Genomic DNA, 72,089 nt, shown 5'->3' with positions numbered 1-72,089 from the left:
CAGAGGCGGGAGAGTGTATCACTTCTGCCTTGTAAAATGAAATTAGTAACAAGATTTAAGGCTTCATGTCTAAGGAGAACATTGTTAGAAAATACTCTTTGAAGTTTCCATTGGATTTTGTTTTCGACATTTTAATATGAAGCTCTTTCTTGTGTATTGAACCAACTTGTCAAGTTTGTACTTTGCAAGCCCTTATTGATGCAATGTTCCCTTGTCTCTGAGGGAAGGTACTAAGTGCATACTGTTTACTCAAAAGAGGTACCTGAGAAGCTGGGACAGAAATCCATTGCCACGTTTCACAATTAACTGAAATTATGTCTCTTCACAGATTTATTTTTGTTCATGGAAACAGTGTGAACAAAGCTAACACTTCAAAATCAGATCTCAACAAACTTTCAAGCCTGTATTTCTAATCTTCTGGCGACAGAAGTACTGATGGAATTTCAGTCATTTGGAGTCAAAAACTGTCGAAGAACTGGAAAGGAAATTTTCATTCTTACAAATCTAAAGATGAGCTCCTACCTTTCTGTAAAATGTCCACTTGAACAGTATGCATAGTCTCTCCTTGGCAAGAATCCAAATCTCAGCTTTTTGCTTTCTTTCTCTAATGTACCTTCGACTGTATTTAAGATGTCAGGCTGCTTCTTACAGTGAAAGATTAAACTTATACTAAAGACCAACAACAGCCCAGGAAAGTTGAGATGAAGAAAAAAAGCATATAATTATGTTCCTGCAGCGGCATATGATAAAAAAGTGCAGTAAACCAACAGTACTGTCATTGCCTAACATTTACCTCATTGTCATAATTTATGTTATTTTCCTGTTCCTAGAATTTTATACTGAGCTAAGACCAACTGTGGCCAAATATTTTTTAAAGAAAAACAACAAAACCAAACCCACAAACCACTAAACAGGACAAATGTTTAGTCCAGTAATGTTGATTTAGCTCCCTTCTCAATAAAAGGGGTTCTTTTTATCTTAAGTATTAATAAAAGTTGAACAGGAACCAAAAATATTTTATTCCTTCATTTTTTAATCTTTTATCTCTTAGGGTACACATTTCATCCTACAATGGCATACAGCTATGCCTTATTGAGACCAGTGAAATGAAAGATAAATAGTTCCAAATTCAGTATTTCATCTCCAGTGACCATGAGATGATTTAAAATTGAATCAGTTGAGAGAAATACTGTATTCTTTCCATTAACACTGCACTTCCTCAAACTGAGAAGCCCCAGCCCTGCTCCATTTTCGTACTCAGCTACGTATTGCTTTCCTCTTTGGCTGTATGTGGTCCCAGCAAGCCCTTTCACTTTAATCTGGGTGTTTCAGAATCAGAATCTATGTTTTATTGTGTCTGTCAAAACTACTTTACTGTTTGTCATTCAGTGCATGCACAAAAACTTTCTCTAACAAAGGTGTCTCCAGTTCACAAAATTCGAGTAGACTGGCTGAATAACATGAGAAGAAAGGAAAAATCTAGAGATCTGAGTCTGAAATTGAGCACAAAGAAAGATAAACAATTTGAGCTCCAAAAAGGCTGAAAGCAACTACAAAAGCAATAGAAATTATGGAAGATGTTGGACTCATACATGCATTACAACAGCAATGATGATAAAAAGGTATTATGCCAGAGCACATTGAAATGCATGACACATTGGTTCACTAGACCTGCCACAGACCTTCTGGATGGAAACAGCACTGGTGTTTCCAGCTTCCTATCAACATACCTGGCTAAGATCAAAGAAAAAACTCCTAGGATAACTTCCTGACTTCCAAATAGAAAAAATTTCCTCTGTTCTGACTGTCTTATTCCTCAAAGAATGTTTTGATTTTGTACTTTGTAGTAAAATTTCAGATTAACAGTGACTAAGTAAAGTGTAAAAGACAGAACTGAAACAACTGGGCCCTCCTGATGGCTCCATTACACATCTCCCATCTAAACTCTGTTTCTCAAGTCTCCATCTATAAAAAGGGTGATGCTTCCCTGCTTGCATGGAGTGATGGTTTTCAAGAATGATGTTGTATAAAAAATAGTTTGAGACCTTCTAGGTAAAGACATGAAAGCACAATGTACTTTTTGTTCCTAAACAAAGTGACTTTAGTAGGTGCTTTGTTCCCTTCAGTGCATCTCTCTGTTCTACATGCTGTCTTCTCATTTTATTCTCATAGCAAAGCAAACTGGCACCTTTTGTGTCCTCCCAGCACAGCTTCAGATTGGACTGGGAACTGAAGGCATTTTGAGAAATAACTTTTATTTTTCTTTCTGGGTCAATAGATTAGAGTTCTTTTGCATTTAACATGTATTATTGCTTCAGAATCCCCCTTATCAGACACATCATCTGCCACTGCCTGATTGATTGACATTTCCTATCAATTTCCAGGTCAGATACTCATGTGATGCAAATCTTTTTGCAGCAGACTAAACAATATTACGGGTTTTTTTTAAAGGTACACTTACCAACAGTTCTATTTGTCCACTTGAATAATGTGTGCAACATGGAAAAAGAGACATATATTGAAATTAAATGACACAGTTCATAGAATGAATGACCCATTAGGTTAGTTAGATGCAGTGATTTTCAGTGCCAGGCATTAATAATCACCTTTGTTGTACATCAGCCTGTGACAGCTGCAACTGAAGGTTTAAAGCCTCAGAGCTTTCTCACAGAGATTGTGCCCTAAGCAGGGCCGAGCTGTCGGGCTGACAGACAGGAATTGTATTTTTTTCAGGGGAAAAAATAAATAAAATTGCAAGCCCCTCTACTGAGTCTCTTGTTCTCTTTATCTAGTCTTCCCTTCTGCTTTTCTGAAGCTCTGTAGCTAGCAGAATAGTTTGTAGAAATGGAAGGACATCAGGGTCAGAGGGGCCCAAAAACTGACACCAAGGAAAACTACCTTGTAATTCACAAAAACTTGGATGAGATCAGTGACTCATTGCCACTGAAGAGACATAAAAGTTGCAAGGAGTATAATTTATGTATATACGCAGATAAAATACACATTGCAGAGATTCTAGTATTGCCCTTAAAGTATTTGCATAGTTTGATGTGATCAACCAGTTTTTACTATAGAACTACCATATAGTAAAATAATGCATGTTATTCTCATATGATATAGGTTTTCTTTCTCTCATTTCATTTATTGTACTTATTACAAAAATAAAAGAAAAGAGAGTTGGTGTTCAGCTCTGTTTTCATAAGATCGATAAAATTCAGATAACACTACTACCGTGACTGGCAGTGTGTGGACTGTGTTCCATCAGTTCTCACTCACACTTACTGGCTTTTCTAATGGTACAAGCTTTTCACTGTGTGTTAACTACATAGGACACAATTTCTGAATTGATTCCCATATTGACTTTTTAACAAATTCAGATTCTCAAAACTGAGAGAAATCTTTCATTCTTCCCAGTTTCACTTGAAAGCTTTGAGTAGGTGTTATTTCTGTGCAAACACTGTACATATGTAGTATTTATCTATTAACATGCATAGAGTCTAAATCCATTACATTCACCTTTTTCTTGACAAAAAAATTACAATATAATATATTTTAATTCAAGCTAGATGGGAATAATATTTTATAAAATAACTGGATTTGATTGCTGTTGTTTAATGTCAGAAATATAAAAGTTTGTTAAGAAAAGATTAAGTCTGGGATTTCTCCTTCAATAATGACTGTATTTCTAGTAAAAATTTGTAACTATGCGGTAAACTGGGGGTCTACTTCATCACTTTATTCACAGGAAGTTCCTGTTCTAGCTTCACATAAAGTCAGAGCATAAGTATTGCAGGAGAACATCATGTCAGCTCAGTCTTCTTAAGTGGTGGAGTTCTATGTAAAAATAAACAAGCAATATTTATCAAGTCCAACACAGAGAGAAGGGTATTAGTGGAGGATCCATTTCATGTATCTTCTTCTAACAGGAAAGCAGACTATTGAAGCTACATTTTCTACAGTTCATATGAATGCACCAGTCCCTGCCTGTCTTTTATTCTTTGTTTTGATCTTTTCCATCTTTATTTTTTTGTATTTTGCAGATAAAGTATTATTTGCAACCTCTATTTTCTCTGAAACAGGCAACTTGTTCACCAGACACCTAAGCTTATCTTCACTTTAATGACCAATAAAGCAGTAAAACCCCCTCAATTTTGTAAAGATAGCAGAAAATAACCAATGAAGAAGACATGTCCTATTCAGTAACCTTGATATGCAAGTTAGGAGTAAAATGCATAGAAGGCTTCAGAAAACATATCAGGATGGTGTTGGAGCTAAATAATTTCAACGTGACTACAGGGAAAATAATATTTCTTTCAAATGGGCTCAGCAGAAAGAATGAAGGAAAACATTCAGGGGAAGTTCAATTATTTGAATTGTTGATAACTGCAAAGTTTCCATGCTGCCCTTTCCAAGGGAAATGATCTTTACCTCCATTTCTCAAGTTGCCAGCCTCTTCTAATTTCCTTTCTCTGTCCTTCCATAAAAAATGAGCTGTTCAACTGAAAAAAGAAGGAATGCTTATATGTTCATGAAGTGCATCCAAACATGCATGTGTGAATACGTAACCAGTGCAGTTTTCCTTTCAGAATGGCCCTTTGTTCCCTTTCTCATTCATCTTACAGGCTTTGTTTGAAAATGTAGATAAGTAAACCGAATGCCCAGTGTAACCTTCAAAAGCAGCAATTAAACATACTGTAAAATAGATGTTCTGAATTTGATTTGCTGGCCTGAGAACAAAAGTAGTAAATATCTTAGCAGACGTCACACTTTGTTCTTCTATGACTGCATTAAAGTCAGCCCTTCAGACAAAATAAACATGGTAGCCCTAGTGAGGTTGATGGATTTACAGCCATTAAGGAGATAGTTCATTATATTAAGCTAACAGACATTTTTGACAAGAAAAATTATTTAACTTTTTCACATATAGCCGTCCAATTAGCTTCAGTCTGAGACATAGCAGACCCCTCTCTGTTTTCCCTTGTCCAAAGAGCTATGTGACCAAGCATGAACAGTAATGGTCTACAAACCAAATTTGAGAGCAATTAAGAAACAGAATACCACTTCGTGTGCAATCAGAATGTATTTTTGTCTTCAGAGTTTGCATTACCACAGCTTTGTAGGACATCACTGTGCAAGAGATGTTTCTCTTTTTTGTTATTCTGTAAGACTTTAAATGGCAGTCTTTTTGCTTGTTAGATACTTTCTTCTGAAGCCAGTCCATCTTTGCAACACGTGTGTGATTCAAATTACAACACAAGGGCATGCACACTTCAGCTAGTAGACACGTCTTCAGACAAGACTTGTGTCAGTAGAATCATAGAATCGTAGAATATCTCAAGTTGGAAGGGACCCAACACGACTATCGAGTTCAGCTCTCTGCTCCTCACAGGACTACCTAAAACTAGACCATATGACTAAGAGTGACATCCAGATGCTCCTTGAACTCTGACAGGCTTGGTGCTGTGACCACTTCCCTGGGGAGCCTGTTCCAGTGACCGGTCACCCTCTCAGTGAAGAACCTTTTCCTAATGTCCAATCTCAACTTCCCCTGACGCAGCTTCACTCCATTTCCTTGTGTCCTATCGCTGGTCACCAGAGAGAGGAGATCAGCACCTTCCCCTCCACTGCCCCCCTTGAGGAAGTGGTAGACTGCGATGAGGTCATCCCTCAGCCTTCTTTTCTCCAAGCTGAACAAACCAAGTGACCTCAGCTGCTCCTCATAAGTCTTGCCCTTGAGAACTTTCACCATCTTGGTTGCCCTCCTCTGGACACACTCTAATAGTTTGATGTCCTTCTTATACTGAGGTGCCCAAAACTGCACACAGTACTCCAGTGCAGTGTAGTGTAGAGTGGGATAATCTCACTAAAGGTCTATTTCCTCCCTTACTAGTGAAAAGTCATGAAAGTCGAATGAAACCACTAGAGAAGCAGAGTAGGGATGGCAGTAGGCGGCAATTAGCTGTCCTCTTCCCTCCAAGAGCAGTGACGGTGGTACCATTTACCCTCCTCTGTGTTCCTGTTCAGAGTCAAACAGGCTCTAAGAACAGATCAGATTTTCCTGGAGGAAAACTGAAAGGCACATGAGGAAAGCTGGGACAGAGGTGAAACAAGGAGGGCAAGCATCACCTCCCGTGAGCTGCCTGCAGAGCCAGGCTGCTCAGCCTTCCCGCTCTCCAGTAAGTCAGTGTCTGCATGGCAGAGCAGGGTGCCCTGGCCGGTACATACTCTACCACTTCTCAGCTACCCACTAGACAAAGTCTTTGGACCTGTTATCCTTTTCTTTACCTCAGTTTGGGGTTTTTTTTAAAGAAATGGGCATGCAGGGACTGCATGTAATTACCCTGGTCTGAGGAAGAGGATCTGAGTCCAAGCGGGAGGCACAAGATCTTGGAGGCTTAGGACCTTTGTGGAAATGGATGGTAGACTATAACACATACCTAAGTTCAGATCTGGTCTAAGTATGCTGGTTTTATACTCACGGTTATGGTTCAATTAATTATCCTAATTATTATGCCCAATTCATATGCCCACTAACTGAAACTTCATTATAATGTAATATTTGGGAATCTTGATGAAGAAGATGAGAGCCAGGGATGCATAGGGCTACCAGTGTCATGTGTTACAGTTTTATTTTTCATCACAAATGTGTCCAGTACCTAAAAATAACAAATGAAAAGTTATTTTCTTATCTCAACATGTTAGTATAATTTATGTGAACAGCATATATTAATTAGCAGGAAGATTTTCCATCTTCATTCGAAAGGGATTAAAAATATTTATTTGAGCTGCACTGTACCGGCTCTGCTGTGAACAGCTGACTGTCATAGATTAGATTATCATAGATATTGCACTGTATTTTATTCTTTATAGTTACTCTGCTAGTCATTACTTACTCCATTTATAATGGGACAAATTATGATCAACTCTAAATTCCCAAAATTCTTCATTGAAATACATATTTTGGACTCAAGCCATTCTGTGCACATAGAGTCATAGGCACAATTTTTGGGGGAAAAGTTAGTATTTTCCAAAAAGCAGTCCTGAACTCCTGAATATAGCCTGCTCTTTGTACTAAAGAAATGTTATACTTACTGCAATGTGAGCATAGTAAAAAGTGAACACTGCTGCCATTGTCTTTACACATTTGCTCCATATGTTATTTTTCTTCTTAGCATTCTCTGAAAAGCACTTTGTATCCTGATTAATAATAAACTGTAGCAAGTTAGAGAGAATATATGTTTTTTGACTGTAATGTATTTCTTGGAAATTTTAGAATGTTTCTTTTTGGTTTAGGTGAGGCAGGAATCTCACTGCATCTTTTCATTTATGAACCAGGCTGTGATTTATGTCCCTAACCAGGAAAGCGTTTAAGCCTGTGTGCAACTTTAAGCACATGTATAGAACACACTAAGTTACTGTTTTCCAATTCACATTCACTTAAAATGAGCTTGCTCGTATGCCTTAAGGCATGTCTTCCTTTGCCAGAGTCTGCACTCACACAAATTGGGACCTGACCCCTTTCTTCCTTACTGGTGGAGTCCCATCCACATAGTAGATACTGTGTTCCTCAGATTTTTCTCTAAAGCTCCGTGTTATGTGCCAAGGCCCTACATAATGCATGGGAAAAGTTAGGAGCTTCAGAGATACCAGAGAAAATCTCTACAGAGCAAGCAGGGAAACAGCATAGGGAGAGGTCAGCAACAGAAAATGCAGGAGATGCAATCCAATGCTCACCATGCCTAGCAGATTTCCTGCCCAGCACGCTGCTCTCCTGCATTTCTTCCACCCAGCGGGCAAGGACTTTGGCTACCCCATGCACAAGGCCCAGGTTCATGGTGCAGCTCAGGTCTCAGCCAGCTGACTGGTGTGGGATGCTGAGTCTGAACCTTCTTAAGGTGAGGAGAAGATGTAACAGCCTCTCCACTTTTGAGATATACTGTCCTACCACTTATCTACAACACTTCCAGAACACACAGCCCCACTGTGCCAAGTCATATTTTCTTTAAAAATCAACATTCTCCTCTGCAAGAGGAGAATTAGACTGGCTTCTTGGTTTATCATTTTTGCACTTGTCCACATCTGTGCACTAGATAAATCTGTTGTATACGAGTACCTAGCCTTCTCGTTAGTGGGCTCAGGCAAGACTAGGTGTTTAATTGTTAAGGCCAGGGAAAAGGTAGGATGGCAAGATGTGAAACTATTAATGCCTAAGGAAGTTTAATTTTCAATGAGCAAGTATTTTCAGGATAACCTAGGCAACTCTGGGGATGCAGGTCTCCCTGAAGAGTTTTTTGATACTGATTTTGAGCACATATGCTTAAAATTAGCTTCAACATTTTATAAAATAAAGACAGATAACAGACTAAGATTGGAGCAAGACAATTATATGGTTATTAATTTTTTTAGGAGTCCCTTCACACATACATCTAGCCCATCAATCTATGGAGACAGCAAGCTATCTGAAGCCTCTGAAAGATTCTCCATGCAGGAGAAGAGGTTGGCAAGAAGTAGAGCAATACACTGGTTACAGGTAAGTGCTGGTAAAGTGATTTCACAACATTTGCAGCAATCATGCAAAAGGAGGGTTAAGATAAGGCTAAAGAGTGTCCTGAAATTCTTTTTTTCTTCCTTAACCAGTCAACAGGTCCTTTATTGTATGTTAATCTTTCTGTCTTACAGTCTGTTATCATAATCAACAAACCAAAGTGTAAAGATATGTTCGTGATTCTCACAGAAAGGTGTCACTATCCTATTCCAAAATGTTATTTATAGTATAAACTTTTCTTTTACTATATCTAGAGGCTAACTATACTGGTATTTCACAACAAGAACATGTCAAAATTGGGAAACTCTCAACTGAGAGGTGAGCTTTGTAGCATATATTAATGCATCTCGCTGTAAAGAATCGTTCAGTTTTTACTGTGCCAGCCAGCAGAAACTCAGTAATCCTGTCATGGCAATTTTCAGCTATTCGTCAATGAGGTAATGGACACCCACACTTGGCATGGAAAATGCGGTGTGAAACAACAGTAGATGATGGATTATGATGATGGTAAATAACAATGATAATGGCTATTGATTTTTTTTGGACAGATTCTTCACTGTATATTGTATGTTTAAGCAGTGACACAAACAGGTGGAGTTACTAGATATGGTGAATTCACATAAGGAAACTGGATACTTGCAAATCTTTCCATTCATGGAGGTCAGAAAAGTCAACTGTGTTTCTCATAAGAATAGAGATTAATATATCCCGTATTGCTTTTCTTTGCTCTTTTTTTTTTTTTTTGGTTGGAAACCGTAATAGTGCTGTGAAATAATATTTAGTAAGAAACTGGCAGATGTGATAATTTCAGTCATCAGAATATTGTAACCATGATTTAGATATTAAACAGTGTGAGGCTAGGTGAGTTTGTACCTATTTCCTAGTGGTGAAAGGGGAAGAAAGTTCCTCTTAGATTATGGGAAGGCAGATATTTGGTAAGAAATAACTGACCTTTCTAGCCAGTTCAGATTCCTTTTTTTTTTTCAAAAATTTGCATGCAGCATGTATCTAATGTGCCCCAAATGTGCAGCCAATAACATATATTATCTGACAAGTAGTAATAGTACCTAAAGCAGCATTCAAAGCCAACATGTGCTTGGCTAACATGTGCTCCAGATGAGATAAAAATTGACTGCAGTTAAATGTGAGAAATTAAAATGAACTCCAGTTTTCTTGGTTAGCTCCCAGACTTTCCAATCTGTAACTTTAATCATCCATCCTATCTGACTTCAGAGGGATTGCTTAAAATGAAGGACGTGAGTAAAAGTTTAGAATATTGGAGCTTCAATAATAATGTAGTATATGGAACGTATCTTTTATCACTTCACATTCACTCTGCCTGTTAATTCATTTGCATTAGGTTTACTGATACTGCTTCATATCCTGAGCAACAGTAGTCATTTCCATCCCACCTGTAAATTATAGGTCTAGGTTTTCCCCTAGACTGCTAGTGTGTAGTCTCTTTTTCAATGCACTGAGGTTTAATGCTGAGTTGGGGCAATATGCTTTCTCCCTTGCTTGCACTTGCACAGGACCTGAAGAGAGGTAGGAAGGGGTTTTTGGCTCTGGAAAGCCTGGAGTCTCATTAGGTGATCAAAGGGAGTTTTCACCATTAATGTGCCACACTGAAAATGTGCTCACCACAGAGGGGCAAAAAATCCAATCCACCCCGGCAACCAAAGGCAAAAGATGGATAGCCACCCAAAGTGCTAACGTCAGCCTCTGAACCTTTGAAAATGTTGGCCTCTGTGGAGTACAGCCAGATTTCCCATGTTAAATGGCAAGCAAATACGTTGAAACAAATGCAGCGTTTCCCCACCTCCATGGGAGAGCAAAGATATTTGACTACAGCTCTGCTGGTGGCTAATTCCTCATATATTTTTATGGATCTTTCAAAGTGGCTAGAATCTTTGATGTATGATCATTTCCTTTGAACTCTAGGAAAACTGCAAGCTTGTTTGTATCGCTGATTTCCATCTACTACTTCTGTTGCATTTCCTTACTCTGTACACGGGGGAGGGGAGACCTTTCTTTATATGACAGAAACTCCCATTCTTTGAAAAAGGGTACAGACTTTTGTTTAAATTATTTCTTTATGTTGGCTATAATAACAAGACTATTTTCTTTTACTGAACTACCACTTTATGTTTTCTGATATGAGGAAAGAATGGCTTGCTAAAAGGTAACTGTGACTGTGTATGTTCCTGAGGCCTAGCTGAAATCTTGACAAATTTTTCTATGTATCTTAGAAGATAAAAACAACTCAGAAAGGAGAAAGCAGAGGCTAAGCACTGCCTTGTTTCAGACTGGCTTTTAGCTGTCAGCTGGGAGGACAAACACAATGGGAAAGAGGAGTGAGAGAGAAAGAGAAGTAAAGAAATAAAAAATCAAAGAGCCAATAATCATCCAGCTTCCTGTCAAAGCCCACAGACTTGCAATCTGGGAAATAAGTAGGACTATGAAACTGAGATTACTCCCTCCCGTTGAATTAGTTTGTCATATCACAAGATACGAAGCAGCTGTTTAGTAAGAAAGTGATCTTTTACTGTAACCCGAACAAAGCAGAAAGTGTGCATAAGAAGGCACACATCAGGGTTTGATGTGGATGGATCAAGTTGTTGAATAAATGGTCTCTAGACCTGATACAGGACTTCACACACTATTCTGTGTGTAGTCTCATTAAACCAAAAGGGTCCTATCTGAGTTAAACGTAGGTTTAATGATTTGAGGGTGGTGATCATATTTTCAAAAGCATAAAGTATTTTGAAATGCCTCACTAAGCCAGTGGGAACTAATGAAGCTTTTTGGATTTTGAAAGCCAGCTGTTCACTAAGTAGTCACACTTCGATTCCCAATTTTAAAAATTACCTTTCTGGCACATTCCATTTAGCATGTGTAGTGAGATTGTCTATATGCCGTGTAACACCATAGTTTTACTAAACATGGACTCAGGTATTCCATAATGAATATGTCCCTTTTCTGAAAGCTTTCACCATCAACAAGAGAATCTGAGATCAGATGAGAGAGATAAAAAGCTATTTTGCCTATGGACCTTAATTACTATATTGCTTTCATGAAAAATCTGTAGTGTTCCCATGTTTTCAAGCAAAGACTGACATTTTGTAGCAGGTTTTCTCTGGGGAAAAAAAAAAGCAAGCTAAATGTCAGCTGAGTTGCAAGGCTTTGCAAGTAACAAACCTCAAATTGCAAGTGCTCAGCAGAGGTTTGTTAGATGTTTGCAGCTAAATTTGCCAGAGATTCCTGCTGCAGCAAAGCTGTGCCAGAGTAGGGCACTGGGGGCTTAGCAAGACAACCTTGCAATTCTTCCAACTACCAGCCAGGACAGATTAATTGTCAGCAGGAAAAAAAAATCTTCACAGTCCTCCTTCCTAATGAGTGGGAGAGTGAAGTGGGAAACCACAAATCAGAGCATAGAAAGAAAGCAAGCCCAACAAATGGGAACAACATGAAAGCAGACTGAGGAAGAAACAGGAGAAGTGGGAAGAGATGTTGCAGGGAGGCAAGGGTAGGACAAGTGTAGCAAGCCGTGAGGAGCCAGGGCAGAATCTGTTCTATGACAAAAGGTTTCTTTCTACCCTCAAAGCTTTGGGTAATGTCCCAAAATCCAGATATTTCTTTAATTCTGTACTGCTCTCAAGTAGGTATGGAAAGTGTCTATCAGTCCTCCTGGGATCTAGATTGCACTTGCTGCCAGTACTGGTGCTAGTACATACAGGAGAGGGTTGTGATTTGCATCTGATCTAAAGGATTTCAGCCTGCTGACATAGGAGTCAAAATTATTCTTCATGGTAGAATTCTGGTTGGTTTTTTTCTAATTTGTATTTCTTTCTAATCTAAGGCTGCCTTCAGAAACACAAAACAGGCATATGATTGTGCAATTAAAGGTTATACCAGCGGGTGCATACAAAAATGGGAAATGAAGATTGCATGTGAATAATCTTAATGGTGAGAGTCTTTAACTTTTAATGTCTTTACTTTGCAGCTTTAATATTTTTAGCGCTATTTTTGTGTGCCCTGGCATATGTGTATTTGTAATCAGAAAAATTTATAGAACTGCTTAGTAACTGCTACACAAACACTTTCCTTTTCCCATCTCTACCCACAGATCAGGTGACTGGGAATGTCTACTTTTCTGAATGTGCGCTGGGGAAATACACACGATGAATGAACAGATTTTGTTTTCTCAGTTAAATCATTCATAAAATTAAAACCAGAGTACTGCATTTTGCTTTGATGTGTTTCAGTTGTTTCACATGGTTTTAAGTTTGAACACTTCTTTTTTTTTTTTCTTTTCTTTTTTGTTATTTTTACCAATCTGCCTGCTGCTAATTCTCAGCTTGTGGCAGAGGAACTGAGACATGAACATATGCTCTGAAAGAAAGGCTCTTTCACGTTTGGATTTCAGAGAGTTTTGTTGCTCCTTGAGCCCAATAACCTCACAAATTAATTCCTTTTGCTTGCAGTGACATCTGTTGGTGAGGGCAGAGCCGATTAACTGCGGGGCTGGCTTCATTGATGGCATAGCCCACAAGCTGTTTTTAAATGCAGCAGCTGTTTCTTCTCTCTTCCCACCGTCTCATTTCCAAGAAAGTGGAAATGTTTTTGGAGAATCGATATAAACCTTGTTCACGCAGATAAATTAAATCCCTAAATCTGGATATATACCATTGCTGCTAACTAAGGTGCCTAAATGACCACGGGGCCAGGGTTATCAATCACTAAGAAGTTCATAAACACAAGAACAATTCCTTTCTGCATAACCCAAAAAAGAAAAAAATAGATTGGTATAATGAAAAGGTATTTCTGGCAAGAAAATATTATTCCTCAGTTAGTATGTGTGCACACCATAATTGTCCCCTACATTCTTGTAGATCTCTGCACTGAGACAAAGGAAAAGAATGAGAAGAGCTGCTTCTTCAAAAATTGAACTGTAAGCTTTATTAAGCCAAAGAAAACGGTAGCATTCTTAAGATTCTCAACATTTTTACTTTATTGTTTTCTTCCATAACTTTTTGTCATCTGATCTTTTGTTACTGCACTAAAAAAAAGTATATCTTGGCTCCTAGTTATTTTTATATTTATTATCCACAGCTGATTTTAACATTAAAAAAATCACCACTCTACAAACAACTATGCACAAAGTTTTAGATAGGAAATTTCAGTTTAAAAAACTCAGGTAACATTGGTTTTGTGTATGTAATTAACAATGTGACAGAAAAAAAACGGTCTTTACTTTTAAGTCAAAACTGAAACATAAACTTCTGTTACTCTTGGACCACATCGACATCATCTTTTTCCATTTCTGGAAAGAAGTATTTGTTCCTTTTTGTGTACTTCTTTTCACAGTTTCTATTATGGAAATATTTTGGCAAGAAATATATGACTATCTTTTCAAGGAACAAGTTCGGGGTACCTTTTGAAAGGAAAATTATATCTAGGACAGTTCCTTAGTTTCACTTGCCTACAGTAAGAAGAATGCCACAGCTCAGGTAAACTGGGAAGCCTGTCAACTCACCTACTTTCTTTTTTGCAGGGGAGAAGTTCATGTTTTATTCTTAATTTTTTTTCAGAAGAAACATGTAGGGTATAATGGGATTTGAGAAAACACTCTGGAAAAGTGCCACATTGTTGGACAGTTACAGATTGGCAACACTGTTTTCATAAACTTCAAAACAGGTAAAAGCAGATTGATAAATGCATTACAAGTCTATTTTAACTTAGTACACCATGTGAAACAGACTATATCTTAAGGATAAAGAAAGAGTTGACTTCTATGTTGTGTTATTCAACTCCAGCAGTGAGATTTCATTATATATGTGGGTTTTTTCTTTATGTGATTTTATTGTTTCCCTTAAAATTTTAATGAGAAGCAATTTCTTGTTTCTGTGATTACAAATTAAGTGGGACAAGATGTACAGCTATGGCAGTCTCATGTAGAGTAGTGTTCTGCAGCAGAATGAGCTCACTGAGGCTGTGTTTAATAGTCCCTGTCTGTTACTAGCTTTCAGCTCACATGGTAAAGGTGCAGCTTCTAAACACTAGCCAAGTATCTCTGATGGCCCACAGCATACAACATTAAAAAAAAGGCAGGTGGCAGGTGGAGTTGGGAGGGTAAGTAGTCAACATCAGCTTAAAAATTCCCACGGTCTCAGGCCCATGACAATGAGCATGGTACATTCGTTGCGTCTGAGCTGCAGTGTGCGAATAAAAAGGGCTGCACATGGGAAGAATGTGCATGTTCTTTTTACCATGTGCATATGGCAAACCACTCTGACCAAGAAATACATCTAGACCACTCAAAAGCAGCTGAGGTTTTTGTAAGACTCCTCCATTGTTAAACTCTGCTACAAATGACTGACATGCGCTTTAATCACAAGTCAAGAGCAGGGAGGCTGTAGGAATCCATTCGCTATTTCAAAAGGATGCATGAAAAACAGTTAACACTGACAGCATAGCAATCTTATGCTTTAATTTGCTATAGAGAAGTTCACACCCTCACTGAAAAAAAAAAAATCAAACAAAAACGCGCAACCCATAAATGTGAAAAATGTTCATCTGTTCTTGTAGAAGATTTTTCCTTGAACAAATAGCATTGATGAATGCTACAGCATTGTCTGATTTAAGTCTCAGTCCACTGGCAGTTATTTGAGCTATGATCTAATGCAATTGATTTAACTGTAAGTGCATTGACTATAATGATAGCGGGTGACTTCAGGTTACTAATGAAATCAAAGCCCAAGTTCCTTTCCAGCATGGATCTCCTTAGACATTGCAGAACTATTGAAGATAAAAGCTGGCAAAATATGAAAACTTGGTACCAAGAGAAGGCAGTGTTCTTTATTCATATATGTCCTATGGGATCACCTTTATAAAATATGCTGAGTCATTGACAATGACTTTCTCTGTCCCTCCTAAACTTAACAGTTAAAATACCTAACAGATGGTCAAATGTACCAATAAGAGCTGATCCATTTTCTGGGAAGACATGTTTATATAAATGCTAAGGTGTCTAAGTGCCTACTGAAATGGGATATTGACATTCATTTTTTCTAAGCAGCCGTAGTTATGAGGAAAAAAAAGGCCTGCTAAAGTCACATAAGCATGTCAATAACTTGAAATTAAAGTGACAGAAGGTTTGATAACAGGTTCACCATCAACATGTATCATAGACAATATCTTCATTCATAATATCATTCAGCACAAATTCTCATGCGGATACTTGAAAGTGCTGTTGATTTTTTCAGTATGATCCTGTCCACAAGAAGGCACATGTCAGGAGATTTTATGGAATTGCTTTTTAGCCATTTAGCCATTGCTTTTTTTTTTTTTTTTTTTTGCTTGGAATTTATTTTAAATGACACTAAAATTAGACCCCTGGATTTAATAACTTGGTTTACTTTCCCGCAAGAAGAAACTGTACCTATTTCTAAATAACTTGAAAACTTCTATTCAAGTTTTGATAGCATAAATTAAGGCCAAAGTTTTAAAACTACTTTGAAGTCATATGTGTGGGCATCATGTGGAATTTTCTAGTGTGCTTAAGCAGAATAGGCCCCAAAGACGAATCCCAAGGTTCCTATCTCTCCCTGTGCTCTTGTCACAGGGGTTGTTGTCACAGTTTTGCAGCTACTTGCTGCAAAAAACTAGGGAATAGTTTGCATGAAATTTCATTATGACTGTTCCAAGGCTCTGAACCTTCTCTGTGGAAAAACGGGGTGTTGTGGTTTTTTTCAGAGTGGACGTTTGGAAAAAGTTCGAGTATGGTGAAACAGCAAAAAGGTATATGACTGGCCATGTAGCTCAATTGTGTGTTTAACACATCTGAGATTTATGCCATTCCACTTTACTGTAGTTACTGTGCCTGGCATGGGTATCCTTTCAACACAAGGAAATACCAGGATAAAGCAATGAGACTGAAAAAGCAATGCAAAGGAATATCACTGCTGTTTTGTAAGCATTGGGAAGTCTGACTTGCAATCACATGATTCCACTACCTTTCTTAGTTACCCAATAGGTAAATGGGGGTTCAAAGCCCTTTTCATCCTGTGGGACCATGTACCCCTTCGCTGAGCCCTGGGCCTCCAGGTTAACTGCCAGCAGTGCAGCAGGAGGGGCAGTCTCCCAAACACTCCGCCCAAGCTGTGGCTCCTCTCTGCAGCTGGAGAGCCCCCTTGGCATGTCCCTGGGCCCGGGGACACCCAGGGGGACCTGCTGTCCTCTACCAGGTGCGGAGTGTTCACCGGAGGAAAGGAAACTGCAGACCTGCCCCACTGGCAATGCCCGGGTTCCTTGGCAAGCCCAGGCAATGCATGTGAGCTGGTCTGTTTGGCTGGTGACACTGGCTTCTGCTTTCATAGTTGAAATGTGCAGAACTCCTCCAAGACGGGAGTGAAGCAGCCTCCAATACCTGCTTTCCTTTCTGCTGAATCATCCATCACAATATTATTTGCTTGTGAGCTGGCTGAGAGAGCTGGGTGTCTGAGGCTCTTTCCGAACACAACTGGATAAGATTAGAGGCTGAAAAATGAACACAGAATAATTGACAGAAATTGTCAGCAATTTTGTCCAAAGAACTACCACCACCAGCAGTCTCAGATTTGTGAGTCCTTTTTGAGCCATACCGTTACCAGCTGCTTAGATTTGAAATTCTTCTGTATTTTTTACAGCTTCTCTTTTTCAGATCTTTTTCACATTTGTTTTGCTTAGTTCTCTCCACTCAAAAAAAAAAAAAGAGAAAATGAAAAATCATTGTTTTCTAATTTCCTTCCTTTGTCAGCAGAAAATATAAACTTTCCTCTTTTATGAAGCCTGAAAATGGCTTTGGCATTTTCAAGATGTTTTGAAAGTAGTCTTTCAACTCTGTGATCCATTCTAGGTAAGATGAGTGTGAATTACTTCCAAAATACAAACTCACAATCTCAAATTTCATGGATAAATATAATCTCTATAAATATAAAAATTACTTTATATATTGCATACCAGAAAGAGAGAGGGATGTTACCCATCAAATAACAGTTTAAGTAAGAGATGAGTTTGTATATAACTGGGTGTCTTTTCACCACAGGTCATATTGATACCAAAACAGACAAGGAGGTGTGAATAGGCCACAATTATATTTTTTTAGCCTGATAAGATGATACGGACAGAGCTATTTCTATTGGTTAAATGCCACCACTTGCTAGAAGAGAGCGAAAGGAAGGGAGCACTCCATATGGATTCATAGGCTATGGTGTTGTACACTTATGATGTAAGACTTTAGAAAACAGTGTTGTTTAAGTTTTCTGAAGTAGTCAAAATTAATTTTCAAACATCACATTATAGTTTCTGTGTTAAATTAACTAAATAATAATTCAGTACCCATATTATGCTTTTTTCAAAGATATGTTATTAAATATAACCTATACAATTTTACTTTTCTTATCATTTAAGTAAAGTCAATGATATATTAGGAACAGTTTCAACTTTAAAATATGCAGTATAATTATGCATGCAATTACATGACAGAGTTGGGGAAATACAAGAAAAGTAATAACAACTGTGCCTAGACTTCAACAATACTGTCAGCCCCATCTATCCACCCTCAGAAGAGGCTGGGGGCTTCTGTAGTCACCAGAATAAACTAGTGTTAGAAGCAGTTAAATCCAGCATGAGCTTTTTCCCTTGAGCCATGAATATTCTTCTTTTAGAAGTGTGAATAATAATTATAATATCCTTAATTTCATGCATATTTATGAAAACAAATGTATACTTAACTTAAATCATGGTACTAAATTCCACTAGGGCCTGTAGGATGTGAGCAGGTGTTTAATTTTCTTAATTAATATTCCTCACTTAAATTGTTTGACGTTTAGCCATCTGACCATTTATGAGTGAGGAAAGACAGACAGAAAAAGAAAAGCTAGTTTCAAAAAAGTTCCCCAGACCAGCAACTTTTTGGTAGTTTCAGTCTACCCAGTTTAAACCTCTTGAAGCCCGAAACTTGAACCCAGATCACCTACAAAAATGGAACACTATGATAAGAAAGCATTAGCTTTGTCATGTATGCTCCTTCTTCGGGTTGATAGGAAGTGCTATCTTGCACCTGATTAAGTTATACTTAAAGTGATATATTTTCATTACATATGCACTAGCAGTGAGTTTTCAATACATGAGTACGTTTGTGATGAAAACAGAAAGTATCAAAAAATTATTGCAATTCACACAGATTAACTCAGCAACTAAAGAAGCACTGAGGAAATAAGAGGGAGTCTGCCATATTTTGGGTTGGCTTGTACTGTTGAGGCAGTTCTAGTTTCCAGAAAAATTCAAGGCTATGAGGGCATGAAGCCCATGTAACTCCTTTCTCCTGAACTCTTTTCTTAGAGGTGCAAATACTCTCACCTCCAGGATTTCTCATTTTCTAGTCAGGAAATCTTATCGAAAAAAACCCACAATAACTCTACTGAAATCTCACAAAAAAGTCAAAAAGTATATTTATCTCTGGAATCTCACAAGAACAAAGTTTCTCAGAAAAAGTTGCCACAATCCAGTGAATACACCCACTGTTTATACAGGTGGGCTCCTGCTGCCTTTGGCAGAGAGAGGAAAGACTCTCTCTCACAGCAGTTCTGACAACTTCTGATTCTTTTCAGTAGCTCAGGTTTACTGGGGGAGGAAGTTTGAGGATCAGGTCAGGAAACTTTTGTTTGTCAATCATTGTGAGAGAAATAAAATAGACCATGTCTCAGCAATTTAGATATTCAGTAAATTGTTCATTCATCCTACATGCATTGACTTCCCCTATTGTATTTGCTAACGTATAGCATTCTAACGCTGGTCTGCAGGGTTGATGGACCAACGTGATAACTTATGTCTCTTACCTTTGGTTTTGCTGTTGTTGCTATTTTTGAACATTCCACCCTGCCAGCTAGCCAAACTTTGTTAAGACAAGGTTTGTTTGCAGCCATGCTAAGGGGGAATTGCAAAACTTGAATTATGTTGAGTAACATCGGAACAGTTTTACTGTGAAATGTAATAATGTTTTAATTTGCATAAATGTTTGATACTTAGCTAGAATTTGAATTTCACATAAATTCATTTGTTACCTCAGGATTAAAGCACTTAGTTCTATAAATCTTTTCCTCTCTCTGTCTCTCTCCCTCTCCTCCCTCACAATTGCCACTTAAAATTTTCGCTGAAGACAGTAGCTCTGAGGATAAGAACAAGTGCCACTGGAGGAATGAGAAAGCGACATCAAATCTCCATAACAGTGAACAGTCCTTTGCTGGTTAATCCTAGGTCTTCTACCACATCTGCACAAAGCAGAGTATACTTACAGTGTTTTTTAGAAATACCTAACCTGGTCCCATATTATCAGAATTCAGTTTGCTCATTTCCAGGACGCATTATCCTTTGTAATTCTCTGGAAGGTTTTGCAATGTATGACATTTCCGGCAATCGAAACTTGGATCAGGCAAAGTTTTCTCCTCTCAGCTTCCGTTTGTTTAGGGTTGGATTCTACTTGCTTTTTGTTTCTTTGTTTTTCCAGGGAGTGTTTCTGGGAAGACAGGCGGTTCTTGAACCTGACGACATTTAGTCTGAGCAATTTGCTCAGAAAAGGCAGAGCAGAGCAAAGCTCCAGCAGCTAATGTCACAGGCAAGGTTTTTGATGATACTAAACTGGAAGTCTCATTAAATAATAAAGGACAATGTAAAATGTAATCAGATTCAGAATGACTGGAGTCATTTAGGTACCTGCCTAATAGAGTGCAAATGGAGTTCACTGCAGATTCAAATACATTAGTAAATTCTGGAGTAAAGGACTACAAGATATGAAATAAATAGTAAGGCATGGTAATAAACCCACAAGGAAATAGATTTCAAGGAAAGTGTAGGAAAACACTGTACTAAAAAATATCAGACTGTCAGCTGCAATGAAGAACACACCCAGGAATATTTCTTGGAGAATATTCAAAAGAAAAGGTCTAACATAATATAAATGCTACAGAGCTGTATACACTTCTCACCAAGAATGCAGTTATCTGTTATATCATCATGCCTCCTTTGATTTGTGTTATAACAAAAAATTGAGAAAGTAGATCTTATTCTTCCTGGGGAAGACGAAGAAGATTTTATAAGGTTTTAATTTCAAGCTTTTGAAATTTTAAAGGGATTGATAATATTGATCCCCATTGTACTTGGCAGTTATACTTCTGCCTAGGAGAAGTTTGCAATCTGAGGAGTAGTAAATCACTAAAATTTATCATAGGCCCCAAACTGCTTTTTATTCAAAAATTAATTCTGAAAAAGAGAAGGTTTATACAACTACTTCCTTCTAGATTAGGTCTTCTCTCTGCTGTTTTCCAAGCTTGTACTTGAACATGTACATTTTAATCCTCTCATTACTGCCATATATCCTATCTCATTTTTGTCACTTTAAGTGAATGGATATCATTGTTTCTGGTTCTGTCTTTCACCTTAAAGGGGAATATCTGAAAATAAACTCACATGGTGCCCTAAGGTAACTAGAAAGCAGGATCTTGGAGGTGCTTATCATTTATTTTTCAGGTATGACAGGAAAATGGATACCCAGAGGGGTGGACTAGTAGCTAGAATCGCTTGTGCCAGTGCAAACTTTCCAAATTTGCACACTAAAAATTTGCCCCAGCTTTGCTCTCTGCCGACACTTGGGTTACAGCCTGTGCAGTAGCGGAGAGATTCATATGTGGAATTACGTCGCACTTGTGTAAGGCTGTACCACCAGTGAGAGCGTAGATTAGTACTAAAAGAACAATTCGGAGGGAAAATCCTACAGACTGTTCTATACAGACACAGGTTATAAGAATATTCTTGTCTTTTTAAAAAAAGAAACATTCAAACACTTCTGTTCATCGTTTTGGAGTCCTCACAGGTGTGATTTCACAAGAAGATTGCAACTAAAGGGCTGTAGTCAGGATGAAGTGATAACTTACAAGAGGGGCAAGGGCTGCAGCCAATGTTGTGTCTTTTATTAGACCATGGGATGGAGCTGGGAAACCCATAACCTTAGGGCAGAGAAGGGCAGGCTTGAAAAGTGGCAGTAGGCTTTCGCAATCACTCTGGATATAGCCATGGTTATTCAGGCGGACAATGGGAGGAAATTACGTGTGCTAGAGGGGAATGGTAGCAAAGGAGTCAGCAAACACATTAGCCATATATTAGAAAAGATCCAGGAGCAGCTTTTTCTTTTTTTTCGAAGACAGAAGCAGTATGTCTGTGGTTCACCCTATCCAATGGCATCCAGCTGCTTTTTCCTAGTTTTTATTATCTTTTAAGTTGCTTCAAGCTTGAATGCCAATTAAAGTGATCTAGAATTTGAATTAAGTTTCAAAAAAAACAGCAACCATTTGGTAGCATGGTACATAGGGCACACTGAAGAAAGTTGTAGGGGTTCGTCCCAGCTTGGCCGAAGAGTATGCTCTACAAACAGCAGCTGGAGAGGAGAATAATTTTGTTTCCAGCTTACAAAGAGACTTGTAAGAGGAAAAGTGCTTCTCTTAGATCAACTCCGTTGCAGCAATAGCTATTCAGAATCAAGTGTTTTCTTTTTGCTTGTCAGATATTAAGTTTCCTCTTTTCCAACTGCCTAATTATCAGTGGTAATCCTCTCTACATTGCAATGGGGCTTACGAAAAAGTACAGTAGACAGGGCATTTCCTGGATTGGAGATTAATGGACTCTTGTCCCTTTACCAAGCTTCTTTTAATTGTTAAAATAAGGTCTTCACCTGAGACTAAGCAACATGCTTGTATTCAATAAATGAATAGGGAGACTTTTATTTTGTTAGCTTGAGCGCTATCGTAACAACTACTTACTAGACTGTGGTAGATTGGGTGCAGTCATTTCTGTTGTGCTTCCCTGAAGGGGTACTGGCCACTTCATTGTCTGTAGTTCTCTAAAGCTACTAACTGGATGTGTATATGCATGTAATAAATCAAGTAAGGGAATATTCTTTTGGAATTTTTTCTTGAAGAATCAGAATGTATCTTGGATAAGCTTATGTATAAATGAAAAGTAGACATTTGTTTGCCTAGGATTACATTTGGTCTTAATTCACCATATTATGAAACAATAAAACTGTATTTATCAGTGCTTTTTGGGATATGACTGTCTTTTTTTGGTGTTGATGACATTTGGCTTCCTAATTCTCTCATACAATGGCTAGAAAGAAACAGTTATAAAGGGAAAAATCCCACTCCTTTAAAAATACGTTATTAAATATTTTCATTCTTGGGTTATATTGGTTATACTTTGGCTAAATATGCCTTAGGCCCATAGTAAACGTCTCTTTTTTTCAAAAAGTCTTGTTTTCAAGTTTTTAAATAATGGTAAGACTTGCTAAGACTTAACTGTCTGAATAAACATTATAGCCGTATCAATTCAATAAAAAAAAGCAAAATAATAAGAACTGTCTTAACTAACAGTTCAGATATAGTGTTATATCTCTGGCATCTGTTCAAGTTCGGAAGGAATAATGAATGAAATTGTTCAAACTTCAGAAGACAAATGCATTTTGTTATATAAAAACTATGAGCAATCATTCTGGAAACCATCAGCTCCTAGGAAGTGGCAAAGTGAGTCATAATTAATAATTTACAAAATCATTTTAGGATCTTAACATTATTTTAGCTGTTTAATTTACTCTTATTTTAACAAGTAAATTAGGAGTTCTACTCCACAATTACCATAAACTCCTCTTAGAATAAAGAAAACATAAACCTACAGTTTTTGAAGATGTAATACAGATTTGAGAGTGTGTCACAATTACAAATATTTTCTACTGGTCCTTCATATGACAAGAAAAGTGTCTAAGTAAGTAACTCAAAATGTACAATGAAAGGATAGACATAGGGAACTGGGGTTGTTTAGTCTGGAGAAAAGAAGGCTGAGGGAGACCTTATTGCTCTCTACAACTACCTGAAAGGAGGTTGTAGTGAGGTGGGTGTCCGTCTCTTCTCCCAAGTAACAAGTGATAGGACAAGAGGAAACAGCCTCAAGTTGTGCCAGGGGAGGTTTAGATCGGATATTAAGAAAAAAATTCTTCACTGAAAGGGTTATCAAGCCCTGGAACAGGCTGCCCAGGGAAGTGGTTGAGTCACCATCCCTGGAGGTGTTTAAAAGCTGTGTAGACATGGAACTTAGGGACATGGTTTAGTGGTGGACTGGCAGTGTTAGGTTAGCAGTTGAACTCGATGATCTTAAAGGTCTTTTCCAACCTAAATGATTCTATTATTCTGTATTCTCTGAGTGACCATTGCTTTTAGAACTAGTTGCATTGCTGGAAAAAACTGTGATCATGGATGTTCTCTTGGTCAGCATGGGGTTTATGTCTATGACATTTGAGGAAGAAAGGTCTTGTTAAGATTATTTATGTTAAAGCAAAAGGAAAAGGCTTGGGAGTGGAGGCTCCATTTTCTGTTGGTAGCTAATTTGACCACTATCTAGTACTAGCTCTGAAGCTGGATTTCCATGTAAATCCCTTTTAAGTATATTTATTTTTATGTAATTATGAAACACTGGAAGCAAAACAGAGATTGAACTAAAAATCAGTAAGAAGTTTCAATTCAAAAAAAGTTGAATAAGAAACTCTTTATTAACATTAAGATTCTGCTGTCTTTTTGGTTGATCAATAGCACTTTCCACTTCATCAGTGGTCAGAAAGCTCTTTCCACTGACCTCAGACTGCCAGCTGACTTTGCAGCTAGATTTGTAAGGCCTGACTCTGGGCTTCTAGGTGTCTTGTTCAGAAATAGTAAGGAAAATTACTGTGTTTTGTCAAGAGTAGCAGAGTCACAGGCCTTCAGTTGCCAGCTAGATTGTTTAAAGTTGCGAGATGGATCGGTGTTCCTGTGCTGTCAATCAGCATAATTTCACAGAGCTCAGCACTATTTCTTTTTTCTTCAGCATTTTTTTTTTTTTTTCCCAGCTATCTTTTAGCACTGAAGTGACAGACAGATCCAACCTCTATGCACCAGGTATTGGGTATCTCCTCACTACACTAAGTATGGCTTTACACAAAAAAATGCTATGACTAAAATAGTGTTAGAGTCTTTGATCTACCCACAGGCAAAAAATTGCAAATATTTCAGTATGAAGACATAGAAGTCTAGGTTTACATATTGGATTGAAAAGGCTGTGATGCCTCCACTGCCAGCACAAAGTACCATCACTTCATTGAAATCAATGAAGCATTGAAAATTTACACCAGTCAACGACCTTCACCTTGACTCTAAATGTATTTGCATATTAGAGAGTAAGTGAAATCCCACATTTAGTGACTGTAGCTGTTCTTTGTTGTTTAAGTAGAATAATCTTCCTATTTGAGGTTGCTGGTGAAGAGGAGTGATCAAAGTTTTACTCTATGATCTCTTGAGTGCCTATAGCTCTCACTGCCCACAATTGCTTTTTAAACCCTTGAAACCTGTGTCAAACACTCATGCCAACTAATTAATTCTATTTTCTTGATTTTATTCCTGCCGTTGGTAAGCAGCTGTGGAACATTTATTTTGGAATATTTAACTTTGATGTGAAACACGGTGTTCTAGTCTCCAGAAAAGGACCTCTTGAAACAGTAAGATGAATATGAATCATCAGACACCCTTGAGATTATAAAGTCCAACCATAGATATTAGCAAAAGTACAACCAGTGAGTTACAGGAATCATAGAATCATAGAATAGCCCAGGTTGGAATGGACCTTGAAAGATCATCCAGTACAACTTTTCATGGGCAAGGGAGCCTAGATGAGATTATCTAGTGCCCTGTCCAATTGGATCTTGAAAACCTCCAGTAACAGGGACTCTACTGTGTCCCTGGGGAGGTTGTTCCAGTGAATGTTCTCACTGTAAAAAATTTCTTTCTTATATCAAAATGAAACCTCTCCTGTTGCAACTTGTACCTATTGCCCCTTGTTTTCTCCATGAGGCTCCTTGTGAAGACAGAGCCTCTGTCCTCTTTGTAGCCACCCTTTAACTACTGGAACACTGTAAAGAGGTTCCCTCTGAGCCTTCTCTTCTCCAGGGAGAAAAGATCTAACCACTTCAGTCTTTCCTCATAGGGAAGGTTCTCCAGCCCTTTGATCATCTTCTGACTATATCTTTCTCGAATTGTGGGGATCAGAACTGGACACAGTACTCCAGGTGCGGCCTGACAAGAACTGAATAGAGTGGGATGATCACGACTCTATCTCTGCTAGTAATGCCCCTGCAGATGCAGCCCAGGATCTGACTTGCCTTTGTTGCTTCAGCAGTGCACTGCTGACTCACATTGAGCTTGTTGTCCACCAGGACCCCCACATCCCTTTGTATTGGGTTTGCGTGGCAAGGTTTTGGTAGCGGGGGTGGGCTATAGGGGTGGCTTCTGTGAGAAGCTGCTAGAAGCTTCCCCTATGTCTGATAAAGTTAATGCTAGCGGGTTCCAAGACGGACCCGCCGCTGGCCAAGGCTGAGCCCATCAGCAACAGTGGTAGCGCCTCTGGGATAACATATTTAAGAAAGGCAAAAGAAGTTACAGGGGAGTTGCAGTTGCAGCCAGAGAGAGCGGAGTGAGAAGATGTGAGAGAAACAACTCTGCAGACACCAAGGTCAGGGAACACGGAGGGGGAGGAGGTGCTTCAGGCGCCAGAGCAGAGAGAGAGATTTCCCTGCAGCCCGTGGGGAAGACCATGGTGAGGCAGGCTGTCCCCCTGCAGCCCATGAAGGTCCATGGTGGAGCAGATATCCACCTGCAGCCTGTGGAGGATCCCACGCTGGAGCAGGTGGATGCCTGAAGGACACTGTGACCCCGTGGGAAGCCCACGCTGGAGCAGGCTCCTGGCAGGACCTGAGGACCTGTGGCCCCATGGAGAGAGGAGCCCAGGCTGGAGCAGGTTTGCTGGCAGGACTTGTGACCCCACGGGGGACCCACACTGGAGCAGTCTGTTCCTGAAGGACTGCACCCCGTGGATGGGACCCACGCTGGAGCAGTTCATGAAGAACTGCAGCCCGTGGGAAGGACTCACATTGGAGAAGTTTGTGGAGGACTGTCTCCCGTGGGAGGGACTCCATGCTGGAGCAGGGGAAGAGTGTGAGGAGTCCTCCCCTGAGGAGGAAGGAGCGGCAGAAACAACATGTGATGAACTGACCCAAACCCCCATTCCCCATCCCACTGCGCTGCTCGGGGGGGGAGGAGGTAGCAAAAATAAGGAGTAAAGTTAAGCCTGGGAAGAAGGGAGTGGTGGGGGGAAGGTATTTTAAGATTTGGTTTTATTTCTCATTATCCTGCTCTAATTTGACTAGCAATAAATTAAACTAATTTTTCCCCAAGTCGAGTCTGTTTTGCCCGTAACGGTAATTGGTGAGTGATCTCCCTGTCCTTATCTCGACCCACGAGCCTTTCATTTTATTTTCTCCCCTGTCCAGCTGAGGAGGGGGAGCGATAAAGCGACTTTGGTGGGCACCTGGCACCTAGCCAGGGTCAACCTGCCACACCCTTTCAGCAAAGCTGCTCCCCAGCCACATAGATCCCAGCCTGTTCTGGGCTCTTCTGTTAATCTATTCCAGGTGCAGGACTTTGCACTTTTTTTTGTTAAACTTCATACTGCTCTTGCTAGCCCACTCTTCCAACCTGTCCAGGTCTCTGTGTAAGATGGCTCTCTCTTCTGACATGTGTACCTCACCATCCAGCTTGGTGTCATCAGCAAATCTGGTGAGAGTGCTTTCAATCACAACATCCAGATCATTTATGAAGATATTGAACAGCATGGGGCCCAGTATTGAGCCCTGGGGAACACCATTTGTGACAGGCTGCCAGCCTGAGTAAAAAACATTGATCATCACACTTTGAGTGCAGCCTGTTAGCCAATTTCCTCCCCATCTTGCAGACCACCCATTCAATGTGTATCTTGCCAGTTTGTCCAGGAGAAAGCTGAGGGAAACAGTGTCAAACACTTTGCTGAAGTCCAGGTGAACAACATCCACTGGTCTTCCCAAGAAGATGTTATCTTGTTGTAGAATGTGATCAGGTTAGTCTGGTATGATTTGCCCTTGGTAAATCCGGGCTGACTTTTCCCAATCACCTGCTTCATTTAGTTAGTTTATAGGAGGACTCGTTCCATTACTTTCCCAGGGATTGAGGTACGACTAATGGGCCTGTAGTTTCCTGGGTCTTCTTTTGAGCCTTTCTTGTAGATGGGTATGATATTTGCCCTCTTCCAGTCATTAAGGATGTCCCCTGATGTCCAGAACTTTTCAAATATTACAAACAGTAGCCTTGCAACAAAGTCAGCCTCTTCTCTTAACACCCTTGGGTGGATTCCACCCAGGCCCATAGATTTATGTGGGTTCAGCACTTGCAAGAGTCTGCAGACCAGCCCTTCCTCCGTTACTGGTGGGTCGACACATGAGTTGTCGTAGCTACTTGATCCTGCTATCTGGGGTCCAGCTATGCCAGTAAAGACATAGGCAAAGAAGGTATTGAGAACCTCTGCCTTGTCGGCATTATTAGTGACTAGTTTCCCTGCCCCATTTTGTATTAGGTCTGTGTCTTTCTTGTGCTTCTGCTTGCTGCTCATGTATCTGAAGAACCCTTTCTTCTTGTTCTTCACACCTTCAGCCAGTTTTGGTTCTAGCTGAGCCTTAGCCTTCCTGACTGCATGTCTGCATGCCCTAGCAAGGTTCTTGTAGTTCTTGATGGTTATTTGGCCACTTTTCCATAGCTGGTATGCTTCTTTTTGCCTTTAAGCTCATCCAAAATCTCATTGTTAAGCCAGGATGGTCTCTTGTTCTGCCTTCCTCCTTTCCCTTTGTAGGGGATGAACAGTTCTTGTGCTTTCAGGAGGCTGTTCTTGAGTAACACACAGCACTTTTACAAACTCCTTTGCCCTCCACGGATGCTTTTCATGGAATCCCTTGCATCTGAGCTCTGAGCATATTGAAGCTGGGTCTCTTAAAATCCAGAGTCTTTGTCCTGTTACTGGTCTTCAGTGTGCTCAGCAGGATTTTAAGCTCCATAATATTGTGGTCATTGTATCCAAGGCTACCATTGGCAGTTATGTTGTCAAGTAAGTCTTCTCTGTATGTGAGCAGTAAATACAGCAATACGCTGTTCCTGATCAGCATGCCCAGGGTCTGTAGCAGGAAGCAGTCCTCACTGCATTCCAGGAATCTGATGGACAACTTGCGCACCGCTGTACTGTTTTCCCAACAAACATCCAAGTAACTAAAGTCACCCATGAGGACCAGGTTCTGTTGGCCAAAGACTTAATAGAGCAGCCAAAGTACAGATTTGTCAGCCTTGTCATCCTGATTGGGAAGTCGGTAACAGATACCTAACATAAAATCCCCCTTGGTGATGATCCCTCTAATCTTGATCCAAAGGCATTTGATATAACTTTTGCGGTCTCGATAGCTCACCTGCATACACTCAAGTTTCTCTTTTGCTTAAAGTGCAATTCCATCTCCTCTTCTTCGCTTCCTATCTTACTGAAAGAGTTTATAGCCATCCATTGTGGTCTTCCAGTCATGTGAGTTTTCCCACCAAGCTTCTGTGATTCTTCTAACATCATAACTCTCAGACCGGGCACGGACCTCCAGTTCCTCTGGTTTGTTGCCCAGACTATGTGCATTGGTTTACATGCACTTTAGGTGGCTGCACTTAGGGTTTTTGCCTTTCAAAAGGGTTGGGGAGCATTCCTTACTGCTCTGGTAGGTTCACTCATCCAGCTTGTTGCTTATGGATATACAGGTGTCACAGCTTGGGACCCCACCCCCTCAAGTTCATTAGTTTAAAGCACAATTCACTAAGTCAGCAAAGATTCTCCTGCCTCTTCTAGATAGGTGGATCCCATCTCTCCCCAAGAGGCTTTATTCACTGATGAATGCTCCGTGATCACAGAAACAAAAGCCCTGGCAACAACACCAGCCATAAAGTTGGGCATTGATCTGCATGATGTGTCAACTTCTGCCTGCACCCCTATCCCTGACTGGCAAGGAAAAGAAGATCACTTGAGCACCTGTCCTTTTCACTTGGGCCCCCAGGGATCTGAAGTCCCACTTGATCTTGCCCAGGTTTTGCTTTACCATGTCACTGTTGCCTATATGGAAATGAAGTAGAGGATAGTAGTTTATGCTTTTAAGCAGTTATGGCAGTCTCTCTGTGACATCCCTGGCAAGTACCAAACCTCCCTTGACTGTGTATCAGGCTGACAGCTGGATGCCTAAGTGCCTCTCAACAGAGGCACCCACTACTAGCACTTGCCACCTCCTTTTGCAACTTCTGGTATGTGCTGCTGGCATGGTTTCTGCCTGTGAATCTTGCTGATTGGTTTTGTCTGCTGCCAAAGCCTCTTATCTGTTGCTGTTTGGTATATAAGAGGAAGGGGAGTGAAGTGATATCCTGTTCCCAAGGGCCACCAGAGACCATGGCATCTCATCCAAGGTGCTGCCTGTTCACTGTTGAAGTTCTTTGTCTGGTAGCCTGTGGAGATCAGTGCCACAAGGCCCAGTATTTTTTCTTGCAAAGTCATGAATAATACTCTGTTTCTTGTTCACCCTCCCTAATACAGTGTAGTCTGCTAACTGCCTCCTGCAGCTCCTCTACCTGCTGCCTGATTGACTCCACCAAAGTGTACTCCGCGCAGGTGGCCAGGAGACTGGGGTGCAGTCTTTGCAGTAGGAGTCATGCTCCTCCATTCAACAGTGGCAATGCCATGTATAGGGTGCTGTGTCCACTTTAGGGCTCTCCAGAGCAAGAGAAAGATTGACAAACCTGAGAGATTCCAGTAGAGGGCCCTGATGTTGGTAGTGATTGGGAGCTCATGGCCTACGGGGACAGACTGAGGGAACTGGGCTTGGTTTAGCCAGAAAGGAGAAGATGAAGAGGGAAATAATCACAGCCTTTTTCTTCCTAAAATCAGGGTGAGGGCCAGGACTTAGAGAGAGAATGGAGCCACATTCTTCCCCGGGTGGCCCAGCCAAAGGACAAGCTGTAATGGTCACCAGCTGCAGCAAGGTAAATGACAACTGGAGTAAAACAAAAACCCTTCTCTGTCCAAAGAGAGGCTGTGGAAACCTTGGTGACTTTGACCACTCCAAGTGCCAAGCAGCCTGCTCCCACATCAGAAGTAGCTGTGCTTTGAGCAGAAGACCCGAGAAGATGTCCTCCAGAGGCACCTTCCAACCTCAATTATTCTATGATCCTGAATTCAGAAATAAAGCTGAAGGGATACACTAGTAGGGATTTGTCATGGTTTAACCCCAGCCAGCAACTAAGCACCACGCAGCCCAGTGGGGTGGGGAGGAGGAAAGCAAAAAAAAAGTAAAACTCATGGACTGAGATAAGAGCAGTTCAATAATAAAAGTAAAAATAAAAATACACTACTAACTAAGAAGAATAATAATTGTAATGAAAAAGAATACAACAACAACAAAAAAAAAAAAAGAAAAGAAACCAGTGATGCAAAATGCAATTGCTGACCACCTGCTGACCGATGGCCCAACAGCGATCCATCCCTCCCGGCCAACTCCCCCCTGTTTATACACTGGGCATGACATTCCGTGGTATGGAATAGCCCTTTGGCTAGTTCAGGTCAGCTGCCCCGGCTCTGCTCCCTCCCAGCTTCTTGCACACCTGCTTGCTGGCAGAGCATGGGAAACTGAAAAGTCCTTGGCTTAAGATAAGTGCTACTTAGCAACGACTAAAACATCAGAGTGTTATCAACATTATTCTCACACTAAATCCAAAACACAGCACTGTAGCAGCTACTAAGAAGAGAATTAACTCTATGCCAGCTGAAACCAGGACAAGATCAGAAAGAGTCTGAAATCAGTGAGATAAAATTCTGTAATTGAAAGTGGAAATCCATACTATGAAGTTGCTGAGTATTTAGCAGTCGTTCAGAAAAGAATCTTGAAGGAATAGCATACTAAACTTGCATTGGCAAGGTGATGTTTATACACCTCTGCCCTACCCCCCAAATTTCTGTGGTGCGCTAACAATTTGTACGTAGGACATAAGAAGTAAATTCTCTGCTTTACATGATGCTTTGAGGTCTTAACTTGAGATGTTGTTCTGTTCGGAGCATCATGAGATATGAAAGAGGTAAACAAGCTGGGGAGAGTCCAGATGGGAGAAGTAAGAATGGGGGAGGTTTAGGAAATACGTCCTTTGAGGAAAGGTTGATGGAAGTTCTTTATCATTTGTTTAGACTAACAACTAACAGAGAAGTCCAAGATGTAGTGTATTGTGATAATATTCCATTACAGAAAAAAGTATCCCAAAGGTGGAATGCTCAACTGTTTTCTGTGGAGAAAGATAGAAGATATAGGCTTAATTTACAAAAGGGACTGAGCTTAGATCTTAACAAATATCCAACTCTTGAAGAGATGAAAAAGTTACAGGATATCCAGAAGTTAGGGATGTCTTCCACTGAAAAATTTTAACAAGTTAGACAAATCTTTGCAGTGGGTTATGCACATAAAATTGGATCATGTTCCAGGTAGTCTAGCTGTTGTCTTCACGTTCCTCCCAGCCTTACATGCTTATGATTATAGCCTTGCCTGTGACAAGCTTTGTGGAAACTGCCTATACTCTCAGAATAGTCATCTAGTCAACAGCTATATATTCTTACTACAAATTTTTATGATAAATTTAGAAATACCAATGCACAGTTTACTAATTTCACAAAGATTTTAATAGCTGTGCAGACTTATACTGACAGTACTATACCATTTTCTAGTAAACCTAGCAAGATTTCAGAGTAACATCAGTGATCACCACAAAACAAATAATATTTTTATGATTCAAATGTATTAAAAGTTTACAATTTAATTTTACATAAAAGCCTAGGCAATTGTATTATGGTATTTGACAGCAAGATTAGCTACCTATGTTCAGAAATAATGTATGCTGGTTCAGCATTGTGTAGGTATATAATGGAAAAACTGAATTTCTTAAATGCTAAGCAAAAATTTGAACAAGAGCTAACAAAGTTATCAGAATGACACACAAATATTTTCATGTTAAATCATTTAAATCTATCATGAAATCTTCCAACTGAATTTTGGTTATTTAGTATAACTTATTAAATTGTATCTATCCATTTTCAAAATATGATTTTAATTGTTACAACTCTGTTTAAATCAATATAACTTCACAATTGAATGAGGTTTCAAGGTATAGTAGAATTCTTATTAGAAATTATATTTACTTTTAATCAAAAGGATACACGTAGTTGTGAGTTTGTAATTAATTTCATGATTACTTTCTTGCCTAATGAGTGATTGAAGTTTGGCTATACAACTAGTTTTCTCTGCTGTCCTCACTCCAGGAAAAGGTCTGTCAGCAATCCTATGTAAAATGCCCATTTTAAATAGCAGAATTTGGCAACGAATGTGGAATTCTATGAAAATGTTTAACCAGGTTTGATATGCCTTTAATAAAATTGTCATAATGTAATATAAAGTGACCACTTCCAAAGAGGTAATGTATGTGCATTCACAACGCTCCAGGTAATTTTTTATTTCCGTTTCCCATGACTCAAACAAACATGACATTCAAAATTGCATGCCATATTGTGATTATCCGGGGAGATAATTCAAGTCATCACACTAATATTAATTCTGAGCAGAAACTAGGTTAACAAGGTCATACAACACTTTTGTTTTGGAATCAAACTTAGATTGAACATTCACAGCAGCGTTTGAGTGACAGCAATACAAAATGCAGTATAAATACTACAGCTGCAGGCCAAAATATATTAAAGAACATTATGCTGGAGGATCACCCTTGGAGAACTAGCAAATGCCATATTTTTCAGCTCAGTCGGCAAAGTCAGAATCACTAGCTTTTGTATTTGCTCCAGGAAAAGCATAGATTTGAATTTTAGGACTAACAGTGCCATGAAGCTATGCGTGAGTGGTTCATCTTGGGCCCTTTCCCCTCCAGAGGTGAGGGACATATGGCTGAATCCTAGACCTCCTCTCAGAGACGTAGGCTGGCACTCTGAAGACAATCCGGGTCTTTTGGAGCTGTGCACAATACTGGGTGAGGAAGGGGCTGCTGGCGCCTGTCCCCCAGCTGCTGCTAGACAGGCACCACTGGCTGGGGAACAAGTTGGGTCTTGGGGATCCAGTGTAAGCAGTCCCCCCCAGGTGTCCTCTCTTCATCTCTGCCACAATGGGTATCTGAATGTTAAAGCACTCCTCTTGCAAAATTCTGTCTCTTTCATGTCAAGAACCTCAGGTCAGACTGTCCAATTTTATTTCCATGCTACCAGCATTTTGCTCTGGGAAGAGAAACAATGGTTTGGACCATGTTAGACCTTAACTAAATTTGATTGGAATATGTGGGTGAGAAAGGGGCAAAGGCAACAGAGGGTAAGTGAAGAGTTTCATGAAAGACATGTTAACTTGAGGCATCCCAATGAGGCATTATAAGATCCTTCTCCATAAAAATTGATTTGGGAGCTTTGATAATTTCCTGGCAGTCTTAATTTAAAGCCATAAATTATGGTTTCAGTCCAAAGAAGAAAGTCTTCAAACTAAAAAAAAAAAAAAAAAGTCTCCTAAACTGTGTTATAGTTCATGAATGCTGCTTTTTTTCCATGAGACTCTTACGGTAGGGTCTAGGCAGTCATTCACATGCACACTCATTAACCCTTTTCCAAACAGAGAGGTTACTTCTCTGCCCCATTCTGTGATCTTCCGCAGCCAGGGACACTTTCCTTTGAGCTTTACTCTTCAGCCCTCCCCTGACAACTGATATATTTATTATCACCAATTTATTTATTATCTGATATGTTAATAAATACATTTATTACCACACTTCAAACCCTTTTTGTGTACATGAATTCTTACTATCCACCTTTTGCTTCCTCTATTACTGAATATTTCTGTTTCTCTTCTGCTCAGATTTAGTTCTCAGGAACACTTAAACATACTTAGAACTTTCAAATTTCAATCTTTGTTTCTATTTTTGCACTTCAAAATATAAACATTAAATTGGTTGCAACTTCAGAAGCGGCAGGTGGTTACACTTATGTCCTGGTTTCGGCTGGAATAGAGTTAATTTTCTTCTTAGTAGCTGGTACAGTGCTGTGTTTTGGATTTAGTGTGAGAATAATGTTGATAACACGCTGATGTTTTAGTTGTTGCTAAGTAGCGCTTATCTTAAGCCAAGGACTTTTCAGTTTCCCATGCTCTGCCAGCAAGCAGGTGTGCAAGAAGCTGGGAGGGAGCAGAGCCGGGGCAGCTGACCCGAACTAGCCAAAGGGCTATTCCATACCATGGAACGCCATGCCCACTATATAAACTGGGGGGAGTTGGCTGGGAGGGGTGGATTGCTGCATGGGCATCGGTCAGCAGGTGGTGAGCAGCTGCATTGTGCATCACCTGTCTTTTCTTGGGTGTTATTTCTTTTTTTGTTATATTCCTTTTCATTACAATTATTATTATTATGTTATTATTATTATTCTTAGTAATGTATTTTATTTTACTTTTATTATTGAACTGCTCTTATCTCAGTCCATGAGTTTTACTTTTTTTTTCCTCCTCCCCACCCCACTGGGAGGGGGGAGGGGGAAGTGGCTGCATGGTGCTTAGTTGCTGGCTGGGGTTAAACCACGACAACTTAGTAAGTAAAGTGTTCTGTGGTATTGCACAAAGAAATTTGTGTTAACCTGGATTGTATCGCTTAACAATTCAGACCTCTGTAAAGTCCATCTCACAATGTTTTCAAGAGAGTAAAAAAAGGAGTCTTGCTTGGTCTTGTTATGAGAAAGTCAGGTTAATTGTTGAGAAGCTGTCAGCTGGTGCTTCAAAGGCAAAGACAATCCCTGTAGATCCCACAGAACACTGGACTGTCTGAAGCACCAAACATTTCCTGAAACCCCAAAACTGACTTGCATACATCCAAAAGCTACAATGATTTCTAGCAGAGGGCAGGGTAATTGTTGAATAAATATGACACCAATATATCAGGTTAGCTGATTTTGCAAAATGGATTGTGATTGGTGATTCATAACCACAGATTTAGAGCAGCTGTTACAAAATTAGAGAAATAAGCACGGACACACCTTTACCCAGTGTTCATTTTGGCATTATAAAGTCATGACATAGCATTGGAAGTGATCGAGCGGATTAGGAGCTCAGCCTCTGGTGCCCTGTCCCAGTTAGTCTTCTCCAAAATTAGAATGCTACTTTTTATTGCTCTTGCTGATGATAGACAGTAATTAATTATTCAGCTAATTAAAGCAGGTTAGGCTTTAGTGTATGACAGCCTGGAGATCAGGAAATGATAGAGATGAGTTCAAAACATCAGACTAATCTTCCGTTTTTATTGCTCCATATTTTTGAGACAATCAGGACAATCTTCTGTTGACAGTCTTTAGTATGATTATAGTACCTATTATTTGATTTATTGTAGCACTTCATGTTTGGTTTTGGATTTGGGGATGGACTACTTCCAAGGTGGTAGTATCAATTAGGATTAATAATTATGATTGTTTATTTCAGAAATTACTCTCAAACATTGACATGTCTTGTAAGCTAAGAACCTTCCACACTAGATTTCTGTCTTTGTAAACTGTTACAACTCTGCAGAGCCAGCAGATTCTGGGTCTGCCATTACTAGTGTTACACGCTCAAATTTTAAAGATAACAACTTTGGGAGGACTACAGCCAAGGTAATATCTTTGACATTCAGCTGTCAAAATAGTAGTTTATAGTAGAGAACACGTGTATTTTACCACTAGCTCAGAAAGAAAATATGGAACAAGAGAAATTTAATGTGAGGATATGAAAGGCTATAAGGACCAATGTTTAGTTTATTGAGAAAGGATTTCTTGGCATAGAGTTATACAACTCTTTGTAAAAATCTCTATTTTATTGAAATCAGCCACTAACCTCATTTCATTACCTCCTTGATTCCTTGTCCAAGAAAAGAGGCATTTCTAAGTCCAATACTCTAATACAATTGTCAGTATAAATCACCAGGAAACCAGAGCAAGCCTTTGGAAGAACATCTGAAATTAATTTGGCAGCTGAGGCACATAACTGACACCTAGAGATAAAGGAATAGAAAGCTCTAAACTCCTAATAAATGATTCTGCGTCACCACAGATATTCAGCCTACTTACACTTAGCCAAACAACAGCACAAGGCTTTACATGTAGCAATAGCTTAGCCATACACTTCAGATTAGCTTGTTTACATGCTGGAATATAAATAAGCAAATGCCCAGAAATGAAAATTAACTTCCCTCTATTTTAAGGTAGTTATGAGCCATCCTTACAGAATCATTATGTATTTTTTCCACAGTATTTGTGGGTTAGTGCATGAGGTATAGTGAGAGAAGACAGCGAGCAAACAGAAAACTCCTTTTCTTTGGGATCACCCAGACTAAAACCTCTTTATTGGAGCAACTTTTCACTCAGAATATGTTGTATGGGATACTCCATGCTAACGATAGTAATTTTTGTAACTGGTCATTGCATTGTTGCATCTCTTCTTTGCTTTTGATAGCTCATACCCAGCATTGCTTTCTGACATTTCTGTTAAAATGGTGTAATTATCACTCAGAGAGTCACTGCATGTCTAGCTTTCAGTAACAGAAATACAGAGGCCCTATCAGGATTTTTTCTCAGTCTTTCCATTAGCTCCATTGAAGCGATGGCATTATCAGATTCCTAAATAGCACTGGAGATATTTGTGTTCACCTATAGTGAAGGACTAGTGGTTTTACGAAAGAAGGTATTGTCTGCCCTTTAGAGTTTTGTGGACGTAAAGGAAACACAACACTATGAGATTTGGAGCGGCAGGGAGTAGCGTCCTCTACCACTGTGATCCCTGATCTAATCAGCTCGGGTACTAAAGAATCTTTTGTGACAGAATAGTTATTTAGAAAAAATAACCGGGTCAAATGTAGTGAAGTGTGGGGACTAATTCTTGGGATAAAAGATAAGCACATGAGATCTCTCTATTATTTATCTTCCAACCACCAACTACTTGCTCCTCATCAAGGCTATGGTGTAGATTAGATTTTCCTTGACGTTTTCAAAAGCTGAGAAGAAATACCTTTGTCTGAGAGCTGCTTGGCTTCAGGTAAAGAGAGAAAGCTCCATACTGTGTGAAGGCCGGTTAGAGCCAATTATAACCCAATTGATTTTTCTTGGCATTAAAAAACAACAAGAAAATCAATGCAAAATACAGCTCCACCACCAATTTACCTCTAATACCTTAGTGTTTCTGGATGGAGTCTTAACTGATAACAGGCATGCCCATCTGTGAGAAGGAGAGCTTTTATTTTTAAAACAGAGAAATTAATTGTGGAAGAAATTGATCTTTGAAACCTTGGTAAGGTAAGAGGAAGAAGTATTTAAACCAGGTGTTCTGCCATGTGAAAAGTGGGAAATTTGCTAATTATGTTTCAAGCACAGTTTATACTGTCACTTATTTGAAGTATGCCTAAAATACATTTCCCATAGCTCTGTCAAATGGCAGAAAATGAACTGATTTTCCATGTGTGAAACACATTGCCAATACCCTCTAGCTATGTCCTCTGATTTCACCCAAGGTGTATTTGTTCACCTGCTGTAGAACTAGAAATCTTTCAGTTGCAATTTTATATATATGTAAAGAAGTGACCATCTCTTCTTATACGATCATATAACAGAAAAAGCTCATAAGAATCTGTAGGTGGTGTTAATAGCAGGGGAACCCTGCATTCAGCTCATCATTGTTTCCAGTGGGAATTTAAGCACACATTAAGTTTGATCACTGGTTACTATTATGTTTCAGAAAAGAGGGTCTTTCAACTAACCAAACCATCAGGAAAACTAGGTGGTAGATTCATTGTCCTGATCCTGCTGGAGTCAAAGGATCCGTTACATATAACTGGTTTGTTAACAGAGAAATGGGAGGAGGGGGAAGAAAGGAAAATATTTGGTTATTGTGTGTTTGTATACACATGTACATATAAACACTCAGAATTAAACATACATAAATTATAGTTGAGATGCTACGAATATGTATATATATATCTCCAGTCTTATAATAGAAATCTCTTCTAGAGTCTTAGGCTTAGCAGGAACAGTGTATATATATGTGTGTGTTTATGTATATATGTGTATAGAGAGAGAGGGGGATACATCCATATATCCATACATCCTCCTCTCTCTCTACACACGTACATACATAAACACACATATATATACACACGTGCATTTGTAGCATATATCCACATAAATATAAGTTACTAGGGCATTAACAGAGAGCAATGGCTCAGGGCAGGAAATAAAGAATACGATATCTACTTTGTACAAAGCAAGCTAGTAGGAATCAAGACAGATGCTCATTAGATGATTTTGTTAAGTACAAATACCACTCTTTACACTAGGCTGTTATTAAAGCAATTTTTTTTTTCAGGTGCACAGTGAAAGCTGTAGCTTTGCAGTACCCCAGTGAGCATTATTACATTAATATAGTGAACTTATCCTATCTACCTGTCATTACCAAACCTCACAATGATATTCTGATTAATGATGCATACTGCAGATTTTGCAGATGCCAGGCAGATGTTCAGACAAAACTAATGTTTTCTGGCTTAGGAAGTAAAGTATAAATCATACACACACTAACACATCTAGTGGAACAAATGGAAGGTATTCTTAAGCAAATTTGCTATCTAGCTCCAATTTATTTTTGGTTAGACAAGATACATGACACAACGCCCTGTGCATTTCAGCCTTCTAGATAAAACAATAGATGAGAGGACCATGCAAATAATTAAAAGCAAAAGTTGGCCTGCTACTGGGAATCACTTCTGCTGTAAGGTACTCCCCTACCTCTTCCATCTGGCTGCCTCACAGAGCAGGAGCCTCAGCATGCAGCTCCTAGTCAGTGGAAAGGGGAAAGGAAAGGAGGAGCTGCTGTCAGCACAGCTCCCAGCAAGGAGCAGGGGCAGGTGGGCGGCTCGTGTCCACCATCATATCCTCTCCTCTAGCCTGTGCTTCTACTCATTTATATATATGTGCTGCTACAAAGGGAAGAGATCTACTTCTTTTTCAGTAGTGTTAATTAACTTCACATCATTAATTGTTCCGCCTCCACAAACAAGCTCCTAAGCTGATATGTCTACATCAGCATGTTACTCAGGAGACAGGAGTTCTGTAATGGCTCGAAAACCATTTCGGGTTTGGAGAAAGTTGCTTGGTCCATCAGGTGGGAAAAGCAAATCAAGGTACAGGGCTGGCCTGAACTTAAATCCTGCTGTTACAGACCATGCAGAGATCACTTCCTCAGGTTGTATAGTATGGCACTTGAGCTTTGGTTTGGTGCTGCTAAAAGCTTCACAAGTCCTGGGAGGATGGGAGCTTCCCAGTCTTCTACTGTTGGAGTAACTCTATGTGGTTGGCTATGTAACTTTATCTAACCAGGTATTTATGGGCTAGCATTTTCTCTTGCTCCTTTCCCATTTATGAGGCTTCTGTAGTGTTTTTGATATCGAGCTATTGCTTGCTGTCTTTCAAGGAGTAGCAATAGGAAGCAGATGGGAAGCACAGGGAGTGACCAAGGGCTTCCCCAGAAGCCTCAGTTTAAATATTTTAAACCATGTCAAACCAGCTTCTGACAGTATTCACTACAGCAAAGGATTTCCGTAAAAAATAAAGTCACTGAAGAAAGGAGTCTAACTGTGCCTGATGAGTATCTGTACTTACACATTCCTCTTCAAAGTCTACTGTTTTCATGGTGTCAATAAGCAATTGGCCAGCTGGGAACATCCCAGTCATGAATCTAGGCAGGGTAGTATTGGGCTCTTCCTACCTGTACCTTTAGCCAACCAGGGAAGCAGCCTCTTCTCTCCACTCACATTGCCTTCAAAGGCTGCAGTCTCAGGCATTGCTTGGCTTGATCCTCCCCTACCTTCACATCTGAAATCAGTTCTGAAACTAGAAGTGGAAAGAAAGTCTGAGACACTGCAACGAACCTGAATGACATCTGAAAAAAATATGTTCTGTCCTTACCTGCCTCTACGGCCATCCTCCTGTCCTCCAAACGCTCATACCAGATTCTGTGTTTTGTTTACCTGAGCGAAGAAGCAGCAACATAAGCCTCATAAATGTGTGCCTGGTCACTCTGTCCCCACTTACAAATATGCTGCTTTTAAAGAGAGCAGCAGAAGAACCGTTGCCCTTCTCAGCTATAGATTGAATGGCCAAGAACTTCAGTTTTGGGACAGACAGAGAGTAGCAGGGGGAAATGTATAGTATACCGTGTGGCTCAGCAATTCTCCCACCCCTGCCACTTTTTCTGCTCGCTGCTCTTCACTGCTGCCAGAGCAGCACAAATGCATCAAGCTCAGTTACTGCATGAAAGCTTTCTGCAGGGTACAGATTTTTAGTCACACTGCATTGAACAGTGAAAATGGAGCAGAACTGCCCTGCACAGCAGAAAAAGAAACTAATAATGGATTTTCCACCTTGCCAAACAATAGCGGTTTGCTCAATTTACATCCACTCTCCAGGTCAGGGTCTGCAAACGGTGATGTGGTGGGTGGAGCGTAGTGCAAACAATAGTGGGAATTTGAAAGCAATCACCGTTATTGCTGTCAGATCCTGGTCTTTGATTTGGATGACAGCAGTTCTTTTGATTTGTAAGGGAGATAAGGAAGCAAGAAGACATACAAGATGGTTTATTTAACCTATTATATCTACTACTGTTCATTGTATTGTGCACTGAATCTGGACAGACTGTCCTTGTTTCACTTGGACAGACCATAAACTACTAAAGCTGCCCACTTTCCGGTGCATCTGCCCAGTGTTGATGAGCTCCTAATTTTAGCATGTCCACATCTTCCTCCAACATAGCTCTGATGCTGGATCTGAGTGTTTGGAAGGGCAAAAAAAGAAGTGTTTTCTCTTTTGTTTTTCTTTTACTCCTATTCAGAATAACATAATAATGACTCCAGTGTGTCAGCAGATGAATTACAAAAATACAGAATTTCATCAGTGAATTTGGGTCGGTTTTAATGGCTCCACACTGCTGTCATATGATCATGCCAATTTTGTAGCTCATGTGAGATCACAGAACCACAGAAACATTGGTTGGAAATCCAACCTCCTGCTCAAAGCAGGACTATCGCCAACACTGTGCTTCCATCTTAAGTCTTGAATAAAACAGAGACTTTACAGTGTCTCTGGGTGACCAGTGCTGCAGTATCCTTCCCAGGGAAAAGGTTTTTCCTAATGTTCAGACTGAACCTCCCAAGCTGCAATTTGCCTCTTGTTATGGTGTGCGCCCCTACTGAGAAGTTTGACTCTGTAATTTTTGTAAATCCTCCGAAGTAGTTGTAGGCTCTTAGATCATCCTTAGCTCCTCTCCACCAGGTTGCACAAATCCTTTTCTTGTTACTAGCTGCCAAATATTGAACATTCATTATTAGCATTAGAGTATGAGGGTGCTTCCAGATGAAAATGCCGCAGGAGACAGTGTCAGAAGGTTTACTAAAGTCAAAGTATCTTGTGTTCACCACTGTCCCAGGTTGGTCCAGCATAATTTTGTATTGACAGATACTTGTTGATTGTTCCTGATCCCTGTCTTGTCCTTCATGTGTATGGAGATGGATTAAAAATGAATTAATATATAAACTACTTAAAAGAAATAATAAGTAAAGTCAGCTTACCTGCCATTGACTCAAAGCACACCCTGCCTTTGTTTTAAGCAGCAAAATGAAAATGCACTAGTGACTATATTGTTCCCTGACCAACAAGGGGACAGACTGCAAGTTAGGCCTCACATGGATCCACAGGGAATGTTTTGTGTCCTCAAATTTACATTGATGAAATGGCAGCGCAAATTATCAACCAAATACACACTGAGCACAACCACTAGAGATCTTCTCCCTGGTTCACCTGTGCTTATTCTCCAGTGTTTGGCATTTAGGACTGTAGGAAGGCAAAATAATTCTTCGTTTCATTTGTGCCAGAGATGTTAACCTAAATGATTCATGTTTCATGCATTTTGCTGGAGCAGATAAATACAGAAATCCATTTGTTCTAGTGGGTGAGCAGAGCAGAATATAGAAAGCAGAGAGTGAAGTATGATTGTTTTGTCTGCAGTGTGTTAACTAATGTGGGGGATTAAAGGTTATTTTGGACTATAACTGTTCCCTGGCACATAATTATTGATTTCCATGATATGCTATAGATATGCACTGTAGCTTTTCAATCTATTGACAAATGTGAATGGTATTATTATAAAATCAAAGGTAAATTTCCATCAGCTGTAGCTTTTTGTCCTGCTTTTTCTATTATCAGTGAAGAACCCTTTCCAAGCAGAATAACCTTGGTGGGTTTTTCAATTGTATTTTGTAACATTTATTACAAAAAAGTATAAATCCCAGAACTTTATCAGGTCCTGTATGAGCTTCTCAAAAAAATGAACATTAGTCTCATAACTGCTATCAGAAACATCCTCGCTAATTTTCCAGATTTCAAGAGTGGAAAAAAGAACATAATGAACCTACTTTAGTAAATGCTTTTTCTTTATAACAATGACCATATTAAGATATCTGTCTTGTAGCCTTGTGCAGTGAATGCAGTAGTCCTGAGCTTCATTTGATGCTTACTCTTGCTGGTAGAAAGAGTAAGGATCTTCTTTTTGGAGGAAAAAAAAAAATAGTATTAGAAACATTGGTGTCTTGTACATCATTAAAAGTTGTATTTGTTGCTATAATTGCACCTAGACTTTTACAGAGAACTAGGTATGCTTAGGTTTTTGCTCCATGAATGATGAGCTGTGTGAATGTGTCTCCTTCACAGTGGCACGTGGAAGGAATTATGACTTCCTCTGCTCCTATAAAAGGGCAGCCAGAGGAGGTAAAATACGTTACCCAGGACTTGAAAGACTGTCGGATTCCTTCTTGCCGCAAGGGTAGCAAGCCTGGAATGAAATATGCACACTCTGGAGCAGTCCTCGATTTCTGTCTGAGTTAATTGCAGAACCTACTTGAAGCTAAGGTATCCCAAGTCGTCATTGCCTCATCTCCACGATACTGGGTCATCCAGCACTTCTGAACTGATCCAGGTAAAATGCATGACTGCATTTCTGTTCAATTAGACAAAACAAAGTAGGGACCTCATCAGGCACAAAGGAGCCTACCTGCATGAAATTAACATGTCAAAATGTTTTGACTGAATTTGAACTCGCAGTGTGGGTTTGTATCAGATCGGTGCTTTGTGCAAGGCAGCTGCAGCCTTTTTGATCTGATATCAGGAGACCTAAGAGTGGATATTCCTGAGAGAGATACAACTCCCGTTTCTTAACTTACAAGTATTTCTTCTACTACCTGTTTTTGTATAAAGAAACATCTGTTAGGTGTAAGGTCTGATTCAGTTGTCTCATTAATCTCTGTGTGAGAACATTCTTGATTTCTTTATCTCAAGATCCATTGGTCTAAATACAGGGAAATGGAGTTTTGCAATTTCCTGTTTGGACAATGAAAAGTTTGTTCACTCTTCTCACTGCCTGGCTTGGACCAGCAAAAAGGTGTACACATCAGTTTTCAATATTTTTTTAGATAACACTTCTGGTCTGTCTCCCTGAACTGCTAGACAAAAGTGACCACATTTTTTACTTGCTTAGGAAGCCCCGCTGTGTACAGCTACATAACACTACACAAGGGGATGACAGACACCTTCCTGCAACCTTGCTGTACTGATGTAAGTATTGCTTTCAGTAGTGGTTTCCAGGACCAGTAGGACACAGTCAGATGGAGATTTGACAGCCATGTGCAGAAATGCAGGCCCAGCCCCAGCCTGACTTCCCATCTAGGCCAGCACACAAGTTAGGTGTAGCAGGCATCAGGCTGCCTAAGGCAAGGGAAAGGTGGCACTGATACAAGTGCTAGCACACCAAGCCTTCCTCCTCACAGTGCTTCTCACACTGAGGAGATGCCATCAAGGTTGTCAGACTGCAGCTGTGGTTGACCTTTATATAAATACAGACTCCCTAGCAGAGAAGATTGCTTGCATGCCCACCCACACACATGCACACACACACAACACATGACATAACTTGAACCTCAGAAAAAAACCCACCTCATGGAGCAGTATGCCTTACAGACTCTTAGGGTGGGTATGTGGGAGAAGTACACCATTCTGCCTCAGAAATTCTCCAGATATGTGTGTGACAGCAGAAAACACCATCATTTTTCTATTAATTATGTTTCTATTGCCATTTAAGAGCACTAAGGATCCAGAGAAGCATGACGCTAGAGCACACAATGAGCTATGGTGCTGCAGGTGAATTCATTTATCACTTTCCCTTTACTACTGTTTACCAGTATACACTAAGCTAGGTTTAATAGCTTTTTCATACCCATCTTTTTTTCCCCCCAAATGTCAACAATTCTTGATTTCAGCAGCCTTAAAAGTGTGCTTTGGAAATATATTCCCTAACTTACAGAAAAAGGTGCATGTAAGATCATTTTAGTATGCAGTGTAGTCACCTAATTTTTTTATGGTCCTTTTCCTGTTGTCTTTTTGGTATACTCATTTATATCTAATCTGCATAAACTATTTTTCATGTGTTATAGCTATCTTAGCCAACAGATGGTGCTATGTATAACATTTTTATGATATTGTATAACATAAAAATAAATATTACAGTTAAACTGTACATGTAATTACTTTGTTAGAAAATAAATGTGAAATTGAAGTTCACAATAATAAATGCTTATCATAAAAATTAGATGCAAGGAACAATAAGTATTGAGAGTCGCTGATGAATGTTCATTTCAGCCTGCAGGTGGGGAAAGATGGAGTTGCATATGTAAATCTGGCTGTGGTATCAATGCTACTGCTCTCGTACATGAGGATCTTTTGCAAAATCAGGCCTTCAGGCTGGTAGATTTTAAGAACATTAAAATTATCACTGTCTGTTCTAGTTCCTACTCTCTGGGATTAATACACTTTGTCTGAACTGAAACAGAAAGATGTGGTATGCCACGTGTACTGATACAACTGAAGCAGGACCACTCCAGTAAATAAGAGTTATGAAATGCAGTTGTAATTAAAAATCTCCAGTGTTGAGTACCACCCGTGTTTTACACTGTGCTAACATTTCAACATCCAAGCAGTGCAGTAAGTTTGCTGGTAGTACTCAGGTATGTAAAATTAATCTTGTGCATAATGACATGCAGAACAGATTCTGTTTTCTGTGGGCTTGGTCTTTCTCTTTGTAAAAGGCATGGGAGCTTCGCTGAATAAGGCATAACCAAGCCTACTGTGGTGAATATGTTTGCATTTCAACAAATAAGTGTTAAGTAACTAAATAACTGATCATAAATCACTCATTTCTGTATACTCCAATAACAATCTAAGAATTTATCCAACAATGTTTTAGCCAAATACTATATGCCAACCCCATCGCAACATTCTGGTAAAGCTGTTATCAATATCACCTTGTGTAATCTTTTCTCTTTCAAATAAAGATTTATTTTTTGCAAATTTGCTGCTTTATTGAACTAGGCAACAATTAATCCTATTTATCCAGCCGCAGCCGTCTCACTGAATTTAAGCTAATATACATTTCAGCCTATATTTAAAATACTTCCAGAAAACTCAGATATCCTTACAACATAAAAACACATCGAGAAAGCCCATTACAAACATTCTACATGGAAAATTCATGTACTTAGTTCTTTGCTGGAAAGAGTTGTCAAAGACTTCATCACTGTGGAAGCCCATTACTTCAACAGGGCACAGCATATATTTCAGTGAATTCTAAAACAAGATGCCCTCAGTCTTACAAACACTGACACTCAGGCCCTCGTTCACAAGAGTAGATGTATTTTTTTTCTAAATTTTGAAAAGTCTTCATTTTCTTACAGGAATGTTTAAAGTTTAGGAAAGCAGTCTTCATTTTACAACTTCATAAAGCAGAAATTCTGGTGACAATTGCTGAAAATACCTCAACTAGTTATACTCCGTCTCTTTTTAGTCCCCTTTTTTTCATATAGTTAGGTACAAAAGTAAGTACTCTCAATTAAACAGTTGATTATTGCTGTTAAACAAAGATTTAAAATGGTCATGCATAGTGTAGTAAAGTAATACAATGATAATTTTATATACTTACCGAAAAAGACTCTGGGTTTTTGTTTTTTTTTTTTGGGGGGGGGGGGGAAAGCAACTGCCTTATATATTTTATTTAATCTTAGATTGATTAGTGATAAGGGATAATGGAATACTGAAGTAATTTGGCTGTATGCTGAGAGATTTTTGAACTGAAACTGAATTGCTGGTGTTTACTAGGCTGCTTAAGGAAAAATAGAATTTTTTTTCTTTTTAAAAAGAAAAAAAAAAAAGAACATTGTTCTTGAGTGAAAACGATGTCAACTTCAAACAACTTTCAGGATGTCCACACACAAAATGTTCAGAATTTCCTTCCATCTTTCCCACTCCCCCACTTTCTTCTTGTGAGTGGGGCAGCACTAGGTTACTACTTTTTAACTATTTTCAATTATTCTGCTGCAGCCTTTAGTACTGCTTATGTATAGTTTGCTGCAAAGAGCTCTCAGTGCTGCTTTCCTGTGAAGATTTGGGAACAAGGCAGGGATATTGGCTGCTCATGCTTCGGCTATATGTTTCATTTCAACCCAGATCAGTGAAAAAACTGTATCTCTGGCATGGCCGGCGGGTAGTGATAACGGACTAGCTCTGAAGCTCAACTACCCCATTTTGTCACAACGGGGCAGGAGAGAGGGGTGATGCAGTCATAAATGGAAAGAAGTGGGGAGAGCTTGGTCCTCAGCAGGATCATATGGGGAAGTGAATGCAGAAGCCTGGGAAGCATGTCAAGAGTAAAGCTTATGTGAAGCTGGTGGGTTTGTACAGGATGGTCTCACCTAGGTAACATTCTCTTTTTTTTTTTTCAGCCTCAGTGGCATACTGCTATCCATCATCTGAATTACACATTGCATTGTGATAAAAGTGTGCACACTTTATCTCATCCTCTCTGTCTTTCTTCAGAGGTATGATCCTGTTGATGTGAAGGTCTAAAGGCAATAATGACAGCATGGAATGAGTTGCAGTGATGATACTACCAGAGAACCATCTCCTCGCACTCGTGGGGTGAAGGTTTCAAATACTGCCATTGCTGCTGAGAGTTCTTTTTTTGTCCCTAGGGATTCTGGCTTTTAAGTCATTGCTTAATTAATTTGGAATATATCTAACTACACATCTACAATGCAGTCTTGCAGCTATTCAGGCCAGTGGTAAAATGTTAACTAAAGTTGGAGAGAAAGGAGATACCCAACACATTGAATAGATCTACAAATATACTTGCAGAGCACTAGCATTGGAATCTGTGTTTCAGCCAGCTGAGCAGCCCTGACTTAATTTCAGTACGAGTGTGCCTTGCTTCTGTGCTTAAACTGATAGCATCCATCCTGCTTACCCATTCATACTGCGGCTCAAGCCAGTTGTGTCCTTACTGTGTATTATTTGCCCTGTACAATTTCCAAGCCATCCACAACAGACTCCTACCTGACCTAGGACATCCTCTCGCTCTTCTCTTCTCAGCACTTATGTTGAATTGGCACCATGGCTTTTTGTCCTGTCCCTGCTACTCGTGGGGTGCACTGGGAGGAAGGACATCAGCTCCAAGATCAGCTGCACTTATTCTGCTGGGGCAGATGCATCAAGAGAGGAAAGTCAGAAACATCTCCACTGCTACATTACCTTGCTAGTGGGAGCCTGGAGGCTGGCTATCTGCATTTGCTCTCACCTGACAGTGGCTTCAGCTCTCCTCCCTCTAGCCAGTCCAAGTGGAGGGGAGAGGTTAGCATCTACATTGGAGACCAAATAATCTCCCACATCTGGGAAGCCCCAGAATAAGCTGCTTCAGTGATCTGTTCATGGATTTGTGGCCAGGTAGGCCTATGGTCAAGTGGCATAAGGAAATGGGTGCAGTACAAGTCACTTTTTAGCATAGTTACACATTATAACAGATGATGCAGCATTCTTAATCACCACAAGACATACAGAGCTGGGATGTCAAGCCTCATCTAGTAACTCTGAGAGATCATATCGCCATGAGAGCACTGAGTGCCCCATGTAGGAGAGGGACCCACTAGTTCCCATGCTCAGTGTGGGACCATTGCCAGAACTTGCACAGCCACGTTGTGCCCCCATTCTCCTACTTTCATTCTTTCAGCCCTTTTGGCTTTTTTATGTTAATACAGGTCTCAGATTCCTTCATCTAAGAAAATAGCTACCAGCAGGCTGGAATGTGCTACTGGGTTACGCAAAGGTTTGTTAAGAGCCTTTTAACTGAAAATGTGGGCAGTCAGCTTGGATGAATTTATGTGCTTATTTGCAATATAGCTATTTTCTGAGAAATGTTGCATACTGCCAAGAAGTGTCCACTACCTGAGTTGCTCTAACTACATTATTTCTTAGGTACATATTGAAGTCACTGCTATAAGATTGTCTTGACTTTCACAGAGAAAGAAAGCCTTTGCCTTTGGAAGACATGGACCGAGTTTTATTTTTATTATAAGAGTTTCATATTAAATAGCAGTTTACATGAATAGGTTTTCAATGATTCTGATGATAGAGAGCACCGTCTTAATGATGAAAGGTCTTAGTTATGACTGCCATTCCTTATTATATCATCTTGTTGGATCCTAACAGGGGCACAGACAGGAAAAGTCACAGAATATGTTGAATTCCCTGTAAGCCGGATACGAATTGTCAGCAATATTAATTCACAACACCATTGCTTTGTCAAAGTTAGTTATATGTGCTATTGTGTTGAGAATATTTGACTGGTATGGTTGCCTTTCTAATTAGGAGTCTGTCACATTTCAATTATATATTCATACCACTTTTCCAAAGGTTTATAAATCAGATAAACTCCCTCTGGGCTGAAATGTGCCATGATAATTAGTGTGGGGACAATTTTGTTTGTGTGCTGTTGTCCATTACTTTGCTACAGGATTATTACAGAAATAGGGTGGGCTCATGTGTGATTTCATATCTTTTAGAAAGACCTTATTTCAACAGATAATGAGGGTTGTTTTTTTCACAGTGTTGGGTTAACCATCTTCTCATGGAAGACACTGAGAGTTTTACCATTGGTTTCATTGTCACAACTTCCTGGCAATTCTAAGTACTTTCAAAAAGACACTTACAATATAAAAGTGCTGTATTTCATAACACTAAATAATACTATCTCAATGAAAGGTTGAAGGAAAAAAAGGGGGATCAAACTTTGTCGTGGTTTAACCTCAGCAAGCAGCTAAGCACCACACAGCTGCTCCCTCACTCACCCCAACCTGCTCCCAGTGGGATGGGGAGGAGAATCAGGAAAGAAGGTAAAACTCAGGGGTTGAGATAAGAACAGTTTAATAACTAAAGTAAAATATAATACTATCAATAATAATAATGAAATATAATGCTAATAATAGTAATGAAAAGGAATATGACAAAAAAAGAGGGGGGAAAAAAGGAAAAAAAAAACAGTGATGCACAATGCAATTGCTCACTACCTGCTGACTGATGCCAGAGCCGCGACTGGCCCCTCCTGGCCAACTCCCCCTGTTTATATACATGTGTCTTATTTGTGAATGCCATTCTCGGTAGCAGTTCTTAGCAAACATACATCGTGTCAACGTACAATGTAAAACAGTCAGACAAGTTGCAATTTCTTTTAATTAGAAATGCATCATTGGAGATTGTGTGTAGAAGAACAGTTAATGCCTTGAATTTAATTCCTCAAGTAAGAGTCTTTAGGAAAGAACCATTATGGTGTCCAAGAAAACCCTTAAAAACATGCAGTGATGCACAGATGTGCTGTGAAATTCTTAAAATGTGAGCTAACTTTAAGAAGATCCTCACTGAATATTAAACAACCTTGGAAACTGCTGCCCAGAAATAGCATTTTATTCTCTGTTCTTGGTGCGGAGGTGGAGTGCTGAGAGCTTATTTTGTCAGAAAAGAGGCAGTTGTCAATTTTCTTCAGGCTAATTAATTTAGCTTTACAGGTAAGTTAGGCTACTGGATTTGTATTTATGGGTTGTTACTAGACAGGTACTAGTGTTTTTAAGGTTGTGTCATGCAGACTAAAGACTTTAAAAGTTTGCCTGTATTCATCCATAAATATTGGAATACATAAAGGTATAGTCTGAGTGGCATTTGCTTGTCCCAACAGGCAATGCACTAGGGATGGCTCTTTCTGTATGCAGCCCAGCTGCGTTCAGTGACATCCTTTCTCTCTGGGGACAGCATTTCACTGGCAATGCAGGGAGACAGGATAAATAGGTATTGGAAAAAAGTGTGGGGAGAAAACATACACAAATATACTGAAATTCTGTTTTCATGTTAGCAATCCAAACAGAAACTGTGGAGAAGGGTGGGCTTTTTTGCTTCTCACATAAATGCAAGCCATATTCTCAATCAACAACATTTCTCTTTCAACAGATTGTCAGTACTGTCAAGCATAGAAAATTTGTGAATGCAGAGGAAACTGGAGCAGGGGAGCTGTGAGGCTGATTAGTTTAGCAGCGTTAATTTTCTAATAGGTTACATAGGTAGGACCTAATGCTGCCTCTGTCCTGGACACAGCACAGTATATTTTATAGGATTAGGGCATGCTATTTAACCACTAGCACATTTCCCTTTGTGATTTTCTTCTAGCTGTCTAGTGCTTGCTGAGCCAGTGCCTCTGTATGTTTTGAGAGATAGCCTAGGGTACAGGGTGGTCTCAATGGGCAGCTGGGTGTGGCCAGCCTAATTTTCTGGAAAGAAAAAGAACTCAAGCATACAAAGATGAGTGATGCTAGACCCCAATTTCCTCCTGGTATATTTTGTCCACTGGAATGGGCATAATCAACAATACCAAAATCATAGAGCTAAATACCAGGCAGAATTAAGGAAGGAGAGGAGGGAGATCACTGTTCAGAAATCACCTCATTCAGGAGAGTACAGAAGCATGTACTTATGCTCTTCTGGAGATCAGAATGTACTGAAGTCCCACTTAAGTATAAGTACTTGCTTAAGTGTACCTTCTAAAATAAGGTTTTTCTTTCAAATCAAGCATTATTACAAGGACAATTAAAACTATGCGGTTTCTATTGCACTAATTATGGAAATCAAGATTTCTCATGCAAGGTTTGCATTTCTCCATGTGTAGGTTGTCCATTCACCCTTTAAAACACAAAAAGCTCTAAAATCATAGAGGAATATACACCTTGTACCACTCCCTGATATTCTGCTAACAAGAAGGAGGAAAAAAAAAGGTTAATTTTAATATTTCTTGGCTTTGGTTCTGCAACTAAATTTCTTCAAACTTCATTAATATAAGTATACTTTTATTTGCATTTAAATACAGTAAAATATTTGTGGTTAAAATTTCAGACTTAGCTGTGGAAAGTTAAATTTTTAGGTGAAAAATTATTTGGCTTGACCTTCATCTCTACAGTGTTTTCTTCCTGCCAGCTTCCAACAGTTGTCAGTGAGAGTGCTTTTTCGTAACTTCTTTGGATAATTACCAGTAGTATTGCAAAATTTCCTTGTTAATATTCGATATTGTTTCTTTGATTTACAGAAGTTAGGGTTTTTTTTAAATAACACACACACATCTAGAGTGCACATATGTTGAGTGTTGTACTGATGTTTATTTTACAAGTGCAAATTTTTAGTGCCTGCATGTGCATGCTTGTCTGTATATATAACACAGCCTGCGATCTGTTCCCAGAAGCTTAGCAGAAGTCTTCTCTTTCTCTATTCAGTAATAAATGAGCAGAATCTTGACAGCAGCCAGTGACTGTCTGATGAGAGTGCCAAATAACTGAGCTGTCATCTGGAGAGACAGCTTTCAGTTCCCCAAAACGAAGGTGATTGACTCCTCTGACATGTTTAAATGTATTCTAGCTCACAGGGATCAGTTTATGGTGCGTCAGTCACCTCCGCCAGAAAAGGTGCCTCTGCTAGACCAGGGTATGGTGTGCCAATCTCCTTGGTTTCCCACAAAATCATCCCTGTGAGATACGCTTTTCCAGTTGCCCTCAATTCAAGGGTTCGGGGCAGGAAAACCCTTCCTTTCACCAAGCTTCAGTCAAACAGAGGACGGAAGGCATCTTCGTCTTTCATTTACCACTCTGAGATTTGAGTTCCTTTTCTTAGATGGTTCATTTCTGGATGAATTCATTCCTGGGACTCTGGATTCAGTGTTTTCCCTGAGAAGGGCTAGTCTACAACATCCTCTCCCACCCGGTCATCCAGTGTAATGCTGCAGCTCTTATCCAGATGTAATGTATGTCCTCTTGTAGGCATTATCTAGTATATTCCCACTAAAATGACACTTTCCCTTCTGTTAAATACCACTCAAATTGTGCAAATGCCTCTGCTATTGTACTCTGCCACAGGGTTAGCAGTCTTACTTTGAGAAGGATTAATATTGCAAAATACTGATATGAAAAGCCTTTCTCTGTGTACAAACTTCAGTTGATTAGGGTTGCTAGTGCAAAGAGTTATGAGTAACTTCTACTTCCCTTACTTTTTTCTTCAGCAGAATTTAAGCTTTACAGTGAATAAGAAGCATTTGGAATAAAAAGTGTTTGGATTACTATGCATATTCACATTTTAAATATGTTCACAAAAACATGATGTCTGTGAGTATTTTATAGTAATCTTTTCTGGTTTTATTTTTGCTTACTACAGTACTTGCACTGTGTCTATGTAATACTCCATGAGGCACCATTCATGTGCTATGTGTTCAGAACACATAAATTATACCTCTAGATTAAGCCAGTAGTCCTCTTGCTCACTAGCTGGTTGTTACCAGTTTTGTTAGGCCAAAATTGAACAGGAAATGGCAATGAAAAATGTTGCATTCCCAAAAGATTTTCCCCAATATTTTATACTTATATTTTGTCTTGAGGCACAGAGACATCTCTAGGAAGAGATAATATTTTTTATTATTTGTTAAAATGTGTCACTTGATAATAAAAGAGATTACTGGTTACTTATTATTGGATAGCTTCAACAAAGTACTATTAACATGCCTTGAAGCGTGAACAGCCAAACCAGCTCATGAATACTTTGACGGCTTTTAGTCCTTGTTATACCTCTAGATACACCTCTCACCCATCTAAATATCTAGTCATTTTTAAATGATGCAATTTTTTGTCCTTAATATGCCAGTCATCTTAGAAATTTTTCTGCTATTAATCACAAAGCACAGTGTCCTGGAGAGTGCAAAATATTGTAGAGCAAATGAGAGAAACCCAGCTCTTCATATGGGGATAGTTTGGAATATCATGGGAAAACGGGAATAAAAAATACTTTATCAGATTTGACAGGACTTCACTTAACAGCTCAGCTTCTAAATTATATGTGAGTTACAGAGTATATTGGACTTTTGAATTCATTGCACTGGTACTCCATGGTAGAATACAAAGATTGGTATATTTATGAGAGGTTTCCCGTTTTTCTGTGAAGTGTATAGAAGCATTCCCAACCATACTTACAATAATAAATTCACAGGGGAATAAGGGTGACCCTAATGGCCTTGACAAAGGTTGCAACTGTGTACAGACATAGATGGAAGCACCTCCAGGAGCAGTTCCAGCAGAAGGAGGGTAATGCAAGCCACAGCTGCTGATTATACACCCACACAAACACAGGCTCCAGCTGTAGTTTGTGTTCCTGTACTACAAAAAACAGGATGGCTGTACAGCTCTCATGAGTACTATCTTCTACAAAATCATCTTACCAAATGAGTGGAGGGCAGGAACACCTCTCCTGTGAAAAAAAAGGCTGAGAGAATTGAGGTTGTTCAGACTGGAGAAGAGAAGGCTCCAGGGACATTTTATTGTGGCTTTTCAATGCTTAAAGGGGGCTTATAACAAAGATGATGTCGTGGTTTAACCCCAGTCGGCAACTAAGCACCACACAGCTGCTCGCTCACTCCCCATCCTCAGTGGGATGGGGGAGAGAATTGGAAGAGTAAAAGTGAGAAAACTCATGGGTTGAGATAAGGACAGTTTAATAAGTAAAGTAAAAGTCACACACGCAAGCAAAGCAAAACAAGGAATTTGTTCACTGCTTCCCATCGGCAGGCAGGTGTTCAGCCATCTCCAGGAAAGCAGGGCTCCATCACATGTAACGGTTACTTGGGAAGACAAACGCCCTCACTCCGAACGTCCCCTCCTTCCTTCTTCCCCCAGCTTTACATGCTGAGCATGACATCATATGGTCTGGAATATCCCTTTGGTCAGTTGGGGTCAGCTGTCCCAGCTGTGTCCCCTCCCAACTTCTTGTGCATCCCCAGCCTACTCACTGGTGGGGTGGGGTGAGAGGCAGAAAAGGCCTTGACTCTGTGTAAGCACTGCTCAGAAGTAACTAAAACATCCCTGTATTATCAACACTGTTTCCAGCACAAATCCAAAACATAGCCCCATACTAGCTACTGTGAAGAAAATTAACTCAACCCCAGCCAAAACCAGTGCAGATGGAAAAAGACTTTTTACCATGGCCTGTAGTGACAGGACAAAGGCTAATGGTTTTAAACTAAACCAGGGTAGATTTACTTTAGATATAAAGATGAATTTTTTTATAATGAGGATGGTGAGACACTGGAAGAGGTTGCCCAGAGAAGTTGTGGATGCCCCATCCCTGGAAGTGTTCAAGGTCAGGTTAGATGGGGCTTTGAGCAACCTGATCTCATGAAAGACATCCCTGCCCACAGCAGGGGGGTTGGACTAGAAGGTCTTTGAAGGTCCCTTCCAACCCAAACCATTCTATGATTCTATGTTCTACTAAATGACCACTCATTTACTCGTTACGCTCATTTACTCTTATTTGTTCTTGAGAGTGTTGCTGCTTAGCTGTTTTTTCAGCACCTGGGGACAACCAACTGTCCTGGCTGTGCCATCCCTTTTTCCAGTCGTGTGGTCTAGAAACTCACAAGTATTTCAGCTGGCATCACCCAGAAATGCAAGATGCCAGAATAGGAGAGCAGCAGTTTTGACTCCTCTGACAGTCTAAGAGGAGAGGAAGTTCATCCAGCTGTTTTGGAGCCATAGCCTGTGTCTCCTACCTGAGACACCTTCCAGAGTGCATAGAGAAATGCTGATCACAAACCAGGGTTACTTTAAGGGTGACAACATCTCAGGGCTCTCTGAGCTGTCACAGAAAGGATCTGCCAGGAGCAACCTAATGGGAATGTCTCTAGTCAAATGCCTTGAGGACTGCTCACAAAACTACAGCTAGTGTGGGCAGGTTTCTGGAACCTATTATCTACTGTCACCTAAAGATTAGCTATGAGACCTGTGGTGGCTATTTCGTAACCAAATGAAAGAGCATGAATAATCAGGTACCATTAGGCTGTATTGCCACTGTATGTGATGCTGCAGTAACACAAAAGCACTGGGAAGTTTTGCATTCCTATGCCACCCACTGCAAAACAGATCAAGAAAAACAAAGAAAAATCAAGAAAGGGAAATTAAAGTGCTGAATTTCATAATGTTTCCCAGCTGGGACTAAAAGAGAAAATGCATTATTTAACTGATGATCTGAAAGGACAGTAGATATTTTTTAAAAATTCATTTTCAGTATTTTTTGCAAAGCTTACAGTATAGTTCAAAATACAACATTGTTTCCCCTCAATTACAACTTGAAACGTGGTATTGCAAACATTTTAGCACTTACAGAGCTTTTAAGCATCCTGTTAATGCAGAGGGCAGAAGTGGAGAGCAGAAATATATCTAATACAGAAAGCATTCGAACAGTACAAGTCTAATCTCTATTTATGCAATATTCCCAAAAACAAAGTTCTTGTTGTGGGGAAATAAAGTCAGTAGTCTAGCTATTTTAACTTCTAGCTTTAGCTGCAGAAGTAATGATATATTTAACAACCAAACAACTCAACACAAAACTGTAACTGAGTTAACTTCAATATAAATTGTATATTTGAACTGAGTTAGGAAAGCACTTAGAGTGGTGTTGTCTTAACAGGACAATCAGGTCATTATAACCCATCCCTGAAAATATTGAGAGAAGTACTTACTTTTATAGGCTCTCTTCAGAGTTTTCAGTAATGGCAATCACAGTGGTAAACATTCTTCTTGGCACTAAAAGCTCCACATTTTCCTGTTAATGATGAATTTGTTGTGAGATTATTGGTACCACTTCAGTGGCTTCCATTTTAATTTATCGAGAAAACTTTGTACAAATTTTGTTTGAGAATTGAGTGGCTTTGCTAAAGGGCTCATGGATAATCTGTATGTCTGCTTTACACCCGGATGACAAGAGAAAGTCTGAAGGTCAGAAGAAGAAGAGTATATCCTTCCTTAAAAATATGGCTTGAACTATATTTATATGGACGTTTCTGTGAATAAGTTTGGTCTTGCTATGATTTCACACTAGCATTGATATACTTCATTCTGTGTAGTTATTCTTGAAGTATACTGGACTGAATTCAGAATTAGACATTATTTTTCCATCTCTGTTGTCTGCTACAGTCTCTATGAATGTTTATGAACCACATCTGCTATTTAGAAAAACTATCCCAACAGATGTACAGGATCACTTAATACATAAAAGCTTGCTCAGATTTCTCCAGTTCAACCACTCTGGAAAAAAATATCGTAAAACCCCCCATTGTTACAGTTTTCCAGCAAAAGTTGCAGAGCCAACTAGTATAGTGATACTTTGGATTTGTTTGTGTATTATGTATCGTCCACTCTTCTGAAACTTCATGTGCTTCAGGAACACTGTCTGTATGGCACTATTACACTGTCTCCATTGAGGAGTGCAGAACTTTACTCCATTTGTTTCTTCTGTGAGTCATTCTTGTACTGTCCAAGTTATTGAAAAACAAGATTGATATAATGAAAGCAAGATTGTGCTTTCATTATCCCTTTCTCTTTTAAATTTTGATTTTGGTAATTTAAGCAAAACCCACACCTAAGTTCCAGTCGTCATCCTCTGGAGTTTTTATATTGCACGTCTAATAACTCCAAGGCATCCCTCATTTTTGTTACATACAGTCGTTCCTTCAATAGGTAACACCAACAGTTAGGCATTTGTCCCGAGAAAAGGATTTGGTCTCCATCATGATATTTTACCTTTCTAATCTGGCTACAAGTTTTTGCTCATACTAACTTTTCAGTAAGTGCATTTGGCCTTTCTATTTAATCTAAGTATAGTTCAAGTAGTCTAAATGTACACAGCTTTCACTCACATGAGAAAATGGACATCACAGTTTAGCTACAGGAGTGGAGGAAAACTGCCAGTAGATTAAAAGAATTTCCGCTTCATCTGGCATTTAAGCTTCCTCTTATGGCTTTTTAGGACATTAATTTGTTTATAGTTTTACAAAGAGAAGAAATACAAAGACCTACGTTTGCATATCATGCAAATTAAAAAGAAACACAATTCCATCAATCCGTTTGAACAACAATTAGCTGCTGATTGCAAATCCCCTCACAGCAGTAATATATTACTTTATCGAGATAGATACCTGCTCATCAGAATGTTAAAAAAAATACATTCTTCCCCCGCTCCTATTTCTCTGTTCTTCTGACATGTCAAGTGTTAAGGAAACTTTACCTAAAAAATACATTAGTTCTCTTCAGCGGATAGAAGGGTCTATCCTCAGTTTGCAACCAAAATGGGAAATATCCATTGCAGTTACAATGTTCACAGATTCACTGCTGGCTGGTGGATTGTCCAAAATGTTGATGTCATACATATCATTGGGAAACTTAAAAGCAATTTATTCTGATATATGCTTTCAAGGTTATAAGGTAGTGAGGGCTTTTGCAACAAATAAAATTGTTTTTGTAACCTCAAAATTTTAAGGTGACAAGAGATTATTGAGCAAAAGTATTCCAGCAGCAAAGTGCACAAGTTTCAAAACTCTACCTCATACACATCAAGTGTTTGGCTTATATGAATTTCCTGATCAATGTTATAAGCCATACATATCATCTGTTGAATAAACTGCTGGTGTTTTATTCTACCAGTTCAATTATTCAGTGAAGATTTTCCAAAGACAAGGACCTTTATCAAGCTTATCAGACATTCATGTAGAGAGGTTATGGTCCAGTAGCTTACCTAATAGTGCCCTTTTCTTCATTCAGAACAGTTTCTGGAGACTTTAGGATTTTGAAATTCAAAGGTATGGAAATGAGAGATACTGTTCGTGATAAGAAGATAGTTATAAAGCTGAAAGTTGTAACTCAGATCCTTGACTACCCATAAAACAAAGTGAGCTTGCCTCCAACAAACATTTACAAAACCACAGACATTTTCAGTGAGGCTTCTCTCAATTTGTCTAGTGCTGCTATTTACAACGTTCCATGTGATTTCTCGTTAGTGACTGAAGTCAAGCCTGTGTTACTGCCTTGATATTAATTACCTACATCTTTCACCATATTCACATTCTCAAACATCCCTTTTTGTCCCTGTTCTCAACACCAAGAGCTTATAAACACCTTGCTAAAATATCCAGCATTTGAGTCAGCATTTGGTGCTCAGCCAGTTTTGACAGTTTAATAAACGGCTTGCATTAAGCCGTTGTAACTGGACATGCAGTGCTCACCACAATCTGGAAGCAGTCCAAACCATTCAGTGCATAACTAATCCTTGTAAGTAGACAGACATAAAGACCTGGTGGAAAAAGACCAAAATACTACACAGACATGTCTTTGGCAAAACACATGGGAGCCTGTAGATACATTTTATAGAGTTGGGAATTAAACTGAAGAAAAGTGATATTTGGAAGGAGAATGTGCCCCCCCTTCCCCAGCCCTTCTGCGTACAGAGCCCCAGGGAAGGATGTGGATAAGTTCTCCCAGCCTGCCAACTCGTCCACTGAAATTTGGCAGTCTGCTTGCCTCAAAATAGGATGGGTGTGGGGTCCTGCAGAGAGGGGGTCATTCTCCTATACATTGACCAAGTCTATTATCTTGTCATTGAAATTTAACTCGCCTCAGCTAAATGTTGGATAGCAGAGTGCATCTACAAAGTTCAGGCGAAATACCTCAATATTACAGATAAACATTTTTAGCTAATTATGCATAGCAATCCATACTCCATGCATAAATTCTTGCTGTCTAATAAATGTCAGTCCCGGTCTGGGACAACAGAAACTGGTTCGCATTACATTTTTCTGAGAAATACATGAAATATCAAGAAAGAACTGGTCTGGATGGCTCACCTGGTCCTGCCAAGGGGTTGTCCCTTCTTCAGGAAGGTCCTGCTCTGTGCCAGTGCCAACCCACAGGCACCACCTCCACTTACACCTGTTGACACACATGTGCCAAAAATATAAAATCCAAGACAAAAAGGTGTAGAAAAGTAAGCAACTCTAGGTGCTACTGACTGCCAACAAGACAGGTTGTATTGCAGCTAGTGAATGGAAAAGTCATTAAAATCTCTTTGAGTGTCATTAAATACAGTATGTAACTTGAGAGCACAGCCTGCCATCAGTCCGTGTGCAGACAATCAGTCCACTGTTGAGATAGCCCTAGCAGGGACTTGGCTAAGCCACAGGCAGGGGTACAGCAGAGTTCAAGGCACACATAGTCTGCTTTCCCCAAGAAGTTGTCGACTGGTGGAAGATGCATAGCCATGGATGGCAGGGATGCCAAAGCAAGACGAGGAAGATGAGAGCTGGGCTGAATTTCACATTCCACATCTCAGTGAACACATTGTTGAGGTGAGAAGGGTATTACTTTGCGAATAAAACCCCAGTCCAGAAAAAGTTTGAGCATAAGATTTACAAGTGCCTAACAATCCCAGTAAATACCCTGATAATAGTAGTAAAGTTAAATATGACTCATTTGAAGGAAAGGGGCCCTGGTAAAATAACAGATGGATGCTTCTAAAGCAAGGATATATGTTTACAAAGGTGAATAGTCTGATGTCAAAACAATGATGTTGTGGTAAAATGCAGTATTTCCACTGACAAATATAGTTCACAAAAAAAGAAAAAAGTTATAAAGAACCATCTATGAATAATGTCAGAATTGCCCTTACTTTGCTTCAGGGAAAAAAATATGAAGTGGATTTTTTTGAGAATGTCTTCTCTACTTTGAAAATTTCTTTCATTTTCTAGATGTTTTGGAAAAATGACCAAAAGCTGTAAAACACTTGTTCATACCTATCCGTTAGTAACATCTCTTTTTCCTATAGTTTTCCCTTTCCTTGAGGAACTATTACACAATTTTAGTTCACTGAAGCAGTAAACCACAAGCAGATTTTGTGGACTGTGAGGAAAAAATGAAATACAAGTTAATTTGCAAATATTTATGCAAGGATTTTGATGGGAAGAATTATGGTCATGCAGTCAAATGAAAGTATATGTGACGTTTCTTTCTAAATCAGATTAACTCAAATTTAGAATACTGAGCATCCACAATTAATTTTGTGAGACTAATTTAGAGATATAAATTATTTTTGGTGCATAATTTGATGTATCATTTAACAATCATAATTCCATATAGGAAAGTTAAGAAGAACAGCTGTACAAAATCTGAGTTTTCAGGAACTGTCACCTGACCCAGTCATAGGAAATATTTGTCCAGTTTTCATTTTTAGTATACTTACTACCTTTATGAATAACAGTCAACTGATCCTACAAGCTACTCTTTTAAGTCATTAATCCTATAAGATCATAACTAATTAACAAGTACACATGAGAGAAATAAATAATATCAATGACTGTTAAGCAACTTACAAGGTCTATAGATGTACAAAAGGAAAGAAGATTTGTCAAGATGTGATATCAAACATTAGATATTTTTTTCTAGACTCAATGCACTATCTTTGATCGTTTTCAGTAGTAAATGCTTAATTACTTCTTGCAGAAATGCCTTTTACTGTGAAGGGGGAGAAGACAAAGATCAAATAAGCCCCTCTGACAGCAAATTAGTAGCCCATCAAAGGACTGACAATTACGTGTCCAGGAAGATATCCCTGTGTGAGACAAAAAAGTAGAAATGGGCTGTTGTACACTGGGTTCTCACCATCACGAGGCTTTCATTTGTTCTCCTGGCAGAGGTCAGAGATACTCTTGTATCATAAGATGGCTCATCAGCTTAAAATACTGTGGATGCAGTGATGCTTCATTTACCCTAGATTTTGCTTAAGCCTAAGTATGTGTCACTAATTTCATTTTATGAATCTGTTTCTGTAAAACTGCAAACATGTTACTTCTGTTGTTAACTAAACCCACCTTTAGGTATAAACACAAGACTCACCACTCTTGTCAGTCAAATTCTTGTTTTCAGTGAAAGAACTTGTATAAGAAGTGCAAGACCAATTCCTCTTTCTAGCAAATGGCACTTTCACACTCTCCTGTAGCCTAAAATTTACCTCTAGGCTATTGTCTGAGGATTGGGACTGGTGCCCCTCAGACGGCTCAGGAATGTGCATAGGGGGTGGCTCATGCCGGTGTCCTGAAGTCACTCCACAGTACAGTGCACAGGCAAAATGGTTGTCAGCCTCTGAAGCCAGCTATTGCTCAGACACTTAATAATAACCTCCAACTAACAATTAAAAAAATGTGGATCAGAAACCTGGCTCTAAGAATCATCCTCCCCAGTCAGGTGACAGAAGTAGCCCTTTGGTGTGCATGACAGCAAATAATCACAAACCAGTTCCAGTACCTAGAGTATTGATGATCTCTCTATAATGCAAATATTAAGTCATTTTTCTTTACCCACTAAGCAGCCCTAGAGTACACATGAACATAGTGTACTTTGGAACTGAAATTTACTATCCTTTTTTTCAAAAATTTGGCATAAAATAGGCCAAAGAAATAATGGTGTGCTTGACAAGTGATCTTTAAAAACATTTTCTGAGGCTGTTCTTTTTCCAGCAACCTTTTCACATTTGATTAATATTCCTTCCTGTTTTCTGGTTCAGAACATTGCTTCTTTGAGCTGCATTGGATATAAATCTGAAAGTAAAAAAAACCCCAACCTTTTAATCCTAGGAAAACTGACTCTTTATTATTTCCATATCTTGGGTTTATCATGTAGGTTGTCAAGACACAATAAAACTATGTATTTTTTGCATATGATGCAAGAAAAAAAAAGGAAAAAGAAGCTAAAGTTTTTCAATCTAAACTTGCTTTGCAGCTAAATGTTTTGCAGACATCCCAAACACAGCAGGTCAAATATTCTTGGATTATGTTCAGCTATCTATGAGAGCACAAAAGTTCATTCAAAATACTCCATAAAAGAAAACAAAAGACAAATTCATTTAAAAGGGATCACAGAATTTCCCTTGGTTAAAGCCATGTATTAATAATGCACAGAAAACATTGAATCTGTTTTAGTAAAATATCTGACACTTTTCCCCACTGGAGACATTAACAATACTATTCCAAACATTTGTGGATTAGGCTGATGTAATCTTTCGGTTACCCGGAAATGTCTTGGGCACAGTGGATTGTCTACATGTATTATTTGGGGGATAAAATGCTGTATGGCTACAAAAAGCTTACTGCGACCCCCAGCATGAGGTCTCACATGCTTCTGAGATGCAGTCTAACTAGGAAGGTGGCATCTAGGAACATGTGGAGTTTCCATAAGAAATGTCCTAACCTATTTGTTTGAATTAAATCGAAGAGCTCTGAACACTGTACTTTGTACTGCAGTAATAGCAGAGCTATAACCTCCGAACAGCCACACCCACAAACACACACACAAAGTGTGCTTGTTTGTTTTCACATTTAAGGGCTTTTTTTTTCAGAGAGATGTATTATGGCTTGGGACAAAAATGTGTGCTGAAGAACGTTGCTATTAGGAGCAAACCACTTCTTTTTATGGAGCCTCAGGAGCTGGGGATTGGTGTCATAAGCATGAAGAAAGTGGAGGAGAAAGCGATGAGGAGAGAAGCAGCAGGTGGACAGTCTGCTCCGCTCTGGGAAGGTGGTGTGGAGGACCAGCAGGAGCTCAGAGTTGGAGGCAGGAGGAGGGACAGGGGAGACCAACAGGCCCCTCACAAGGGCGGGCAAGAGACTGCTACGGCGATGCTGACACGGAGGTCAGCCCGGGGTGCTGGTGCTCGCCCGCGCACCACACTTTGGCTGCAGTGAATTGCTGTGGCTATTTACTGCAGAACCCGTCTCCCATCCAGAAGTAGGGTGTCTCTGGCTGAGGGACATGGCAATTGATCGCTCTCACTAATGCAGATGAGTTTTAGAGAAACAAGTTTCATTCACAGATCAATATCAAGTTTTCCAAGCTGGCAGTCAAGAATAGAAGTCCCTTTTTTTTTTAACTTGTGACCTGAATAATTTTAATACGGAAATCATTGATAGGATCCACACACAAAACGTTATATTATTATAACAGATCCTTCTGTGGAATAACCATACCATAGGGTACCCTTGCTCCTGCACAGCTCAGATTTCCAAAGATCTACTTTCTATTATGAAAAAATAAGTACCTTTGGAAAGATTTAATTTTCTCAGGGTACTTTACTTCCATGCATCAGAATAGAAGCTGGTCCAGTAAGCCAATTTCTTCAGTAACATAATAGATGAGATGGAGTAATGAAAAAAGGAATGAATGCTTCCTTTGTTGGTTGTCTATTTTACTACTGATCTGAAGGATTATAAGTAATTGTAATAAATGGTTTATTGGTGACTGTTGTTTCTGTTGTTTTTGACACCTGTATGAAATACAAAAAAGCTCTGGTAGTAGAATAAATTTACATTTTATTTTGGCAACTTTCTGTCACTTTCAGTTTAATCAGTCTTTGGAAACCTCTTTAAATGTGTTGGGCTTTTTTTTAAAAAGCTATTTAAAAAAATAATTCGCAAGGAAAAACCAGACACAGTGAATAAAGCAGCATTTATGCCAACTTCCAAAATGAAACTATGTCTTCTGCCATCTTTTATAAATATTTATGATACTAATTACAGAACTTGTCCTAGTTTGCCAGAGAGTGGGGTAACGAAAACTCATTAGAAAAATAGTAAATGTAGTAAGCAGTATCTTATTATAGTTATGAACTAACATTGCGGTAATATGCAAAAGGCCTTACCTTAAGTATTTTTATATAAATTATCTGCTGAAGTACTAAATGAAAGGAAAGCACAATTCATAAAAGCAGATGTAAACTCTACATCCTAATATTTCACAAGGCTCAGTTAATAATTTCTATTATGTTTCGTGAAGACGCAGTCATACATCATACTTCTACCTGCTTTGAGTTACAGTTGGACTATCCCAACTCTGCATTAAAGCTTCCTTCTTCTGACAGCAGCCGTCATTAACCACTGGGATTTAAAAAAAAAAAAAAAAAAAAAAAACAAAACCAGCAAGGCTTGCACTGTGAGATACTGGCATTGGACTGAGTGTATTGGCTTGTTTGTTTAACAACTCAAACGAATAACGTCCTTGACTCTGTCACTCCTTGACATAGGCTGCCATTGATTTTTTCATTCTCTGCTTTTGCTTTTAAGGAACATTTGTTCCCTGCCTCACCAGATTTGATCCAGAACTTACTGGTGTGAAAAGAAATTGCTCCTTCAACTTCAATGGGCACTGGAAAAGACTCAGGTTGAGACTGCGCTATAACTCAGGAGTTTTTCCATTACATTTAGTGGTGACTGAACCCTGTATAAGAGATAATATGCCCATATAAAAGATAATGTATCCATGGAAAATTTGACAAGGGTCCTGATATAGGTGTTTGAATTCAGTAGGCATCAGTTGAAGTTAGGCATTAATCACACCAACACATATGTAAGTAGCATTTCCATAGGAGTATGTAGAGGACCAAAATTAGTCTTATCTTCAGTCCCTGGGCAGCTGCCAAGACTCCAAGGAGATGGAAAGGAGGAATTGAGAAGGTTGTATAACAGCATCTCCAGAAATGAGGAAGGCTGAAAGAGAGAGAGTCCTTTAACAGAATATTGGCACAGAGAAAGGACATTTACATACTTTAAAATTGCATTTAAAACTTTTTTACATCCCCCTGATAGTTCTTTATTCTTGATTGTCCATCTGGATGTGCACTGGGCATGGCTCTATCTGTGTTGTGTCAGATATCCACTATGGAAATATCAGGCTATGTCCTTCCAGGGTAAGAAACCAGTTGTTAACTAGTTTGCTGTTACTGTTTGCTGTAATGAAAAAGAAGAAGTAGATTGTGCATTGTAATAAATGAATGGCTGTTTAAGGTCTTCACAGTTGTTAAAGCTGTCGGTAATGCCCACACATGATCCCATGGTAACAGTGAGATGAAACCTCAGCTGCTCTGGCTCCATTACTATGTGGATGGTAAAGATATGTGATGCCGCCTAATAGTTCCTCTATTTCGGGAGTGGTGTTACAGCACAACACTTGCAGAGTTCTGCCTGTAGATTTCCCTCCCATCAGATTTCCCTCTGTCTTAAATTCCTCCAGGAATCTCAAATATTTTTTCTTAGTCATTTTATGGTATAGGTCAAACTAAAAAATCTTGTAGATAGAAGGAAAAGAAAAGGGAATTTTCTATTAAAACCCAAATAAAGACAGCATACACCCTCATTGTTCTTGAGGGAAGGTAAATGGGATGCGGCAGTATAAAAGTGTTGAAAGAGCCCTTGTTCGATACAACTTTTCTTGACAAGAACTGCCACAGTGTTTTATCACTGAGCACGTACAAATTTAGAGGTGCCTCAGCCCCCTGTGCCAGGCAGCACGTCGGTGCAATGCTGTCTGTAAGAGGGATATGGCAGCTGCCCCCACCGCAGGGCTCCTTCTTCAAGCAACCAACAGGCACCCAGCTCTGCTGGCTGCCTGTCCTGACTCCCAGTCTGCAAGTCCCTGCCCAGGACTGCAAACTGTGGGTATCTCTCCTCCACGACTTGTATTCCAGGCCTGCCACCCAGCTCTGCACACAGCCTCTGTACCATAGGCTGTCTGCTGGCCACTCAGCCACAAGCATCCTTAGATTGCGAGTCCTGGTTTATATTTGCTGGAAAATATCAGAATAAGGTAGCACATTCTTAGGAACTGCAGTGCTGCTGTAAGCCTTAGTGCATCTCTTTGCATGTGAAAAAATTCTGTTTGATGTAGCAAGGACAGTTACTACGATGTAAACTGCATTTTAGAAATTCATTTTACCTCTTCAGGAACTTTGACCTCTGAGTACTTTAAGAACTACTAGAAGTTATTTCACCTTCTGTATTATACCTGTCCTGGTTTTGGCTGGGATAGAGTTAAATTTCTTCTTAGTAGCTGGTACAGTGCTGTGTTTTGGATGTAGTGTGAGAATAATGTTGATAACACGCTGATGTTTTAGTTGTTGCTAAGTAGCGCTTATCCTAAGTTAAGGACTTTTCAGTTTCCCATGCTCTGCCAGCAAGCAGGTGTGCAAGAAGCTGGGAGGGAGCAGAGCCGGGGCAGCTGACCTGAACTAGCCAAAGGGGTATTCCATATCATGGAACGTCATGCCCAGTATATAAATGGGGGGGAGCTGGCCGGGAGGGGCGGATCGCTCCTCAGGCATTGGTCAGCTGGTGGTGAGCAACAGCACTGCGAATCACTGGGTTTTTTTTCCTTTTTTTTTTCCCCTCTTCTTTTTTTCTTATATTCGTTTTCATTACAATAATAATTATTATTGTTATTATATTTCATACTATTGTTAGTATTGTATTTTACTTTAGTTATTAAACTGTTCTTATCTCAACCCACGAGTTCTACCTTTTTTCCCCATTCTCCTCCCCATCCCACTGGGAGCGGGGGGCAGTGAGGGAGCAGCTGTGTGGTGCTTAGCTGCTGGCTGGGGTTAAACCATGACATACCTGAGGCATCTGAAAGTTACTTTTCTTCGCTACTGTTTCCCAGTTTTCAGCTTTGGATTCATTATGGCAATCTGCATTTGGGAATTCACATTACTTCAGTACTGCTGTGTAAATCCACAGAGAAGTGCTAGCAATCTTATGGTGGTTTATACTGCAGTCAGCAATAGAGAGAGACAGCAGAGAAAGGTGTAGAATTGGCCATTAAGGATGACTGAATGGTTAAATCTATCACCCAAGCTGTGATGCTAGAAATCAATATTTGACATGGTGATTTCAAATCCAGTAGATAAAGACACAATAATTGCGGTATCAAGTGCAAATACAAAGGAGATTCCAGAATACCCTCCAGTGCCACTCTGAGACCAAGCAGTGGATGGTCGTGCTAAGAGAAATCTGAAGTTCAGAGGCAGGAAAAGGGGTGTAAAATGGTGTGCTCTGTAAGAAGTATACATCTGCAGGTTTTACACAATTCACGTTTCTGCCACCCACCAGCTTTCTCATTTATGAACAAAGAGCTCTTGTTTTTGCATAGCAAAAGTGCCATGGTACAACCTTGTGGGTATGACAGTACCTGCTTGCCTCATTATACCAAAGAAAAACATGAAATGCTGATGCCTGAGCAGCAGACGTCACTTCACAGCTGCTGCTGAGCACTTGGCTCAGCATGCTTCCTTTCCACTCCAGGAGCAGTTTGGTTCCTCTGATCTCTCTCTCTCTGGTTTTTATCTTTAAATCTTAATGGAACTACTTATTTCTACTCACAGATTTATGACTTAGGAAGACTTGCCATAGTTTTGTCAGAGACGGGAAAAAAAATGAAGGCAAGGTGAATTCTAGTATTGAATCTGCGTAAGTCAGTGATTTTTAGCAAGTAGTCAGTGATTCTGTGGGCACTGATGGACAACTTCTAAGGGCATATGAAAACTGGTGGACAACTTTGTTGTTTGAAACAAATGAAGGAAAAGAAAAAGAAAAAAAAGAAAAAAAAAAAAAAAAAAGAAAAAAAAGGAAAAGTGTCTGTGTGACATCCAGATATCTCACCCATAAAAATGTCTAAAAGGTGCTACAAATTTTTAGGGGTCCACAGGCCAAAAAAACAAAAAGGTTCAAAACAATTGGCTCTACATGCTTTCTGTTCAAGAGCTGATTGGTACATAGCAGCACAATTTCTATTACTTTGCAGCAATGACCTTTTTCCACATTAAAAGAATCACTTTCCCCTCAGGGGCAACTTGCTTGTGTCACTGCTCTCTACTTAAATTTTGGACAGGAAGTTTCAGAAACTGCTTACATAAAGGCTCTGGCAAGAAACTGAAGTGATCCAATAATTTCTCCTCTGGGCCCTGCCTGGGAAGTGTCACACGGTCTTCCTGTGCACTGCAGCCCTAAAACACTTTTCCATTGACTAGAGGCTGCTGGTGGGAAGGAAGGATGCAAAGACCTTATGCTATTGGATTCAAGCGCCTCTGTCTTGAGTCTGACGAAATCAGTGTGATTTTACAGGTATCCATATAGCCAAGACGCAGCTTCCCAGCAACAATTGTACAGGTTGTGTTCCAGTAAGAACTCCAACTGCTCCACAGTTCTAGTGGCATAAAATCATCAAGAAGAACTGCGGGTTTCGGTTTTGTTTTTCAATTTCAAAGGAAATTAATGAGCATGTTCACTTGCGAAGGTATTTCTTTTGACATAGTATCATTGCTGTCTAGGGAAGAACTGAACTCTTTAAAGCTCATTTTGGTTTGTTCTATTTTTTTCCCCCAGTAGTGATCATTATTTCGCAGTATGAATTTTTAAAGTTCATCCTTACAAGAAAAGTTTCAGATCTGCTTTTGGAGAAAATGTTTTGTGCCAGTATCTTTGCTTGCATTAGGGAACATTACCAGCAAGGACTCAGCCAACCTGATTCAACAGAAGCTCAGCTGGTAAGATCGGATCACAAGACGAGCAAAAAATTGCAAGCAGGCTTTACTTTCTCCCCTAAAGGTAAGCTTTTTTGTCCTGTCGCTCTTACCTTTCTGATAGGAAGTGATGGAAAAATATCTCCAGCACAAATCTCCTGCAGCCAGTTCAGCTGCACTCTTGCATTTAGTGACATGGACTGAAAAGTAATAGACCCTTTTTTTTTCCTTTAAAAAGAAAAGAAGATACTCTAGAGAGATGCATTTGCTGTTGATAAAAACAGAGTGATTAATTTACATCTACAGCTGCCTTTGAGGCTGACAGTCATCCACTTGACAGGATAGAGCAGCTGGATCTACCAGAAATGAATATTTCATAGCAAAACTTGGCTCTTTTTGATAAACAGGGGAGAGGTGCTGGTGGCAGCACTGCCATAGGCCAACTTCTGTCAGAGCAAAGGAATTGCCCCAAGTGGCAATGAGCTTTGTAGCATGTAAACGGCCTTTGCTACACCACTCTTTGACTAAGGAGTCTTGAGTCTGTGATTTTCTGATCTCCTTTTACATTTGAATGCTATTTTGGGTGTTCCATGATGTTAGCATGTATTTTCTTGGAAGAAACTAACATGATGTTGGTAGTAATGAACTACGTGGTAAAAAAGTTCCAAAGGTAGAACTATAATTTTGTCTCACAGAAGGACATGATAATCAAGGTCTTTTCTTTGTTTTAGTTAAGGAAAGTGTTGGGTGACTAAGGACAGTCGCAAAAGATAACTTATCTACTAAGTCTAAAACAGAGAAGGTGTCTACCAACCATCTATCATCGTGTAAGCCCTATTATATCTATAGGTGTTTTTATTCATTGGTATATTTTCTGTATTATTGGTGTACATACTGTTTTTACATTAGCTATATAACTTATTCAGCTATATGACTGAATTTTTAAGAATAGCTCCTTAATTTTTCTGAATGAGTAATTAGAAGTTGATTAAAGTATATACATAGGCACTTAGTTAAGCACTAAACCACCTTAAATGAATACTTGGACTTCTAAATAGGGAATGAAGTCTGTCCCTAACTTGAAGGTATCCATCTTTTGAAGTCTGGTATTCCACTGGATACCATATGTTATCAAACTACTTCAGACTCAACCACTGTCTTTTGCTTAGTATACAACAGAGCAATTACTTACTTCAAGTTTTTAGTATCATCAGAATCATCCATGAAGTTAACACAAATCTGAGTAAAAATAAGTGATATTTAAATCTCCCAGATGGCTTATTGGATGTGAATCATCATTACAGAAGCTGCAACCAGTAGGCTATTGTTTTCTGATCTATACATCCATAAATCAACCTTTATTATTTATTTCTTTACCAGAACAATCAAGATGGATTGCTATAAAAATGCTTATCCCAAGATGTTCCATTAACTGAAAATCTAGGTCTAACACAGTCCCTTTGAAACAATCAGATCACAACATTTGTAGCTTGATTCATTGCCCATCTATTGTTTTCCAGAAAAATAAACCATACAGTCAGATTTATGTGCTTATTACATAAAACTTAAACACTCACTGGTTGTCAGAGACACCTCTTACATTGTGCTATCAATAAACAGAAAAGCAACAAATTTAACAGAAAGTTTAAGCGCTGCTAATCCCTCAAAAAGGGGGCAAAACTCAGCCTCTGTAATTTGTAGAAGTCAACTGCTGTCTAAAGGAAACAACACACATACTTCTCTGTTTCCCCTATATTTTGCAACTTAATTGATTAGGTCCAGATTCTGCTAGCTTTCCGCACACAATTAAGTTTTTTAGTCCATGAGTAGTCACATATAGCTGAATAAGAATATGAGGGAAGTATGGTATTAATCACTTCTAACAAGGATGGCACGATCTGCTTTCATTGGTAATATAAATCAAAAGCATTATGTGTTTAACATTTTGCAGTCCAGTCATCAGAAAATTTAAACTATTACCCAGAAAATAATCTTTTCTCTCTCTCATTCTCTCTCAATAGTTGTATTTATCTGTCTTCTGGTGGACACCAATTAAACTGGTATTCAGTGCAAAATGCAAAGAAAAGAAAAGGGAATTCATAAAGTTAAATAATTGTATAGGAAGTTTCAACAACGTTCATGCTGCTGCTTTTGGGGCTAGAAAAAGCGAACAAATCTTGCAGAAATTTATTTTCTTATAGGTGGAACTCTTGTTCCTTGACTTGTGCCTGAAGTACAACAAATTTTGCTGAAAAAGTGTCCTCTAGATATCTCCTTGTAGTAATTATATACTCGGGCTCTAGGAACAGAAACATAAATATAGAAGTCTACCTCATTTGTAGCAAATGCAGATGTTGCAGCACATAATTTTTCTCATGTAGAGCAAAACTTATCTGGTTTTCCTAGGTACATTGTGAGATTAATTGTTTGTAGCTCTTCTGAACAGTTCTAAGGAGAGAGAGGTAAAAGAAGAGGTGTTGGGTATTGTGGTTTTTAAGACTAAGAGGATAACATGGAGAAATGTCCCAGTATGCTTATTCAATAATATCTACTGCACCGCCATAAACATCTAAACCTACATTCAGGGGAAAAGTGAAGAGACATACCTGATACCCTTCCTTTTGAGTGTGTCTGGGTTTTGTCTGTCCCTGCCATACCTGCCTCCATTCCTTAAGGCACAAGGTGAGCTCAGCACTGGCTTCTGCCATGGCTCATGTAAAGGGAGAATGAGTTGCTCCCTCTCTCTTCCCCTTCCCCAGTGCTCTTACATAGCTATGTTCATAATATAGCAGTGTTCACGTATATTTTTAAAGAA

This window comes from Gymnogyps californianus, chromosome Z (assembly GCF_018139145.2).
Source record: "Gymnogyps californianus isolate 813 chromosome Z, ASM1813914v2, whole genome shotgun sequence".
Classification (NCBI taxonomy): domain Eukaryota; kingdom Metazoa; phylum Chordata; class Aves; order Accipitriformes; family Cathartidae; genus Gymnogyps; species Gymnogyps californianus.
This window is presented reverse-complemented; position numbering follows the sequence as displayed.